The sequence below is a fragment of the Carcharodon carcharias genome, chromosome 13 (assembly GCF_017639515.1).
Source record: "Carcharodon carcharias isolate sCarCar2 chromosome 13, sCarCar2.pri, whole genome shotgun sequence".
Lineage (NCBI taxonomy): Eukaryota > Metazoa > Chordata > Chondrichthyes > Lamniformes > Lamnidae > Carcharodon > Carcharodon carcharias.
The window spans coordinates 55,990,621-56,058,150 of NC_054479.1; the positions used below are offsets into that span (position 1 = coordinate 55,990,621).

Below are 67,530 nucleotides of genomic sequence, written 5' to 3' on the forward strand. Positions count from 1 at the left end.
AAGTTGCTCAAGGTGTTCTCTTTCCATGACAACATGATGGGTAAGGTCTGCTATGATGGGGAAATATCAGAATCCTTTTGAGATTTGCTGTGGGGTGAAACAGGGTTATGTTCTGACACTGAAACCATTTGGCATGTCCTTCTCTTTGCTGTTGTCATATGCCTTCAGATCAACTACAGAGGGTGTCTACTTACAAACCCGAACTGATAGAAAGTTGTTCAACCTGCTTGCCTAAGATCCTAGACAAAAGTGTGCCATGCCCTCATTAGAGAGTTGCTCTCGGCTGACAATGCCGCACTAGCATTCCATACTGAGGAACACCTTCAGAAGCAAACGGACAGACTCTCTCACACTTGTAAAAGCATTTGGTTTGATCTTTGACATCAGGAAGACCAAATAGCATGACTCAGGATGTTGCCATACCACCATCTATTAACATTGATAATATGACCTGCAGGCTGTTATAGCTTCAAAATAGGCACTACAATCACGAGCAATCTGTCACTTGATGCTGAAATCAGCACATACATCGCAAAAGCTGCAGGTCTTGTGTCCAAGCTGAATAAAAGAGCGTGGAGCAACAGCAACCTGATTGAGAACATCAAACTGCGAATCTACCAAGCCTACGCCCTCAACATACTTCGCTACAGTTGAGAGACTTGGACAACATATGCTAAGCAGGAGAAAAGTTTGAACAGTTTCCACTGTCGCTGTCTCAGACGTATCCTTGGCATCTCTTGATAGGACAAGGTCACTAACTCAGTGGTCCTAGAGCATGCTAATTCCACCAGCATACACCCATTGCTAAGCCAACGATGTCTGCGTTAGCTCGACCACATTCGCCGGATGTACGACTGCCGTATATCCAAAGATCTTCTGTATGGAATCTTATGTACTGGCAGCTAGGCAACGACCTCTTGGGCATCCATTCCTCCATGACAAGGACACCTGCAAACAAGATATGAAGATAGCAGACGTTGACACTGACATCTGGGAGACAGACCCTGATGGCTGTGACCTCTGGAGACTGATTGTTTATAAGTCATTGGAACAGGTGAGTAGAAACAAAAAGCTCAGGTGGCCAAGAAGAGGGCCCAGAGAAAACGAACCAGTGAATTATGCACCTTCTCAGCCCACTGTCTTCCTCTGCAGCAAACGCTGCAAAGATTGCCAGGTCGGGGGGGGGGGGGGGGTGGGGGGGGGGTGGGTACCGGTATGAGCCATACCAGGCAATGCTTCACACAGAGTTACCACCATGGCACAAGCCATTGTCTTACGAGATAGAAGGCTGCTATTGGGAAAGCAATGTTTGGAGGAGCTATAAATGGAAAGGGAGAATCATCACCAACATCAGCCATCTAAAAAAGGGGCATACGTTTGATCTGAAATTGTTAGGCTTAATGTTGAGTCTCGAAGGCTGTGAAGTAAATAGGTGAAAAATTTGGGTGTTGTTCCAGAGCTTATGTTAAACTTCATTGGAACAGTGTAGGATTGCGAAGGACAGAAATGTAAGAGTAACAGTGGAACTGAGAATTAAAATGACGGGTGGTTGGATGCTCTTGGTCATGCATGTGGACAGAGTGAACGTGTTCTGCAAAGCAATCACCCAACCTGTGTGTGGACAGAAGACACATTGTGAGCAGCGAATACATTGCACCAAATTGAAAGAAGTACAAGTAAATCACTGTTTCACCTGAAAGGAGTGTTTAGGGCTTTGGACAGCGAGAAGGAAAGAGGTAAAAGGGCAGCAGTTGTATCTTGCATGAGAAGGAGAAGGATTGTTAGAGATGACTGAGGAGTGGACTAAGGTGTCATGGAGGGAACAGTCCCTTTGGAAGTCTGAAAGGGGAGGGACAAAGATATAGTGGGACCATGCTGGAGGTGGCGGAAATATTGCAGGATGATCTACTGAATGCCTAGGCTGGTGAAGTGGAAGCTAAGAACGAGGGGAACCCTTTTATGATTGTGAGGACAGAAGGAGTAGAGCAGAAGTGGAGGAAATGGAATGGACACAATCAAAGTCCCCACCAACCACGGTGGGGTTTCCTTGTTTGAGAAAAAAGTAATACAGAAGCACTGGCAAGGAAAGTTGCATCATCAGAGCATAGGTAAAGGAGATGAAAAAACTGGAAGAATGGAACAGTGTCCTTACAAGATGCAGTGTGTGAGGAAGTGCCATCAAAGTAGCTGTGTGAGTCAGTGAACGTATTATACCAAACACTGATCAGCAGACTGTCTCCAGAAATGGAGACAGAAAAATTGAGAGAGAGAAGAGCCTGAAATGTGTGCTTTGGAGGCGAGGGAAGGGTGGAAATTGTGAGCAAAACTGATTACATTTTCCGGGTCAGGGCAAGAGCCAGAAATAGCATCAATGGTCATTAATGTACGAGACAAAGAAGTGAGTAGGACTGGGACAAAATGTTGTACATATCCTATGAAAAGGAGGCATAGCTAGGACCCATATGGGATTCCATAGCAACAGTTTTTATTTGGAGGAAGTGAGTGGGGTTAAAGGGAAAATGTGAAACCAAGTTCAGCCAGGCAGAAGAGGGTGATAGTGGATGGGGACTGTTTGGGCCCTCCTTTAAGGGAAGAAGCGGAGAGTTCTCATGCCGTCCTGGTGGGAGATGGAGATGTGGAGAACTTGGACATCCATGGTGAAAAAAAGACTGTTATGGAAACTGCTGAAGTGGCAGAGGGCATCAGAAGAGTCTCAGATTTTGGTGAGGAGAACTGGACAAAGGGAGAAAAAAAGTCGAGATAGGAATAAGTCAGCATTGTAGGGAAAGAACAGGGTGAAACGATGGGTCTATCCGGCAGTCCTGTTTGTGGAGCTAGGAGATAGAAGCTTGCTGTTCGGGGCTGGGGGATTATGAGGAAGGAGGCTGTTAAGGTTTTGCAGATTGTTCAAATGAGTCAACATGGTAATCCATTTCACAGTGAAGTAGCAATAACTGCTGCTACCTGTGTCAAGCTCAAGTCATACGCTTTATAACAACACGTTTACAGAATCCGACCTATTCACATTTCTTGTTTGGAAGTACGAATCTTTTTAAATCTCCACTAGTATTCTGACAGATGTGCAACTTAGCATTGAAGCAAAGTGTCCAGGCACCCTCATAAGCCATACCAAACCAAGGAGATGTCAAATGGCATAGAAAGCAAAGGGCACCATTCCTTTATAACTCAAAATTCAATTCAAGAATGACTCCCAATGGGAGCCTGAAAAAGTAGGTTATTTGCCCAATATCTTACTGGCAAGTGATAGGTGGCTTGAATGGCCAAGGAATTGAAAAGAAGTGTTGAAGAAAGAAAATGGCCTTTGAATGATGTCAAAGGATCTCTTTCCAGGAACGTCTAGAAAGTAATCAAGGAATGAATGAAAGAGAAATGGAATCAGAATCAGAATAAAATGAATAAATGAACAAACCTTGAATTCAAAAGTGAAAACCAAAGAACTCTTTTATAAAAAAAAATCCAAGCAACCAATCAAAGTCTAGCTGTCAAAGAAGAAGAATCTGATATTAAAAATAATCATACCTTCAGCAACATTTCCAAATATAGAACAGTACTTTCTGCCAGGATAATTAGCTTTTTGAAATAGCATACAGTCAAAAACTAATGGAATTTATGAGTGTAATTAGAATTTGTAGTTTTATACAATACTCCTGCTGAAGGTTGGGGTACCATTTTATCTTGCAGAAGTTAAAAGCAGATAAATAATGTACATTCTCAACAGTGTCAAATTCCCTCTACTTAATGTTCAGTGATCAATTTAGAAAAGAGTTGGCACATTATTCAGAGATACTTTTGCGTGAAAGTTGCTTTCCCTGGATGCCTTCTATACCTTGCAGATGCCAAAATGCCGGGAAGACTTCCTTATCAAGCCGCCCACCAGAAGTTCTAAGCCTTGCTATATTTTATTCCAGTCAATAGCTGTGTCACGTAATGTAGTGCTGATACAACAACTTGCATTTATATTTACAAACAAGTAAAGTCCATCTCAAGTTTGTGATCAGTTCACTGCAGGTAGTGGTCTGAATTTCACAACTGGTATCAGTGAATGTGGTTAGTATCTCTGAAAATAGCTCTGTTTCTGTTTTCTACCTTGTGACTAGCTACTAGAGAAGGCAAGATGGCTTCCCATGGGGGATGAGCCCACTAATTTCAGAGAAGATGACTATTTGGATTGGATAACATAAATGATCAGTGCCCATGGAATCATACTTCAGCATGAACCAACACCTTAAGGAAAAGAGAGAAAAGTGAATGAAAATTATATTAAATAATCACAAAAATCACAGAATTTTAACAGCACAGAAAGAGGCCATTCGGCCCATTGTGTCTGCACCAGTTCTCCAAATGAGCATTGTGACTATTGCCCTGCCTTTTCCCTGTACCCCTGCACTTTGTTTCTATTCAAATAATCATCTAATAATCATCGAATGCCACAATTGAACCTGCCTCCACCACACTTCCAGACAGTGCATTCCAGGCCCGAACCAGGCGTGAAAATGTTTTTTCTCACGTCACATTTGCTTCTTTTGCAAATTGCTTTAAATCTGTGCCCTCTTGTTCTTGATCCTGTTACGAGTGGGAACAGCTTCTCCCTATCTACTCTGTCCAGCCCCCTCATGATTTTGAACATTTCTATTAAATCTCCTCTTAGCCTTCTTTTCTCCAAGGAGAACAGTCCCAACCTCTCCAATCTATTCTTATAACTGACGTTTCTCATCCTTGGAACCATTCTTATAAACCTCTTCTACAATCTCTCCAATGTGTTCACATCCTTCCTATAATGTGGCATCCAGAACTGTATACAATATTCAGCTGAGGTCTAACAAGTATCTTATATAAATTCAGCGTAACCTCCCTGCTCCTGTACTATATGCCCCTATTAATAAAGCCCAGGATACTATATGCTTTGTTAACTGCTCTCTCCACCTGTTCTGCCACCTTCAATGATCAATGCACATATACACCCAAGTTTTTATGCTCCTGCACCCCTTCAAAATTTCACCCCTTATTTTATATTGTCTGTCCATGTTCTTCCTACCAAAATGCATCACCTCTCATTTTTCCACATTGAACTTCATCTGCTATCTATCTGCCCACTCCACCAACTTGTCTACTTCCTCTTGTTCCACACCATCCTCCTCACAGTTCACAACACTCCCAAACTTCGTATCATCTGCAAACTTTGATATTGTCCCCTGCACACCAAGATCTAGATCATTAATATATATCAGGAAAAGCAAGGGTCCCAATACTGACTCCTACGGAACTCCACTACAAACCTTCCTCCAGCCCGAAAAATATCCATTGACTATTACTCCTTGCTTCCTATTTTTCAGCCCATTTTGTATCCATGTTGCTACTGTCCCTTGTATTCCATGAGCAATAACTTTTCTCACAAGTCTGTTGTGTGGAACCATGTAAAATGCCTTTTGACAGTCCATGTACACCACATCAGTAGCATTACCCTCATTGACCTTTCCTATAACCTGTTCAAAAAACTCCAGCATATCAGTTAAACACAATTTCCCCTTTAGAAATCCATGCTGGCTTTTCCTTATCAACCCATATTTTTCCATTTGACTACTAAGTCTATCCCAAATAATTGTTTCTAGATTCTTGCCTAGCACTGAAGTTAAACTGACAGGTCTGTAATTGATGGGCTTATCCTTACAACCTTTTTTGAACAAGGGCATAATGTTTGCAATTCTCCAGTCCTCTGGCACCACCCCTGAGTCTAAGGAAGACTGAAAGATTATGGCCAGTGCCCCTGCAAATTCTACTCTCACTTCCTTCAATTTTCTTGGATGCATCTCATCCGGTCCCGGTGCCTTGTCAACTTTAAGTACCGACAGTTTACCCAAATTTCCTCCTTATCAATTTTGAACCCTTCTAGTGGCATTTGTCACCATGGAAACATATACCTCCTTGGTAAAGACAGATGCAAAGTATTCCTTTAATACCTCAGCCTTCATCCATGTATAAATTTCCTTTTAGGTTCCTAATCGTCCCTACTCCCCCTTTTACCGCCCTTTTACTATTTATAAGTCCATAGGAGACTTTCGGACTCCCCTTTATAGTGGCTGCCAGTCTTTTCTCATAATCCCTCTTTGCTTCTCTAATATGCTTTTTCACCTCTGCTCAGAACCTTCTGTATTCCTCTTGGTTTTCATTTGTATTTTCTACCTGACACCTGTTGTAAGCGCACTTTTTCTTCTTTATCTTAATTTCAATCTCCTTTTTTTCATCCAGGGAGCTCTGGATTTGTTTGTCCTACTTTTCCCTTTCAGTGGAATATACCTTGACTGTGCCCAAACCAATTATTTTTTGAAGGTAGCCCATTGTTCAGCTACTGTTTTTCCTACCAATCTTTCATTACAGTCTATCTGGCCCAGCTCTGTTCTTGCCCCATCGAAGCTGGCTCTTGTCCAGTTAATTATTCCATGATTTTTTTTTTCCAATTGCAATATGCAATTCTATTGCTCCAGATAGCATTCCCCCCTATAACCCAATCGTACACATAATGAAACTAATATGTGCCAGTGGTACCAGTTGTTTATCATGCACCTCTTTAAACTAGGAGATGCAATGTGGGTTAATTCATACTCCAGCATCAGTGTTTGTTTACTTGGACTTGTATATGTTACCTTATATTACTGTTCGTGTATATACCATTTCTGCATAAAGAATGAAGTTGTAAAATATTCCTGTTTTGAACTCTGCTGAGAACATTTAGTCTAGGGCAGGAGAATTGATAATGCCAACTGGATCCTGGATACCCAATACCCTAGTACACGAAGGTGCACAAGATTCCCAGGCAGGTTTCTTCCAATTGATTGTCCAACTGCCTTGAACAACAGAATACAGTGCTAACCAGCTGGACACTTTCCTTGACCATTTAGCACCAGATGGAATTTTGTTTTGACTTCTCCAAATGTGACCCCTTTGATTTACTTTTTATTTTGTGTTAAAAATAATCTTGAATGAATCAACCCCTCCTGAAATATTTTAGTAGTGTAATCCCTTTAAAGGGAGACATTTATTTGTATTCCAATGGGGTGAGTCTCACCTAATAATTCAACTATTCAAAATAGGTCTGCTGTCCATAACAGGGAACAGTCTTTCAACTGGAACATTCAGTAATTGAAGCAGTTTTTCATTAGCTTTATCACAGAGCCTAAAGGTCCTTCGTCCTTGAACAGAAAAATAACGTGTATTTTATAGTATCATTTGTGACCTCACAATGTCCCAAAGTCCTTTAAACAAATGAGGAACTTGTTTGAAATTTAGCCACTTTTGTAATTGAGGGAAATGTAGCAGTCAGTTGACGCAGTGTGGTTCCATAATCAGCAATGAAAATGACCAGCAGGTGAATTTCCCACTCTCCTTCAAATATTACCATATTACCATAGGATCCCTTCCATCCACCTGAGGTGGCAAACAGAGCCTTGATTAATGTCTCATCTGAAGGACAGTACCTCCAACAATACCACACACTTTGGTGCAGTACTGAGAGAATCAGCCTAGATCGTACGTTCAATCCTCATGAGTTTTTTTATTCATTCATAGGATGTGGGTGTTACTGGCTAGGCCAGCATTTATTGCCCTTCCCTAATGAGTAGGATTTGAAGACATAAATTTTTGACTTAAATGGGTGTACATGGTTGAAAATCAGTAATATTTGTCATTCCAGTCCTTGTATTGCACATTTTTTGCCCAGCCATCAGCTTAGCCTTGCACATTTGTGCTGTATCAAAGTACAGCTGTAGCAATCCACATGCAGTAACCTAGCATGATGACATCTCAAAGGTATTTAATATATGACCAAGACATCTCGAGCCTTTTTAAGGGGTGATGTTATGGAGGTATTTAAGAGTATGTAGGTTTATGATAAAGTGAATAGTGATAAATTGTTTCCATTTCTCAGTGAGATGGTAACACGAGAAACAAAGGGGCATTGGGCAGTTAGAAAAAATCTTTTCACAGCAATTGGTACAATATGGAATTCTGTGCCACAGCTTCTTGCTGAAACTGGGTCCATACTTTCTTTTAAAAGACAGTTTATAGTTGTTTGACAAAGAGAATTATTAACGAGTTCAGGTGTGAGCTGGAGATTAAACCAGTACAGATTTATTTCTACAGTATCACATTCTATGATTTTAAGTTGTAAAGAGGGTAGCTGGGGCATCACTTAGTAAATAGTTGCCAAGTAATTTTGTGTGTAAAATGTCAATTGGGCTTCACAAAATCGTGCAACTCTTCATTATTTGTGTGGCAGAAAGTCATGTCTCTCCTCTCATGCCATCAGTGTGTTGCTAAGCTATACTGATCAGTGTGCATCAAAACAAAGAATATTGACAAATTTAGATTATACTGATAAGGGGTGCCAACTGTAACTATATGTATTCCTGGAGGTTTAATCACATGACTTGCCCCAAGGCTCCAGCCATTAGTCCGTGAACACATCCATCCTTGTGGTGCACTACCTTCCTACGCCAAATGAAAAGCAAAAAGACTCATTAGCAATTGGATGAAAAACAGTCTCCCCACACTTCACCCCCACCCCCCGCCCCCGCTCCGCTCCTTTTCAATATTTTTAATATCTGGTAAAGAGAAATGTACAAAGGAAATGACAAAAACATTTTTAATATCCCAGTGACTTTCTCCAGGGTTGCACACAGCAGCGTCCTGCAGATTGATCTTCAATTCCTGGAGGGTTGGTAAACCCACACTGATATGAAAATATATTGATATGACCTATTTTTGTTTAGTTTTATTTTATGATACTTGATTTTGTATTTTCTCAAAATTAATACATTTTAAGCCACATTAGCTTGAAACATTGCACTCCTCGCCTTTAACTAATCGATTGGGGATTATATAATTGCAATTAAGTAATTCTAAAAGCCATGAACCGCTATCATAACTCCAGACCTAATTTTGTACATCCCGGTTGCAAAGGCCCATCCTCTCCGTCACAGGCTCCGCTCATCGTGTCAGTAAATGCGGTGTGATTGGATAGAACTGGCCTGAACCACCCAATTAAAACTCGCTAGTCTTGTTAATCGAGCGTTGATTGGTCGGTTGACTGAACCCCTGACCCGCAATACGGCTCGGTTAATGCGGCAAGTGATTGGTCGCACCGAAGCAGCCAATAATGCTTGAGTGTTACAGACATTGACCAATAGAAGCCCGTCCCTTTCTTGCAGGGCCGTGGAAGTGGTTGCACCGGAGAGTGGCGACGCGGAGTCAGTCAGTTTACTGTGTGTGTTTCTATGTGCTGACGGCCGAATTATTGGACAAAGAGTGAAACCGATTAACGACTCACTCTACCATTGCAACCAGGATATATTTAAATATGGTAAAGTATCCGGAGTGATATGGGAGGTGCTGCCATTGTGTGGGGGAGGGGAGAAGTGAGACTGCATAGTCATTGTATGTCCATGGGCATCATATCTGGCCTCAGTAAGTCCCTACAGAACCTCTATATAGAAATTGGGAGTGTAATACGGGCGATGGGGAGCTGACAAAGGCTCTGTGCTAAAACATCATTAGCAACTGCCAACAGTAACGGAGAATAGGGTTTGTGCTGTCATAATGCCAGGGGAAGGTTCAACTGATATTGCAATAACCCGAAACAAAAACAGAATTACCTGGAAAAACTCAGCAGATCTGGCAGCATCGGCGGAGAAGAAAAGAGTTGACGTTTCGAGTCCTCATGACCCTTCGACAGAACTCTTCGACAATAACCCGAACCTTGAAAGTTTGCCACTGCCTTTAATGGATGAATTATGGCGCGACTGAGGTGACTTTGTGTTGCATACCATATCTCTTGGTGGCCTGTTCCCAAGAATTTGCCACTCCCAGGTGAACATACGAATTTGGAGCAGGAGTAGGCCATTTAGCCCCTCAAGCATGCTCCGCCATTCAATAAGATCATGGCTGATCTGATTGTGGCCTCAACTCCACATTCCACTTACCCCTGAGAACCTTTGACTGCCTTTATTGGTCCAGAATCTATGTATTTCTGCCTTAAAATATTCATTGACCCTGCCTCCACTGCTGTCTGGGGAAGACAGTTCCCAAGATTCATAACCCTCTGAAAGAAATTTCTCCTCATCTCTGTCTTAAATGGGGGACCCCTTATTTTTAAACCGTGTCCCTAGTTCTATTCTCTCCCGTGAGGGGAAACATCCTTTCAGCACCCACCCTGTCAAGTTCCTTCAGAATCTTATATATTTCAAAAAGATCATCTCTCAATCTTCTAATTATCAGGAATACAGGCCCAGCCTATCCAACCTTTCCTCGTAAGATAATACCCCTATCCCAGGTATCAGTGGAGTGAGCTTTCTCTGAACTGCTTCTAATGCATTTATATCCTTTCTTAAATAAGAAGACCAAAAATGTACACAGCACTCTAGATGTGGTCTCACCAATACCCTGTACAACTGTAACATCCCTACTTTTATATTCCATCCCCCTTGCAGTAAATGACAGTGTTTCATTTGTCTTCCTAATCTCTTGTTGTACCTGCATACTAACTTTTCCTGATTCATGAACCAGGACACCCAGATTCCTCTGTACCACCGAGTTCTGCAACCTCTCTCCATTTAAATAATATTTATTCTTCTTGCCAAAATGGACAAGTTCACATTTTCCCACATTATACTCCATGTTAATATGTTACCCCCTACATCATGAGCTCTTAATTTACATTGTAACCTTTGATGTTGCACCTTGTCAAATGCCTTCTGGAAATCTGCAGGTTCCCCTTTATGTTGCTTGTTACTTCCTCAAAGAGCTTCAATAAATTAGTCAAACATGATTTCCCTCGCATGAACCCATATTGACTCTGCTTGATGGCATTGAGATTTTCCAAGTACCCAACCTTAACCTCCTTATTAATGGATTCTAGCAATTTCCTTACGACAGATGTTAAGCCAATTGGCCTGTAGTTTCCTGCTTTCTGTCTCCATCCTTTTCTTGAACAGAGGAATCACATTTGCTATTTTCCAATCTGATGACCTTTCCAGAATCTAGGGAATTTTGGAAAATTAAAACCAATGCATCTATCTCAGCAGCTACTTCTTTTAAGACTTCATAGTCCATCAGAACCTGGAGACTTGTCAGCTTTTATTTCTAATAATTTTCTCAGTACCCTTTCCCTGGTGATGGCAATTGTTTTAAGTTCCTCTCTCCTTTTCACCTTTTGATTCACAATTATTTCTGTTATGTTACTTGTATCCTCTACAGTGAAGATGGATGCAAAATATCGTTGCCAAAATGTCGTTGACAGGGCCCTCAACCGTGTCCGGCCCATCTCCCGCGCATCCGCCCTCACGCCTTCTCCTCCCTCCCAGAAACATGAGAGGGTCCCCCTTGTCCTCACTTATCACCCCACCAGCCTCCGCATTCAAAGGATCATCCTCCGCCATTTCCGCCAACTCCAGCATGATGCCACCACCAAACACATCTTCCCTTCACCCCCCCTATCGGCATCCACTCCTCCATCACCCCCTACTCCTCAACCCCCTCCTATGGCACCACCCCATGCCCACGCAAAAGATGCAACACCTGCCCCTTCACTTCCTCTCTCCTCACCGTCCAAGGACCCAAACACTCCTTTCAAGTGAAGCAGCATTTCACTTGCATTTCCCCCAACTTAGTCTACTGCATTCGTTGCTCCCAATGTGGTCTCCTCTACATTGGAGAGACCAAATGTAAACTGGGCGACCGCTTTGCAGGACACCTGCGGTCTGTCTGCAAGAATGACCCAAACCTCCCTGTCGCTTGCCATTTTAACACTCCACCCTGCTCTCTTGCCCACATGTCTGTCCTTGGCTTGCTGCATTGTTCCAGTGAAGCCCAACGCAAACTGGAGGAACAACACCTCATCTTCCGACTAGGCACTTTACAGCCTTCCGGACTGAATATTGAATTCAACAACTTTAGGTCGTGAGCTCCCTCCCCCATCCCCACCCCCTTTCTGTTTCCCCCTTCCTTTTTTTTCCAATAAATTATATAGATTTTCCTTTTCCCACCTATTTCCATTATTTAAAAAAAATTTTTTAAATCTTTTATGCTCTCCCCACCCCCACTAGAGCTATAACGAGTGCCCTACCATCCATTCTTAATTAGCACATTCGTTTAGATAATATCACCACCTTTAACTTTAACACCTATGTGTTCTTTTGTTCTATTGTTGTTGACATCTTTTGATGATCTGCTTCTATCACTGCTTGTTTGTCCCTACAACCACACCCCCACTCCACTTCTCTCTCTCTCTCTCTCTCTCTCTCTCCGCCCCTCACACACACACCTTAAACCAGCTTATATTTCAACTCTTTCTTGGACTTGAACTCAAGTTCTGTCGAAGGGTCATGAGGACTCGAAACGTCAACTCTTTACTTCTCCGCTGATGCTGCCAGACCTGCTGAGTTTTTCCAGGTAATTCTGTTTTTGTTTTGCAAAATATCTGTTCAATTCACCTGTCATTTCCTTATTTTACATTATTAATTCCCCATTCTTGTTCCCTAGAGGACCAAGACTCACTTTACTTACTCTTTTCCTTTCTAAATACCTGTAGAAACTCTTACTCTCTATTTTTCTTTTTCTAGCTAGCTTTGTCTCACAGGGTACTCAAATATGTCCCTCCTTATTATTTATTAATTTTTGCTATTTTTTATATTCTGTCCAACCTTCTGACCTGCTACTCATCTTTGCCAGAAATATATGTCTTTTCTTTCAATTTGTTACTATCTTTAACAATTTTAGTTAGCCACGGATGGTGCATCCTCCCCTTGGAGTCTTTCTTTCTCACTGGAATGTATCTTTTCTGAGTATTCTGAAATATTTCCATAAATGTCTGCCACTGCATCTCTACTGACCTGTCCCTTATTCTAATTTCCCAGTTCACTTTAGCCAGCTCTGTTTTCATGCCCTCATAATTGCCCTTATTTAAGTTAAAAACACTAGTCTTAGATTCGCTCCTATCTCCTTCAAACTGAATGTGAAATTCAATCATATTATGATCACTGCTACAAAGGGGTGCCTTCACTATGAGGAAGTGTGAGCGCATCATTATGAGCCCTGCTTCACTAACCACCTTCTGGGATGGGCAAGGTTGAGAAGTTGACTTCGGGAAATTGGGTTTCAAATAGTAAATTCATTGCTGAACAGTGTTTTCTAAGTGGCATTGTAAGATGACTTATGATGCTGGACCATAGTTGGGATCACCCCTCATCAAGAGAAGTGTTTAACTGTACAGTAACACTGGGTTGCTGAACTTTAGGTTTACAATTAGGGGTCTGAGGACTGCTAAGTCATTATATTTTTTGTGAACCTGTCAACAAGTTTTTTTCTGCTATACTTTTTTTGTTGTTGGTTTAAACTGAAGGCAGTTTTTCCATTGGACGGCCAATGCCATCTTTTGAAAATTAAGACAGTCTTTTATTAGAGAAATGTATAATTTCTAGAATAATAAATATTTTATGGAATTTACAACATGGAAACATATGGCTCAACAATGCATGCCAGTGTTCAGCATCCATATAGGCTAATAGCTGTCATTTCATTTATCCACTGTAATTCCATATATGAATGTTGACTTGTTTCTGCATCAACTTTTACAAATGTTAGTTTAGAGGATGGGTTGTTGAAAAAGCCAGAGCTGAATTTGAATTTTCATCCGAGATGGAACTAACTTTTTTTTGTGTTTATATGTACAAAGTAGCTCCGCTAACTATGACTTGAATACCAGTCAATGAAAATTCTTAATATGCTGGAATTTTTTAAGGAAAATTTTTAGGAAAATGCCCATTGTCTGAGGGCCCAAGAACAGACCTTAATGCTATTAGAAAAAGGCCTGAAGAGCTCTCCCAAGTTGAGAACCATGCAAAAGGGTGTGCTGGACTGCTGAAGAAATTCCATCTGTGTGCCCTTGTATACTTCAAGATGCTCAAAGTAAATGTACTTGGTGTTCTCACTTTCAATAAGATTTGAAGGAGCAACAAGATTGCAATATTTATTTTCAAATCAATCTCTGATTTAAAAAATTGAATAGATTTTTTATTGAATATTAGATCACCTAAATACTCAAATATATTCTTAACTTAAACATTTTTATGTGCAGTGCATAGCATTATCTTCAGCGTAGAATATTACATATATGAAGTTCACCTGCTTTCTCCACTAAGATCCTTTTAAAACCTACCTCTGACCCAGCTTTTGGTCACCTGTCTTAATATCTCCTTATGTGGCCTGGTGACAAATATTCTTTCATAATGCTCCTGTGAAGCACTTTGGGGCACTTTACTACATTAAATGTACTATATAAATTAAAGTTGTTGTTACTTCCAGTGAATTAATTTTATTTCTGTCGATTAGGCAGCCTAGTGTCTAGAATCTCTCTGTGATACATTAGGACCCCGAAAAGAGGGACCTGAAGTGTTCAAACAAGAAAGAAAGAAAGACCAGAATAAATGAAACTTTCCAGCATATTCTCTGACTTCCCTTTGGTAAACCCCACAGGAGATTTAGTAACATTTTTTCTGCCTTTTTTCTTGGTATGATGCATTATGATGTTTTTCTTGTGATAACCATTGCCTGATTCTGTCGTGTTTTTTTTTTCCTTCTTGATATAGTTCGCCTTCAATATGTTCGACCAGGCGATTCCGCATGCGTTTCGGAATCGGTTCTCAACACAGTACCGATGCTACTCAGTCTCTATGTTTGCAGGCAGCGATCGATCAGATGTAGAGAAAGGAGGGAAAAGTAAGTGGATGAGGAAATGGGATTGTCGGTAGGATTGAACATATTTGCTAGCGAGCTGTTGTGAAAGGAATTTTTTCCTGAATGAGGCAGGCTGAACAATGAGTTATGTAGGTGAAAGAGATTTGATACTCTGTATTCTGTTGGTGAATAATCACTTTTTGCCAGAAATATTAGTTATTGCCATGAAATATATGTACTTTTTAAAATCTCTATTTGCAAAAGTCAGGAGAATCAGTAGTTGAGAAGATTTGTACCAGAATAAAAAGGGGAGTTCTGTGGAGAAGACTGTTTTGTGAGATGAGTGCAGCTTGACTCAGTGGTAGCATTCTCATCTCTAACTCCCAAGGTTCCAGGTTCAAGCCCTGCTCCAGGACCTGATTAAAAGATTTGGGCTGATATCACAGTGTAGTACTGAAGGACTGCTGCACCATTAGATATGCCTTTGAGATGAGACATTAAATCAGCTGCGTTGGCCTTTTTCAGTAATTATAAAGAATCCCATGACACTGGTCAAAGAATAACAAGGGAATTCCTCATGTATCTCACCAACCAATACCCAAGGTAAAGTACTGTGTACTGTTCTACCCTGCCTATTAGCAAAAGGATTAGTGGCACTGGAAAAAGTGCAGAAAAGATTTACCAGGATGAAACCAGAAGTGAGACAGTATAACTGTCAAGAAAGACTGAACAGTTGGAACTCTAAAAGAGAAGCTATGGGTGACCTAATAGTGGCCTATAGAATTATGAACTCTGATAGGATAGATATAGAGATTATGTTTTTGGGGAGCTCAAAACTAGGAGTCATAAGATAATCACCAATAAATCCAGAAAGGAATTCAGGAGAAACTTCTTTACCCACAGAGTAGTTAGCATATGGAATTTTTCACCATGTGGAGCAGTTGAGGCAAATAAGGGGAAACTAGATAAGCAAATGAACGATCCGCTAAATGGTTTAGAGGAAGCTTGTGTGGAGCATAAATGCCAGCACTGATTGTTCGGGCAAAAATTCAGTGCTTTAAATTCTGTGCAAAAAAAAAATAAATAATTAGAGATAAGTTGGCAAATTGCTGGAGAGACCTATGCCATTATTGACATCAGGGTTTTCCCATTTGATCTCCTTGCTTGCCATTGTACTGTTGTGCCCTGAATCAAACTGAGAATGACTTTTTATTCTTTCACGGGATGTGGATGTCACTGGCTACACCAGCATTTATTGCCCATCCCTATTTTCCCTTGAGAGGGTGGTGGCGAGCTGCCTTCTTGTTCCATTGTAGGAACACCCACAGTGCTGTTAGGAAGGGAGCTCCAGGATTTTGACCCAGCAACAATGAAGGAACAGCAATATAGTTCCAAATCAGTATGGTTTGTGGCTAAGAGGGAACTTGCAGGTGGCGGTGTCCCATGCATCTGCTGCCTTGTCCTTCTTGGTGGTAGAGATTGCAGGTTTGAAAGGTGTTGTTAATGGAGCCTTGGAGAAATGCTGCAGTGCATCTTGTAGATTGTACACACTGCTGCTTGGTGGTGGAGGGAGTAAATGTTGCAAATAGAATACTGTTCCGCTTCTCATCAGGTATTGGCATTAGGTGCTCCCAAATCATGTTCAGCAAAGGTCAGATGCAGAGTAAAGTTTCATCTGCACTGATTCTTAATCAGTGGGTTTGCTACATTTGCCACCCTATTATGCTTATGGCTTGAGTGATGTTGGTAATTTAGTGCCAAATTGTGGGTCACCAAGAACTGAGTTCGAAGCTACCAAACTCATTTTACTTTGGGTCTTTGTATCCGAACAGCCTGAACTGGATTGGAAGATGTGCCAGAGCTGAAGAGATACCTGCTAACCCACTGTACCATTGGGTTTGTGCTAAGGAAAATTGATATTGAAAATTATATGATCTTTCCGAAACTTTCATACATCAAAGATGTTTTCTGCACTTTGTATTATGCCCTGCATTAAAAGGCAAATAGGTGATTTACTGCTGTTTATTGGTTACTTGCAATAATGTCCTTTTTTCCCATTTGGAAAGTTCTATCCCCATCACAGATGTTTTTGCAGCAGACTGACCTTGATCAATTAATCATTAATAGGATGTTACTTTACAACTTGCCATTCTTTTATCACAGTTAATGGCTGATTAGTTTTTCTGACTCATTATTAGGCTGAATCTTGCAGAGCTTTTTTACGACTATATTTTTTTGATGCTGTCTTAGAGGCAACTTAATTCAGAACTTGGGGGTGGGAGTCATTTTAAAACGCAAAGTTAACTCTCAGCTTTTCTCTACTGCAGACCACCTTCCTAAATCCCTCTCTCTTGTCTCCTCCACCATCATCTCCAACAATAAGTGTGAGGAGCTCATGGACTTCCTTGTCAATAAGATCAAGAGCACCTGACCAGCTGCCTCTGCTGTATCCCTCCCTTCCACTGGCTCACTGAACCAAGCATTCCCTAATGTTTTCCTCCCTGTTCTAGCACTGAACTTGCATCTTATTATTTCTCTTCAGTCTCCGCTCATTCCCCTTCTGACCTTACCTTGTCCCAGAGACCCACGTTCTGCTCTCTCAGTCCTATTCCCATTAAATTGTTGACCACCCAACTTCCCTTCCTGGTCCTCACGTCAGCCGATATTATTAATGGGCTCTCTCCCTTCAGATTTTCCAATCTCATTTAAATCTGTTGTTATCACCCCTCTCCTCAAAAAAAAGACTAGCCATTGCCCCACAGTCCTTGCAAACTATCACCCCATCTCTAACCTCCCTTTCCTATCTAGAGTCCTTGGACTTGTTGCTTCACAAATCCATACCCATCTTTCCCAGAACTCCAAGTTTGAGTCCCTCCAATCACGTTTCTGCCGCTCCCACAGTACTGAAATAGCTTACCAAAGTTGCAAATGACATCCTGTGTGACTGCGACAAAGGCAAACTATTCCTCCTCATCTGTCTTAACTTATCCGCAGCCTTTGAAATGGCTGAGCAGAGCATCCTCTTCCAATGTCTCTTCACTGCTGTCCAGCTAGGTGGGACTTCTCTCACATGGTTCCATTCTTATCTATTTTATCATCACTTGCAATGGCTTCACTTCCTGCTCTGAACTGTTACCTCCGGTGTCCCCTAAGCATCTATCCTTGGGCCCCTCTTATTTTTCATCCATGTGCCGCCCCCTGGCAACATCATACAATAGCACAGCGACAGTTTTCACATGTACATTGATGATTCCCATGTCTACATCACCACTACCTCTCTCGACTCCTCCACTGCTGCTAAATTATCAGACTACTTATCTGACATCCAGTACTGGATGAGCAGAAATTTCCTCAAATTAAAGTATTGCGTGCAGTTCTGGAATCCCGCATTATAGGAAGGATGTGATTGCACTAGAGAGAATGCAGAGGAGATTTACCAGGATGTTGCCTGGGCTGGAGAATTTTAGTTATGAGGTTATGGGGTTATTTTCCCTGGAGCAGAGGAGATAGGGGGGACCTGATTGAGGTGTATAAAATTATGAGTGGCATAGATAAGGTAGACAGGAAGGAACTTTTCCCCTTGGCGGAGGGATCAATAACCAGGGGGCACAGATTTAAGGTAAGAGGTAGGAGGTTTAGAGGGGCTGTGAGGAAAAATGTTTTCACCCAGAGGGTGGTGGGAATTTGGAACTCTCTGCCTGAAAGGGTGGTAGAGGCCGAAACCCTCATAACATTTAAGAAGTATTTGGATGTGCACTTGCGATGGCATGGCATACAAAGCTATGGTCCTAGTGCTGGAAAATGGAATTAGAATAGTTAGGTACTTGTTTGGCTGGCACAGACTCGATGGACCAAAGGGCCTTTTTCTGTGCTATTGACCTCTATGACTCTAAATATTGGGAAGACTGAAGCCATTGTTTTGGTCCCCACTCTAAACCCTGTTTCCCAGCTATTGAATACAACCCTCTCCCCAGCAATTCTGAGACTAAGCCAATCTGTTTGCAATCTTGGTGGAATATTTGATTCTGAATTGAGCTTCCAACCTCCCACTCGTGTACCTTCACTAAGGCTGCCTATTTCCTGCTCTTGTAACATTGTCTGTCTTCATCCCTGTTTTACTCATCTGCTGCTGAAACCTTCATTCATATCTTTGTTACCCTTAGACTTGATATTCCAATGTACTGGCTGGTCTCCCATTTTCAGTAAGCTTGAGGTCATCAAAGACTGCTGCCTGTGTCATTACTCACACCAAATTAAATGATCACCCCTCTGCTCACTGGCTTCTGATCTTTCGACATCTTGATTTTAAAATTCTTACCTTTGTTTTCAAATCCCTCCATGGCCTCACTCCTTCCTATCTCTGTAATTTCCTCCAGCCTCACAATCCTGACATACCTGTGCTCATCTAATTTTGGTCTCTTGTGCATCCACAATTTAAATCGCTCCACCATTGGTGGCTACGTCTTCAGTTGCCTCAACCCTGAGCTCTGGAATTCCCTCCCTAAACCTCTCTGCCTCTCCCTTCTCCTTTAAGACACTCCTTAAAACCCAGCTCTTTGACTAAACTTCTGGTCATCTAACCTAACATATCTTGGAGGCTCAGTGTAATATTTTGATTTATAATGCTCTTAAGCACCTTGGGATGGCTTATTATGTTAAAGAGGCATATAAATAGAAGTTGCTGTTGTTTCTATAATAAAAATGAGGGTGCCTTGTTCTTTATTATACTTACCTGGATTATGTTTGATTTCTTCTGCAGTAATAATGCCACCATCTGCTCTGGATCAACTAAGTAAGTACCTAAACAGCTTTTACCACTGTTTGATAGCAAGTTAAGGATACTTTTAAAAGTGAAATTTTGTGTTGTAATTGTGCCAGCAGCAGTTCCTAAAAAGGATTGGATCCTATCATTTAGTTAGTATTTGTGTCTATAAAGGTCCTGGCAAATTTTTTTTTTAAAAGCAACTCCCTCTACAACGCTCATTCCTAAAGCATGTCATGAATCCCCTATCAAGGTTCCTTTTTGCTTTGAGAAATGTGCTGCATTCTGATTTAAGAGTTTCCCTTTTTAACTTTGAACTTTCTGAAAGGGATTGGCAAAATTAATTTGGGTGAAGACTTTACTAAGTTAGAAGATTAAAACTTCAGGAGTAAGAAGGGAAGTTGTGCGGACCTTTCTACGCCCAAAGGCTGATGTACGTGTGGAATAAGTTACAATTGGAGGCCCTCACAGCAAACTATAGAAATGGGTTTGAAAAGCAATTAAGTAGGAAAGAGGAATGTGACAAGAAGGCAGGCAGGTGGGATTTCTTTTCCAAAAGGGGATGGGCCTGCTGGAGTTTTCCTATGCCTAAAACAGTTCCTTTCATTTCATGGCTGTGCTGAAACCATTTCTACTGTTCTATTTTCCATCAGGTCGCCTGAACATTACATATCCAATGCTTTTTAAACTTACTAACAGGAAAACTGATCGAATGACACACTGTGGCGTCCTGGAATTTGTGGCAGAGGAAGGGATCTGTTATCTGCCTCACTGGGTGAGTAGAGATTGGTGGGTAGCATAACCACAGCACCGTACTTTGTGGAGGATTGCTGTTAACAAGATATCCCTGTGAATATTTTACCAACCTTGAACTAATTTCCAGAGGATACTGGGGGAAGGCATGTGTTTCAACACCTCGTGCCAGGAGTGCCGTGATGATAACAGCTGTAATCAAGAAGCCAGCCATCTTGGATTCTTTTAAAAAATTATATTTACAGAGATGTCTTTCAATACTTCAGAGTAAGTCTTTTTTGAGTGCAGATTTAATAATACCCAATAATGAGAAGCTGTCATATGCTTCAAAAATTGAATTATCTAATAATTTGAATTAAGCAACATATAATTTTCAGCATAGTAGGAATTCAATGCTAGAACTATTAAATTATATAAATTGAATGAAACAGCTTCTAATTAAATAGACAATTACGTTACAGTTGATTTCCTTTGGATTGGAGATTAAACCCAGTTTCCTTCTGTGGGATGTTGAAGTTATCATGATGCTTTTGGAAGGCCAACAGATAGTTCCTTCGGTGTTCTGGCCAACAATACTCCCTCAACCAACACCACAAAAAGCCGGGCAAACTGTGTATTTAACTCTGTTGACACTTTCTGTGCATAAAATGTCTACTGCATTTGTACCATAAAAACAATCAATGCAGTTGAGTAATTCATTGCACTTGAAGTGCTTTGAAATGTTTGAAAAATGTGCTATTTTTACCCTGATGTGGTGTGTATCTCTGATTTTAAAGAAATTGGATTATTTCAATATTCGTTCTGCTGCTTTACCTTGATGGATAGTGCTTAATGCCTCTACTGTGTGCCTCAGACTGAACTCTGTGTTGAAAACATTTACTTAACTGAAGGAATAGCCTTAAAACTCAAACGTTTTGTTATCTGTCGAGGCCCAGAAATGCTAAGAAAAATAATTGCAGTGCTCCAGCCCTCCACATGTCTCCCCTGAGGTAGAATTGAGTGGGTGACTGTTCCTGTTTCATTTATGAAGTGATCAACATTGGCCCTGTAGTGGTACAGCATAGATTCATCAGAATTATACTGGGGCTTAAACTATTTGCATTATCTTGGCTTATATTCCCTTGAGTATAGAAGATTGAGCATTGATCTGGTAAAGGTGTTTAAAACATTAAAAAGATTCGGTGGTGCATATACTGAAAAACTCTTTGGTCTGGTGGAGGAATTTAAGGTATGGGGACACCATCTTAAAAGGTGAGCTAGGCCATTCAGGAATTACTTACATCTAGGAATAATTTTTCACACAAAATAGGTAGTAGTATTCTGAAACACTTTTTTTGTTACTAGCAGTTGCACATGTACACACATGCACGCACGTTATACTCCTGATAGCCAGTTGGTGAAGGAAGAAGCCACAGCCAGTCTTTATTTGAATAGGTATATTCACAAAGGGAAACATTATGGGTATATATTTCCCGACTCCACCCGTGTCAGTGAGTGTTTCTTATACGCTTTTGAGCAAACGAATAAAACAAATAAGCTAATTAACAGCCCCTTAAAGGGCACAGTAAAAGCAAAAACTTCAACAGAAACTTATCAAAATTAAATTAAAATACCATTCTGGGGCTGATGATGCATTCCAGCCCCTCTGGTGCCCACTGGTCACGGAAGGAATGTCTCTTTAAATGTGCTGAAGTAACCATCCAATCACTGCCCACTTACTTGTATGTACTTAACCTCAATTGATACCAATTAACAATATAGAGCAATGACTGATAAATGAAGTTGAGCTACAGACCTGCCATGTATAATGAAATGGCAGAACAGGTTCAAGGAGTTGAATAGCAGACTTCTGTTCATACAGCCACTAAAACACATGAACTGAGCTCACTCTACCTGTGGTACATTTTACTCCTTCTGCCCATCACCACCCACCCCCACTCCACCCCCAATCCCAAAACAGAAGTGTGTGTCTGCTTTCTGCTCAACACACCAATTTGATGGCACAACTAAGATTAAGTGAACCATTTTAGGAGAGTTGACGTGCATGAATCTGCATCTACCAGCAGCAGTGCTCCAAATAATTAGTCTAACTTTGCCCACCCGAATGGATGTACTGAACATGTAAAATGGTTACTTGATTGATGTATGCCAGTTCGTGACACACTAAGAATACCCTGGCTCGTTGTTGTTATCCTCTATCTCTGTGTTATAATTAATGTACCTTTGTTTCTAGATGATGCAGAACCTGCTGCTGGAGGAAGGTGGCCTAGTCCAGGTTGAGAGCGTGAACCTCATGGTTGCCACTTACTCCAAATTTCAGCCACAGGCTCCAGACTTCCTGGATATCACCAACCCCAAAGCTGTGTATCCTTCAGTCACTCCCCAGAGGTGGTTAGACCTGAGGTGGACAGAGTCTGATCTGGTTTGGAGAGGAATTTTCCAGCTTTTATTTTCCCTAATTGGCCTTAGTATTTAAGTGGGTTTTGGCCTCACCCAGAGATTACACAGCTTCTAGGTGAGGAGTGTATGTACAATATTGTGATGCACAAGATGGCACAATTATGGTACAGGCTGGATGAAACAGTAGATCTTTTTCCTGTCTGTCATTTTCTGTGTTTGCATTCACCTCAAGCCTACACTAATCTGGCTTGTACTTTGAAATTGAACTGTGTACGTCAATGTGGTTTTAAGTAAGAACTTACTCTCTAGATAATAGTGGCAGTAAATTATTTTAACATAGAAACTAGGAGCAGGAGAAGGCCATTCAGCCCTTCGAGCCTGCTCTGCCATTCATTATGGTCATGGCTGATCAACCAACTCAATAGCCTGCTCCTGCTTTCTCCCCATACCCTTTGATCCCTTTCGCCCCGAGAGCTATATCTAACTGCTTCCTGAAAGCATACAATATTTTGGTCTCAACTACTTTCTGTGGTAACGAATTCCATAGGCTCACCACTCTCTTGGTGAAGAAATTTCTCCTCATTTCAGTCCTAAATGGTCTACCCCGTATCCTCAGACTGTGACCCCTGGTTCTGGACTCTCCCACCATCGGGAACACCCTTCCTGCATCTACCCTGTCTAGTCCTGTTGGAATTTTATAGGTTTCTATGAGATCCCCCCATATTCTTCTGAACTCCAGCGAATAAAAACAAAAAAACTGCGGATGCTGGAAATCCAAAACACAAACAGAATTACCTGGAAAAACTCAGCAGGTCTGGCAGCATTGGCGGAGAAGAAAAGAGTTGATGTTTCGAGTCCTCATGACACTTCGACAGAACTAGGTGAATAAGGAAGGGGTGAAATATAAGCTGGTTTAGGGTGGGGGGTGGGGGGGGGAGAGCGAGAGAAGTGGAGGGGGGTGGTGTGGTTGTAGGGACAAACAAGCAGTGATAGAGGCAGATCATCAAAAGATGTCACAGTCAACAGAACAAAAGAACGCATAGGTGTCAAAGTTGGTGATATTATCTAAATGAATGTGCTAATTAAGAATGGATGGTAGGGCACTCAAGGTATAGCTCTAGTGGGGGTGGGGGGAGCATAAAAGTTTTAAAAATATTTTAAAATAATGGAAATAGGTGGGAAAAAAAAATCTATATAATTTATTGGAAAAAAAAAACAAAAGGAAGGGGGAAGAAACAGAAAGTGGGTGGGGATGGAGGAGGGAGGTCAAGACCTAAAGTTGTTGAATTCAATATTCAGTCCGGAAGGCTGTAAAGTGCCTAGTCGGAAGATGAGGTGTTGTTCCTCCAGTTTGCATTGGGCTTCAGTGAAGACTTTACAGCCTTCCGGACTGAATATTGAATTCAACAACTTAAGATCTTGACCTCCCTCCTCCGTCCCCACCCCCTTTCTGTTTCTTCCCCCTTCCTTTTTTTTTTCCAATAAATTATATAGATTTTCCTTGTTCCCACCTATTTCCATTATTTTTAAATATTTTTAAATCTTTTATGCTCCCCCCACCCCCACTAGAGCTATACCTTGAGTGCCCTACCATCCATTCTTAATTAGCACATTCGTTTAGATAATATCACCAACTTCGACACCTATGTGTTCTTTTGTTCTGTTGTCTGTGACATCTTTTGATGATCTGCCTCTATCACTGCTTGTTTGTCCCTACAACCACACCACCCCCCTCCACTTCTCTCTCTCCCCCACCCACCCACCTTAAACCAGCTTATATTTCACCTCTTCCTTATTCACCTAGTTCTGTCGAAGGGTCATGAGGACTCGAAACGTCAACTCTTCTTCTCCGCCGATGCTGCCAGATCTGCTGAGTTTTTCCAAGTAATTCTGTTTTTGTTCCAGCGAATAAAATCCTAATCGACTCAATCTCTCCTCATGTGTCAGGTCTGCCATCCCAGGAATCAGTTGGGTAAAGCTTCGCTGCACTCCGTCTATAGCAAGTACATCTTTCCTCAGATAAGAAGACCAAAACTGCAGACAATATTCCAGGTGTGGTCTCACCAAGGCCCTGTACAATTGCAGCAAGACATCCCTGTTCCTGTACTGGAATCCTCTGGCTATGAAGGCCCAATATACCATTTACCTTCTTTACCGCCTGCTGCACCTGCATGCTTACCTTCAGCGACTGGTGTACGAGGACACCCAGGTCTCGTTGCACATTCCCCCCTCTCAACTTATAGCCATTCAGATAATCTTCCTTCTTGTTTTTGCTACCAAAATGGATAATCTCACATTTATCCACATTATACTGCATCTGCCATGCATTTGCCCACTCAGCTCGTCCAAATCACACCGAAGCATCTCTGCATCCTCCTCACAGCTCACCCTCCCACCCAGCTTTGTGTCATCTGCAAATTTGGGGATATTACATTTAATTCCCTCATCTAAATCATTAATATATATTGTGAATAACTGGGGTCCCAGCACAGATCCCTGCAGTACCCCACTAGTCAATGCCTGCCATTTGGAAAAAGACCCGTTTATTCCTACTCTTTGTTTCCTAGTTTTCTATCCATCTCAATACGCTACCCCCAATCCCATGCGCTTTAGTTTTACACGCCAATCTCTAATGTGGGACTTTGTCGAAAGCCTTCTGAAAGTCCAAATAAACCACATCCACTGGCTCCCCCTCATCATCTCTACTAGTTACACCCTCGACAAATTCCAGTAGATTTGTCAAGCATGATTTCTCTTTCATAAATCCATGCTGTCTCTGTCCAATTCTGCCACTCTTTCCCATGTGCTCGGCTATTTAAATCTTTTATAGTGGACTCTAGAATTTTCCTCACTACTGACGTCGGGCTGACTGGTATATAATTCCCTGTTTTCTCTCTGCCTCCCTTAATAAATAGTGAGGTTACATTAGCTACCCTCCAATCAGTAGGAACTGTTCCAGAGTCTATAGAATCTCGGAAGATGACCACCAATGCATCCACTACTTCTTGGGCCACTTCCTTAAGTACTCTGGGATGTAGGTTATCAGGCCCTGGGGATATAATCGGCCTTCAATCCCATCAATTTCCGCAACACCATTTCCCTACTAATACTGATTTCTTTCAGTTCCTCCCTCTCACTAAACCCTGTGTTCCCCAACAATTCTGGTATGTTATTAGTGTCCTCCTTTGTGAAGACAGAACCAAAGTATGTATTTAGCTGGTCAGCCATTTCTTTGTTCCCCATTATAAATTCACCTGTTTCTGACTGTAAGGGACCTACATTTGTCTTCAATCTTTTTCTCTTCACATACCTATAGAAACTTTTACAGTCAGTTTTTATGTTCCCTGCAAGCTTACTTTTGTACTCTGTTTTCCCCTTCTTAATCAATCCCTTGGTCCTCCTTTGCTGGATTCTAAACTGCTCCCAATCCTCAGGTCTGTTGTTTTTTTCTGGCCAATTTGTATGCCTCTTCCTTGCATCTAATACTATCTCTAATTTCCCTTGTAAGCCATGGTTTGGCCACCTTTCCTGTTTTACTTTTGCGCAAGACAGGAATAAACAATTGTTGCAGTTCACTCGGGACTCTTTGAATGTTTGCCATTGCCTATCCACCATCATCCCTTTAAGTAACGTTTCCCAATCCATCATAGCCAACTCGCGCCTCATACCATCGTAGTTTTCTTTAGTAAGATTCAGGACCCTAGTCTCAGAATCAACTACGTCACTCTCCATCTTGATGAAGAATTCTATCATATTATGGTCGTTCATCCCCAAGGGTCCTTGCACAACTAGATTGCCAATTATTCCTTTCTCATTACACAATACCCAGTCGAGGATGGCCTGTTCTCTAGTTGGTTCCTCAATGTACTGGTCCAGAAAAACATCCCATAAACATTCTAGGAATTCCTCCTCTATGGTATTGTTACTAATTTGATTTGCCCAATCTATACGCAGATTAAGGTCACCCATAATTACAGATGTTCCTTTATTACATGCGTCTCTAATTTCCTGTTTAATGCCATTCCCAACATCACCACTACAGTTTGGGGGTCTATATACAACCCCCACTAACGTTTTTGCCCCTTAGTGTTTCTCAGCTCTACCCATACAGATTCCACATCGTCGGAGCTAATATCTTTCCTCACTATTAGCATGGTGGCAGTGACTGAAGACAAGAAACATAATGTGTAACTGATCTCCAAAGTGATCACTCCCTTAAACACCAACATTATAGCAGCCATGAGACAGCATTCTAACACTTGAGGATAGCAACTCCTCGAATGTGAATTACTGTAGCTTTATGGAAATGGGAAGCTGTAGCTTTATAATTTCAATGAATTAACTAGTTTACTTTCGTGCTCAATCCATAGGGAGTACTCAATTCTTCATACTCATAGGCAATATTCCCTCAGCTGCGCGGTTGCGCAATCTGAAATTTCATACAAACCCGCACACAAGATGGCCCTTTAGGTTACCGCGTGTGCATGGCTGTGCAAAAATTAAAGAGTCTGCGCACTACAAAAAAAATGAGAGACTACGTTGCTTGTGGGTATAGCTCCCCCTGTAAGAGCAATGAGCACCTGTTAAATATTGAATTTGTCCCCATGCTATTCCTGATTAGCTGGAGTCAATATTTGAATTTGCATTGGCAATTCCAATAATATTTTAAGGATGATTTCTAACTGATAGCGATTCATTCACAAAATAAACATCTACTGTTCAGGTCCTCCCACTCTACATGTTCGTCGCACCCTAGCAACATATTCTTCTATTCCTTTCTACCTCAGCTACTTCTATACTCAGCGTGATGAGACAGAGGAAGTTTCTCCTGAATTCCTTTTTGGACTTACTAATGACTATCTTTCTATTTATGCGCCTTAGTTTTGAACTCCTCCATGAGATATAGCTTCATTACATCTATGTTTTCAAAGCCTGACTTAACTTGTACATGGCACTCTGCAATATATTAAATATCTGGGCCCAGATCTAAGAACATAAGAAACAGGAGCTGGAGTAGATCATACGGCTCCTTGAGCCTGCTCTGCAATGGGCAGACAGGGTATTTAATGGCATTTGCCATTAGTTGGGCTTGCCATTGCATATTTAGGTTTTTAAAAATTTTTGTGTGGCAAGTTGCTGAAAACGTGAGCTAATATTTGTGCAGTCAGGGAAGCCAGGCACCTCGGACCTGAGTGCTGAGGGTCAGTCTATATCTTGTTAACTACTCTGAGGGATTGAGAACGATAGAGAATGAACAGAGAAAGAAATGTAAATTAGTGGATAAATTCAATGTCAAATCAGTTGTGGAAAGAAAATTAAAATGAGGGAAAGAAAAATTGGACTGAGGGGACAAAAAGACAGAAAGGAAGCCTTTTTTCAAAATTTGATTTTTTAAAATCTCCAACAGCAATTGATGCCTGACGGAATGAGACTTCTCGGTTGTAAAAGCTACTTTTCAGTGTGAGATTGATCGACAATTAACAATTATCATGCGTTAAAATGATTAAACTTTTTCTGGTGAGGTTAGTGTATTTACCACACAAATACAACAACTTCAGGCCACTCGATACATTTTACTGTTGAGGCTGACAGTGAGATGTTGCTTTCGCAAAGCCAACAATGGAGTGGCATTACTCAGACAGCAACTTTTGGATATTACTGTTTAGCCCTACATCATCATCCCACCTGAATTTGCTATGCAATTTGCACACAAATAACAGCAAACACCATTAGCCACACAATTATTTTGAGAAAAATGCAGGCCCTTCATGTCTGTGCATAATTTCTGTCCACAAAACCTTATTTCCTTTTTTTAACATTTGCCATTATAAATTCCTATTTCCACATTTATAATAGAAACAGCCTAGATAAACTTGCCATGCTGTAATTATACCCTCTCCCCACTAGTTGCCCTCTTGCCTGCTAGTTTTGTATCTCACCTGTGCAGCAGAGATTATATGTCCTAACCCTAGTTCAATTATCCATTCCCTCCCTCCAACTGTCCTTCACTTGAAGATCTTATTCCACAAGTGCAACACCATGTGTGGTAGAGTAGCTGTAGAATAAACGTACTATACTGGACCACTTAACCATCAGTGAAGGTTGTCTTATTGATATTTGTAACCCACCCACTTTGTGTTTGTGCATCTAGCTTTGATTTTTTATTTATTTATTCATGGGATGTGGACATTGCTGGCTAGGCAAGCATTTATTGTCCACCCTGAATTGCCCTTGTTCAAGGGCATTTTAAGAGTGAACCACATTGCTGTGGGTCTAGAATCACATGTAGGCCAGACCAGGTAAGGACAGCAGTTTTCCTTCCCTGAAGGACATTAGTGAACCAGATGGGTTTTCACAACAATCGACAATGGTTATCATTAGGCTTTTAATTCCAGATTTTTATTGAACTCAAATTCCACCATCTACTGTGGCAGGATTTGAACATGGGTCCCCAGAACATTACCCTGGGTCCCTGGATTACTAGCCTAGTGACAACACCACGACGCTAATGCCTCCCCCTCAATGTGGGAGTTGAACATGGGTTTAAAAAATATTCTTCTTTTCCCCAAATCCCTTTCTCACCTTTTTCCTCCTAATCTTTGTCCAAGGTCACTGATATAATGACTGCAAATCAGAATCAGTCAAAAATGCTCCTGTCAGAAATTCTTCCTGTATATGGATGTATGTGGCAGGAGCCATTTACCCTACTGGAAGCACTGTGTAATTGATAGATGTTTCAGCTGCAAGCCAGATACATTTTTTTTAATACGAATATCTTTTTTTTTGTATGAATATCCAGGGATACAATACTGTGTATAGAGAAGTTTGTCTTACTATAAAACAGCCACTAAATCTTAGTCAGATTGTGTTCTAGTTTTATAAGAGAGGGCCTAGATTCTAACAGAGGAACCACTTACTGTTGGCTCACTTGATTTATCAGGAGGGTACATGGTAGCTTAAGATCCACAGAAGGCACCGTAACATAATAGTTTTATTATCCATATATTTGTGTTACCTAGAATCGGCTGAACACTGTACTTAAGTTTAATGCTGAAAATGTTCACTGATTTTGCTGGAAATTAATTATTTGGTTGTCTAGCTCCTACGTTCTGTACGTTTTCTTAATATCCTCCTCTCAGATTGGAAAATGCCTTGAGGAACTTCGCTTGCTTGACCACTGGTGATGTCATTGCTATCAACTACAATGAGAAGGTGAGTAGTCAGTGGTCTATGGAGATGGAACTTCAGGGTTTAATTATTTCACATTGGTGACTATATATTTTTGTTACACAAGAGAGAACGAATAAGGAGTCATAGATTTGATTTTAAACTAAGTCAAATTGATAACTCAAGAATGAAACTGAAAGCAAGTTATCACAGAATTGGAATTCTAAAGAGGAGTTTTCCTCTCCATTATGGAATAGCATGCTGCAATAGAATATATTGGGGAACATGCATCAAAAATATCCCAAGAGAGTGCTTATGGTATTTATGTAACCTTGCCGGAGTAATCCCTCAGTAACTGCTGTACATGATTTGGAAGGTATCATGCATGATGAGGTGCACTGGGCCATCAGCAGCAGCAGCAGAAGAATTGTACTCAAACACAATCTGTAACCTCATGGCCTGGCATATCCCCCACTCTACCATTACCATCAAGCCAGGGGATCAACCCTGGTTCAAAGAATAGTGCAGGGGGCATACCAGGAGCAGCACCAGGCACACCTAAAAATGAGGTGTCAACCTGGTGAAGCTATAAAACAGGACTACTTGCGTGCCAGACAGCATAAGCAGCAAGTGATAGACAGAGCTAAGCGATCCCACAACCAACAATCAGATTTAAGCTCTTGTTGGTTCCCTCACCACCTGCTATTAGATTGAGTCTGCAGCAGGTGGTGAGGGAAAAACATACTTGACCTCATCCTTGCCAACTTGCATGCCGCAGATGCATCTGTCCATGATAGTATCGGTAGGAGTGACCACCGCACAGTTATTGTGGAGATGAAGTCCTGCCTTCACATTGAGGATACCCTCCATCGTGTTGTGTGGCGTTACCATTGTGCTAAATGGGATAGATTTTGAACAGATCTAGCAACTCAAGAGTGAGCATCCATGAGGTGCTGTGGACCATCAGCAGCAACAGGATTGTACGTGAACACAACCCGTAACCTCATGGCCCGGCGCTCCCACTCTACCATTACCAACAAGCCAGGGGATCAACCCTGGTTCAGTGAAGAATGCAGGAGGGCATGCCAGGAGCAGCACCAGACATACCTAAAAATGAGGTGTCAACCTGGTGAAGCTATAAGACAGGACTACTTGCCAAAATAGTGCCACACAGCATAAGCAGCAAGTGATAGACAGAGCCTAGTGATCCCACAACCAATGGATCAGATCCAAGCTCTGCAGTCATGAATGATGGTAGACAATTAAACAAATCACTAGAGGAGGTGGCTCCACAAATATCCCCATCCTCAATGATGGAGGAGCCCAGCACAGCAGTGCAAAAGATAAGGCTGAAGCATTCGCAACAATCTTCAGCCAGTAGTGCCAAGTGGATGATCCATCTCGGCCTCCCCCGGAGGTCCCCAGCATCACAGATGCCAGTCTTCAGCCAATTCGATTCACTCCACATGATATCAAGAAATGGCTGAAGGCATTGGATATTGCAAAGGCTATGGGCCCTGTCAATATTCCGGCAATAGTACTGAAGACTTATGCTCCAGAACTTGCTGCACCCCTAGCCAAGCTGTTCCAGTACAGCTTACAACACTGGCGTCAACCCGGCTATGTGGAAAATTTCCCAAATATGTCCTGTGCACAAAAAGCCGGATAAATCCAACCGGGTCAATTACCGCCCCAGCAGTCTACTCTCGATCATCAGTAACATAATGAAAGGGGTCATCAACAGTGCTATCAAGCAGCACTTGCTTAGCAATAACCTGCTCACTGATGCCCAGTTTGGGTTCCGCCAGGGTCGCTCAGCTCCTGACCTCATTACAGCCTTGGTTCAAACATAGATAAAAGAGCTGAACTCCTGAGGTGAGGTGAGAGTGACTGCCCTTGCCATCAAGGCAGCATTGGACTGTGTGGCATCAAAGAGTCCTAGCAAAACTGGAGTCAGTGGGAATCAGGGGTAAACTCTCCGCTGGTTGGAGTCATACTTAGCACAAAGAAAGATGATTGTGGTGGTTGGAGGTCAGTCATCTCAGCTCCAGGACATCACTGCAGGAGTTCCTCAGGGTAGTGTCCTAAGCCCAACCATCTTCAGCTGCTTCATCAATGATCTTCCTTCCATCATAAGGTCAGAAGTGGGGATGTTCGTTGATTGCACATTGTTCAGCACCATTCGCGACTCCTCAGATACTGAAGCAGTCCATGTCCAAATGCAGCAACACCTGGACAATATCCAGGCTTGGGCTAACAAGTGGCAAGTAACTTTCGTGCCACACGAGTGCCAGACAATGACCATCTCCAACAAGAGGGAATTTAACCATTGCCCCTTGATGTTCAATGGCATTACTATCACTGAATCCCCCACTATCAACATCCTGGTGAGGGGGGTGGTTACCATTGACCAGAAACTGAACTGGAAAAGCCATATAAATACTGGCTACAAGAGCAGGTCAGAGGCTAGGAATTGTGCAACAAGTAACTCACCTACTGACTCCCCAAAGCCTGTCCACCATCTACAATGCACAAGTCAGGAGTGTGATGGAATACTCCCCACTTGCTTGGCTGAGTGCAGCTCCCACAACACTCAAGAAGCTTGACACCACCCAGGCACCCAGGACAAAGCAACCTGCTTGTGTCTGTCCACAAACATCCACTCCCTTCACTACTGACGCACAGTAGCAGCAGTGTGTACCATCTACAACATGCACTGCAGGAATTCACCAAGGTTCATAGAAACTAGGAGCAGGAGTAGGCCATTCGGCCCTTCGGCCCTTCGAGTGTGCTCCACCATTCATAATGATCATGGCTGATCATCGAACTCAATAGCTTGCTCCCACTTTCTCCCCATACCCTTTGATCCTTTCGGCCCAAGAGCTATATTTAACTCCTTTTTGAAAACATACAATGTTTTGGTCTCCACTACTTTCCGTGGTAACGAATTCCACAGGCTCGCCACTCTGGGTGAAGAACTTTCTCCTCATTTCAGTCCTCAGACTGTAACCTCCTGATTCTGGACTCCCCCACCATCGGGAACATCCTTCCTGCATCGACCCTATCTAGTCCTGTTAGAATTTTGTAGGTTTCTATGAGATCCCCCCCCCCCGCCATTCTTCTGAAGTCCAACGAATATAATCCTAATCGACTCAATCTCTCCTCATATGTCAGTCCCACCATCCCAGGAATCAGTCGGGTAAACCTTCGCTGCACTCCCTCTATAGCAAGTACATCCTTCCTCAGATAAGGAGACCAAAACTGCAGACAATATTCCAGATGTGGTCTCACCAAGGCCCTGTACAATTGCAGCAAGACATCCCTGTTCCTGTACTGGAATCTTCTGGCTATGAAGGCCAACATACCATTTACCTTCTTTATCGCCTGCTGCATCTGCATGCTTACCTTCAGCGACTGGTGTACGAGGACACCAAGGTCTCGTTGCACATTCCCCTCTCTCAATTATAGGCATTCAGATAATAATATGCTGTTAGGTAGGGAGTTCCAGGATTTTGACCCAGTGACAGTAAAGGAATGGCGATATAGTTCCAAGTCAGGATGGCGAGTGGCTTGGAGGGGAACTTCAAGGTGGTGGTGTTCCCATGTGCCTGCTGCCCTTGGCCTTCTACATGGTAGCAGTCATGGGTTTGGAAGGTGCTGTCTAAGAAGTTAGTGCTATTGTTGATGTAATCCCATCAATGTAAACCCACGTACTTGCAGTATCCATGTAGCAATCCTGGTGTAAACCCACAGCATTTGTGATAAAGTTACAGGACTAAAAATGTGAACTACTTTTTCCCTGCCCCTGAAACTCCTGTACATTTCTTCTTAGAATGGTATGTGTGTGATGCCTTCCTGGAGATCCACATGATGTAACTCTGTCTCCCCCACCCACCCATCCACCCACCCTCTCAAGCATGAAAACCTTGGTACTGAAAATATAAAGGGCAGGGTACAGGTGGGGGAGGCTTGTTTTAATTCAATCAGTGCAACTGCATTGATAACACTCAAAATGTCCCTCCCCTCAGACCTGACCATTAACCCCCTATACCATTGTATATGTATTAGGACACATTGTGCATCTATTTCAACAAATTCAAAGTGTATGCGGAATGTTACTAAGTGAAGCTAATGTACTGTGGCAATTTGACCTGTAAATATGGGAAAGGCTGTTGAAGAGTTTCTGTGTTTCAGATCTATGAGCTTCGGGTCATGGAAACAAAACCAGATAAAGCTGTTTCAATCATTGAATGTGATATGAATGTAAGTCTAATCAATAAGCTCAGAGTTTAATGTTTCTTTTTGTGACTAATTGTGAAATTCTAGTGCGTGGTAAAGAGAAGGTGCTTGCCTCATCTACTGATGTGTAGCACCCCACCGCATGATCTACAGAGTTATTAAAAGGTTTTGATTGTGGCACAATGCTAACATTCTCAGCTGAGTCAGAATGTTCTGGGTTCTCTCCCTTCTGAAGCCTTTTGAGCACTGTATCTCATCTGGAACTTCAGTGCAGTACTGACGAAGTGCTACACTGTTGGAGGTGCCTACTTTCAATTGAGATGTTAAACTGAGAGTCTGTCTGCCCATTCAGGTAGACAAAAGATCCCACAGCAAAATCGAAGGGTAAGGAAGTTGGTGTCTTGGCCGACTTTTATCCTTCAAACACTACCATTAAAACTGTTTAGTGGGTGATTTATCTGATTGCGAGAACCTTGCTACGTGCATATTAGCTTCCATGTTACCTACATTATAACTGTGACTACATTTTAAAAGTAATTTTTTGGCTGCGAAGTGCCTTGGGACATCTAGAGGACCTAATAGTTGCTACAGAAATGCAAGTCTTACTTCGACCTTTCTTTTACTGCTTTTTGCACATTTCCTTGCTTATAAAATATAGAATAAATCAAAGTACTGAGGTCCAGTATCTACCACATAGCAGCTCATGTTGAATTTGAAAAGCAGTTAAACACTTCACCTGTTATTTCTCATGCTCAGAGGAAAGGCCTTTGCACCAGTTCCATATTTGGAGTTGTGATCATGCTGCAATTAAAAGACTCAAGTACGTTCAATCTTATTCATCACCAATTTCTTCCACTGCTGTTCTGAAGGTGTTAAAGTCTTGCACAGGGGATTAGTACTTAATCTAGATGGCCATTGTTGATGTAAGAGTCCTGATGTTGTGTCAGATGTTGTGGCCAAACCTCATTCGTACCAAGCCCAAGCCCCCTCCCACAACTCTTTCTCTGGTATATCGATGATTGCTTTGGTGCTGCTTCATGCTCTCGTCTGGACCTGGAAAAATTTATTAATTTTGCTTCCAATCTCCACCCCTCCATCATTTTCACATGGTCCATCTCTGACACCTCCCTTCCCTTCCTTGACCTCTCTGTCCCAATTTCTGGTGATAGACTGTCCAGCAATATTCATTACAAGCCTACCGACTCCCACAGCTTCCTCAACTACAGCTGCTCACACCCCGCTTCCTGTAAAGACTCCATCCCATTCTCTCAGTTCCTTCGCCTCCGTCGCATCTGTTCTGATGATGCCGCTTTCAAAAACGGTTCCTCTGACATGTCTTCTTTCTTCCTTAACCGAGGTTTTCCACTCATGGTGGTTGACAGGGCCCTCAATCGTGTCTGGCCCATCTCCCACGCATCCGTCCTCACACCTTCCTCTCCCTCCCAGAACCATGATAGGGTCCCCCTTGTCCTCACTTTTCACTCCACCAGTTTCTGCATTCAAAGGATCATCCTCTGCCATTTTCGCCAACTCCAGCATGATGCCACCACCAAACACATCTTCCCTTCATCCCCCCTTGGTGGCATTCCGCAGGGATCGTTCCCTCTGGGACACCCTGGCCCACTCCTCCATCAACCCCTAACCTTAACCCCCTCCCACAGCACCTTCCCATACAACCGCAGAAGGTGCAACACCTGCCCCTTTACTTCCCCTCTCCTCACCTTCCAAGGGCTCAAACACTCCTTTAAAGTGAAGCAGCATTTCACTTGCACTTCCCTCAATTTAGTCTACTGCATTCACTGCTCTCAATGCGGTTTCCTCTACATTGGAGAGACCAAACGCAGACTGGGTGACCGCTTTGCGGCACACCTTTGGTCTGTCTGCAAGCATAACCCAGACCTCCCTGTCGCTTGCCATTTCAACACTCCATCCTGCTCTCGTGCCCACATGTCCGTCCTTGGCCTGCTGCATTGTTCCAGTGAAGCTCCACGCAAATTGGAGGAACAGCACCTCATCTTCCGACTAGGCACTTTACAGCCTTCCGGACTGAATATTGAGTTCAACAATTTTAGATCATGAACTCTCTCCTCCATCCCCACCCCTCTTTGATCCCCCTTTTTTCCAATAATTTATGTAGATTTTTCTTTTTCCACCTATTTCCATTATTTTTAAATGTATTTCCATCCATTGTTTTATCTCTGCCTTTTAGCCTATTTCGATCCCTTCTCCCCACCCCACCCCCACTAGGGCTATCTGTACCTTTATTATCACATTCCTTAGATAACATCACCACCTTCAACACCTCTTTGTCCTTTTGTCTATGACATCTTTTGGTTATCTCCATCTATGACTGGCCCTCTATCCAGCTCGACCTGTCCCCCCCACCCCCCCTTAAACCAGCTTATATTTCACCTCTTTATTTTTCGTTAGTTCTGTTGAAGAGTCATATGGACTCGAAACGTTAACCATGTTCCTCTCCGCAGATGCTGTCAGACCTGCTGAGTTTTTCCAGGTATTTTTGTTCCTGTTCTCACCTCCTCTGATTCCAGCAGAGATTGTTGCAAAGCAATCAGGTGTGGGAACCCTGTTTGATTATATTTTGGCGCAGTCAAAATCCAGTGGTGCGGAAGGCAAATTGTAGCATATCTGCTATCAGCATATCCACAGTTGAGCAAAACCCAACACTAACCAGTAATCAAACCTGGGAATCTCTTGGTCTGTGTGGCTCAGCCACTGCATACATACATTTGTTGCACCATTGGGTTGGATGTACAGAGTTTCAGGTAGCCTTGTCCAACCAAGGGTGGTGAACAGCTTGGAAGTGACAAGGATTATTATGCTACAAATTTGTTAATCTTCTGTGAAAGATTTTCACAACATTAGTTAGAAGAATGTACAAATGTGCATCTTCTGCGTTTGTTGTTTCCTTCTGTCTGGCATCAGTGAAGCCATAACCATTCATGTTTTTTCTGTTTAATGCACAGGTAGATTTTGATGCTCCATTAGGGTATAAAGAGCCCGAGAGACATTACCAGCCTGAAGACACTTCGGTATGAAAATGTCACCAAATCTTTTTAGTTACTCGGTTTTAGATGATCATATAGAGAAGGGTTACAGCCAGATATGGAGCAGATTTGTATTTGTGCTATTTCTTGATGTGATAACGTTAGTTTGTTGCACAGATATTTGCATCTGTAAGGTCTTAGTGTGGATCCATGCATTTTAATGAATCACATTCGAGGTTTAAAAAAAATTAAAGAATATATGCAAAAAGCTACTTAATTTGCAACTTGAAGTTGGCTGAATCTTTGGCCACTCTGTTGCTGGTTCCGCTATTCAGTTAGTAGAACCGACCTCTGTATGTATATGAATGATATCCACTACAACCTGAAGAGCTTTTTGTGATTCAGCTCCCATGAAGAAAAAGCAACGCTTATTTGATATTCTACCAGGTCTGAAGCCATGGGTTATGTACACCTGCTTATCCTTACTAAATTGTGGTCCAGAGTGCAAATCGTGGTTTGTTGGAAAGCATATTGAAAGTTACAAAGAGAGGCTCAGAACTACCAATATTGGGTTAATATTTATCTCCCATGCAATGTCATTAAAACAAATTATTTGGTCCTTATCACACTGCTGTTTGTGGGGCCTTGCTATGTGCAAATTGGCCACTGTTTCCTACATTTCGATGGTGACAACACTTGGATGCAAAGCACTTTGTGATGTCCTGAGGTTGTGAAAGGCACCAATATTTTGCTTTCAAGTTTTTTTTATTGCTATATAAAAAGAAAATAATGTGTTGCAATAGGTCTGTCATAATTTAGAGATCCTTGTGACTGCTAAATCTGCTCTTTATTCTTGACCAGAATCTTGCTGCTTCTCACTGATCATGTTTTATGTCCTCCTGCTCTGAGACCTCAAATGACAAATTAGATCCTGTTCAGTTGTAGTTTTTGAGCTGGCCTGAAGATGCATGAAAATGCAGTGGCCAAAAGTGACCAACATTATTGGTGAATTTATTCTTCCCTGTGTTTTTCTTAGTATAACAAAGATAGTGACCCACCTGGTGGTTCTTATTTTACTTAAACTAGAAAAAGTTAATCTCAGTCTTCAGCTTACTTTAATACATGCAAAATGTTTTCTGGAATTGGCAGAAACCATTACCTTGGCATTGAGGAGATGGGTGGAACTGACCCCTCGATTTGTGTTTCTCATCTATTATTTTCTTGTGTGATTTTGATCCTTCGGTGTAACTAAATGTTCGTTGATCTAACTAATGTTTAAACCAACAGATTAAAAACTGTTTGAAGGTCTTCAAGAAATTTCAAATTTGATCACTAAAGTATTCTGTGATTTAGAAATGTTGTGGAAATGACACCCCAACTGAGCACTTATTTATTTTAATATAAAACTAATTTACTTCTAGATCACCTCTTGCCAGTCTTTTCAGCAGTAACACTCAAGTCAATTTTATACAAGTCTGTTTCAACTTTTTCATACTTACTGTCTGAGGTTTTACATGGATTATGGTTGTTTTGTTTCTAGGATATTGAAACTGACCACACTGCTTTTGTGCCAATTGATTTAGGGTTCAGGGTAAGTAGAAAACAAAACACATTTATGTCCTGTAATACGATGCCTGGGATTCAATTTTAGTTAAGGTGCATTTTGTTAAACTAGCTATCTTCTCAATTTCAGTCTCTCTGCAATCTGCCTCCAATCTTGTCAGCATGTTCTATTCTAACCTCTTTACCCTGGATTATGTTGAATTTTGGACATAAGATAGCCCTAATGGATGAGTCCCAACTCACCAAATTTGGAAGATTTGTCTGTCCTTGCCTGAAAGTTAGGCAAGTGTTTCCGTAACCTACCCAGGCAAAGAAATGGCAGACACATTTTGGGAAAGGCTTTTGCATACGAGATTATCTTATGTCCCCATTAAGTATCACATCTAATCTTTGAAAACGATATAATGCCCATGAACCCTTATTCAAAGCTGCTGATAAATAAATTTTAGAACAAGTAATAAACAGTCAGCTTAGTTGCATAAAAGCAAAAGACTGCAGATGCTGGAAATTTGAAATCTGAAATATGCATCGTTGCATATATGGAGGGGAGGTAGGATATCTGTTCCAGTGTCAAGTCGATAAATTAATTTCAATCTCAATTCTTCAGAACTAACTTAATCTCTTCAAATTGACTTTCAAATACAAATTGCATTTCTGTACATGTTGCAGTTTTAACCTTTGGTTCTTTTAAAATGGTTTCCTGCTTACTTTTAAGATTTGCAAACTGCCTTATGAAATCCTCCAACTGCCTAGAATCAAACAAAAGTGCATCTTGTATGGCAGAGACATCCTAGATTCTTAATATGTGACTTCTCAATTTAAAAGATTAACTGCAAAAAAAAACTAGATAAACTTCACCCAGCCACTTACTGCCCAATCAACCTTCTCTCAATCACCTAAGTGAAGGAAGGAGTCATTAGTCATGCCATCAGTTGATTCCTGCCTTCTGATCCCGAACTCACCACAGGCTTGATTCAGCCATGGATGCAAGAGCTGAGTGCTACAGGAGAGATGAGAGTAGCTGCTCTTGACCTTCAAGAACCTTTGGTTGAGAATGGCACCATGGAACCCTAGCGAGTATATGGTTGGAGTATAATCTTGTGTAAAGGAAAATGAATGTAGTTGTTAGACAATAGTCATCACACCCCCAAGATGTCACCGCAAGGTAGCATAGGGTGGGTTCTTGGTCCAATCATCTTCAACAATGACTGTCCCTCCATTAGAAGGCCAACAGTGGGCTGTTGCACTGACAATTCCACAGTGTTCATTCCTCCAATAATGTGAGTTTGCAGCAAAAGCTGGGTAACATCAAGGCCTGGGCTGACATGTCGTAGGTAACAGTCTTGAACAAGAAAAAGCCTATCATTATCATCTAGTCCCCCAACATCAACATCCTGCGGGTCACCATTGAGCATGATAAACTGGACTAGCTACGTCAATACAGTGGCTGCAAGAGTAGAGTAGAGATTGGGTGCTTTAAAAAGCTCAAGTCAGGTGTATGATGGAATATTCACCACTCCAGGATAGTCATTCATCAATACAGGGTCAATATCCCTGTCTAACTCAATTGTGGAAGTGTCATCAGCACAAGAACTGCAATGATTCAAGGAGCAGGCCTATCACCAATTCTTAGGGCTACTAGGGAATAGGCAAGAAATGCAACTTTCTCAGTCTTTCCATATCCCTAGAAAAAATATAAACTCATGGCCTCTTAAACCTGTCAGCAGGGAGACTAAAACAACACATCTTGCAACATTGCATGAGTATAAACTATAGCTGGTTGGTAAACTCATTTTGCAGATTGTGTTTTGAAGTGACAGCTGCCAAAACATCAGACCAAAATACAGAACTTTTGTCTGGTCCACATATAGCCCAATAAACTCCTCTTCATCTTGCTTTATCTATTGCCTTTTCTATCCAGCTCCCACACTTTGAATTAATGATCTACAGATTCCATGAGTATTCCAAGGGATAATGCACCCTATTATATGTGATTAAGATAGTTATGCATTTGTCTTGGTTTGTTGTGCTCTCAGGCATTTACTGGTGCTGGGAACCGGTTAGATGGGAAGAAGAAAGGAGTTGATCCCAGTCCAGCACAAATCAACCCAGAAGATATTAAAAGGTTAGTGTCAGACTGTTATCAATTGTCAAAAAAAGTACTGTCTGCCATCATTAATGATGTGTATCAAGTAACTGACTAATCATATACTATATTTTAGTACCTCAGCAATCTTGGGTGTTTTTGAGTGTCCTAAGTGGTCTCTGCCTTTGAGTTCTCATGGTTCGAAAGGAGCCTTTTAATCAGAGCCTTTACTTATCACTCTCTTGTGTGCTCTCTCTTTCTCTGTCCATCTCTGAACTTAGGGGCAGTAGTATAGAGAGAATCCAGAGAACTGGACTAATGCTCCGGAGCTCACATCCCATCATGGCAGCTGTGAGGAAATTAAATTCAATTAATTACTAAATCTGGAATAAAATGCTAGTCTCATTAATAATGATCATGAAATTACGGATGCAGAGGGAGTGAGGAATTTTTTTTATGCAGCAAATAGCAATGACCTGGAACTCTCTGCCTTTGAGGGTGGTGAAAGCGAAGATGATCAATGATTTCAAAAGGAAATTGGATGGGCACTTAAGGAAAGTAAACTTTCAGGGCTATGGGGATAGAGCAGGGGAATAGGACTGTTTAAATTGCTGTAAGGAAAGCCATCATGGACTCTGGACCCAGTGGCCTCCTCCTATACCATAATGACTATCACTGTATTGGGTCGTTGTTAAAACTGGTTCACTAATGTCTTTCTGGGGGAGGAAGTCTGCCATCCTTACATGATCTGGCCTACAAAAGACTCGAGATCCACAACAATGTGGTTGGCTTTCAACTGCCCTCTGAAATGGCAAACGTAAGCCATTCAGTTGTATTAAGCCTCTACGAAACACCATTGTAGGTGTCTACACCACATGGATTGAAGCAGTTCAACACCTTCTCAAGGGCAGTTAGGGATGTCAATAACTGCCGACCTGACCAGTGATGTTCACCAGTATTAAAAAAACTTGGTTTTGACAGACCTACATGATTTTAGAGCTAGAGAACGGAGAGAATTTCTTGAAAGAAAAGGCAGCCATCATAGACTGAGTTGTTCTATTCATTTGTACAACTTCAACCATTCCCACTGGATTAAAAAGTGACCTATAACATATTTGGTTCCACAACCAGATTTGACTGTTCATGGACAAACTTTTCTCTGAAAGTGAAGCTAGAAATTATTTTATTAATCACCTTGAACATTATATGGATAATCAAAAGCCTCACACTGACTTCAAAGAAGAAGAGTTGGGATGTATTTCTGTCTTTGGTCACCTTTACAGAACAGATTATTTTAACCTTGTATAATCAGTTAAGTCACATTTGGAATGCTGTGTGCAATTTTGGACATTTATCTTCAAAAGAATATGACAAAATTGGAAGAGGACAGATGTGTGTAAAAAGCATTATTGAAGAATTCAAAAATTGTTAGAGTAATTAAAAAAGTAAAGCTGATTTCATGTCAGAGTAAAGAGCATAGTGATACACATTCCATCCTTCCTTACTACCTCATGCACCACCTATGGCTGAGAAGTCAGGTGATTTATTCCCAAATCTCTGAGCACTGTTTAAGTTTGGGAAATTGAAAGTAAAATAATCTCTTCATTTTTTTTGTTGTTTTTTTTCAATATTACTTGCATTTGAAATGATTAAAATTGTGGATAATGGAGATGTATATAGAAAAAGTAAACTTGCATTTGTATAGCACCTTTCATGACTTCAGGATGTTGTAAAGCACTCAGCTAATGAGAAACTTTAAAAGTATAGTTACTATTTTAGAGAAAGGCAGCAGCCAATTTGTGTACATGCAGCAAGGTCCCACAAACATAAATTACCAGTTTGAATGACGTTGTTAATTGAAAATCAATTTTGTTTATCTATGTATAAGCAAAGGGCATTTATTGTGGCTTCACTTGGGCAGATATAAAGAAACACTGACTGAAACTGTGGTGTAGTTGAATGCTTGCAACCTTCTGTTCTGTGAAGAATGTTAGTCTGAGTAAAAATTGGCTCCAGTACTATACTTCACTAAATGACTTTCTTGAACCAATATTTGTTTCATAAATGGTCGGGACACATGAAAACTCTGTTTTTCAAATGTGCCATGGATCCTTTTTCATCCACCTGAGAGAACAGATAGGACCTTGTTTTAACATCTCATCCAAGAAAGAGGCAGCTACAACAGTGCAGTACTCCCTCAGTACCACATCAAAGCGTCCTTCAAAATTATGGGCTCAAGACTCTGGAGTGGGCTTGAACCTGTGACTTCTTGACGGACATGAGAGTGCCACCATTAGGTTAAGGCTGAAGGCTGTGTTTAGGAAATTTATGTTTAAACAGTGACCAAATGGCTAGAAAACAATGCAAATTTACCAAGTATCTAAAAAGTACTTAAGATTGAAATATGTTCATAACTTCTGGACTGGCAGTTAACAGTAACTGCAAACTAACTTTTTCTTAACCATTATATCACAGAGGAATCCCAAACTATGAGTTCAAAATAGGAAAAATCACCTTTATCAGGAATTCCCGACCACAGCCCAAACGAATAGAAGAGGTGAGTGAATAATAGAGGGAGTAAATCTGTTTCAAATGCTAACTTGAAAGAAGCAGCTAAGAGCACATTTATGTGAAATAAGTAATTACACAATCAAGTAAGTTTTAGGAGGTAGCATACCTGGTGCCAGCCTTGCTGCTCTCCCTACTAATCTGATATGGGTTCTAAATGCAAGTTAGTCAAACAGGAAAATAAAATTTATTCCACCAATCAGCTTGCAATGTGGCTCGACAGTACTGAATTTGAATTGCATATATTAGATTTGAACCTGCATTTGTAGAGATACGTTTTGCCTTGGTCAATCATCATAATTTATTTCTCTTGTAAATTTTGTGCTCAGGCTAAGAAATAGAACAAAGGCATCAAGTATCTACATTGAGTAGTCCAGGGTCAGATGTTAATAAGTCACCACGATTGGATTGGATGCATCCAAAGATACTAAGGGAAGTAAGGGGGGAAATTACAGAGGCACTGGCCATAATCCTGCAATTCTCCTTGGACGTAGGGGTGGTGCCAGAGGACTGGAGAATTAAAATTGTTACACCCTTACTCAAAAAAGGGTGTAATGATAATCCCAGTATCTACAGGTTGGTCAGTTTAACCTCAGTGGTGGGAAAGCTTTTAGAAACAATAATCTGGGGCAAAATTAGCAGCCAGTTTAACAAATGTAGATTAATCAAGAAAAGAAAGAATGGATTTGTTAAGGGCAAAGTGTTTTTTGTTCAGCCAATAGAGGGGGTTTATGATGGTATTGTGGTTGATGTGATGTACATGGACTTCAAAAAGGTATTTGATAAAATGCCACATAACAGACTAGCCAACATGGTGTTCTGTGTCCAATTCTGGACACTATACTTTAGGAACGATATGAAGACTCATAGACGTTTACAGCACAGGAGGAGGCCATTCAGCCCATCGTGACTATGCTGGTCAACAAAGATCTGACTACACTAGTCCCATTTTCCAGCACTTGGCCCATAGCCCTGGAGGCTATGGCAACACAAGTGAATATCTGAATACTTCTTAAATGTTAGAGTTTCTGACTCAACCACCCTTTCAGGCAGGGAGTTCCAGACTCCCACCACCCTCCGGGTGAAAGGATTTCCCCTCAAATCCCCTCTTAACCTTCTACCTCTTACCTTGAATCTATGCCCCTGGTTATTGATCCCTCCACTAGTGGAAAAAGTGCCTTCCTTTCCACTTATCTGGGTCCCTCATAATTTTATACACCTCTATCAGGTCCCCTCTCAACCTTCGCTGTTCCAAGGAAAACAATCCCAGCCTATCCAATCTTTCCTCATAACTCAGACCCTCCAGCCTAGGCAGCATCCTGGTAAATCTCCTTTGCACCCTCTCCAGTGCAATCACATTCTTCCTATGATGTGGTGACCAGAACTGCACGCAGTACTCCAGCTGTGGCCTAACTAGCATTTTATACAATTCCAGCAGAACCTCTCTGCTCTTGTATTCTATGCCTTGGCTAATACAGGCAATTATCCCATATGCCTTCTTAACTATCTTAAATACCTGCCCTGCTACCTTCAGGGATCTGTCGATATGCTCACCAAGGTCCTTCTGATCTTCAGTACTTTCCAGGGTCCTACCATTCATACTGTAATCCCCTGCCTTGTTAACCCTCTCCAAGTTCATTATCTCCCACTTTTCCAGGTTGAATTCCATTTGCCACTGCTCTGCCCTCCTGCCCAGTCCATTGATATCCTCCTGCAGTTTATGGCTATCCTCCTCACTATTTACCACCCTACCAATTTTCGTGTCATCCATGAACTTCTTGATATCCTCTATACTTAAGTCCAAATCATTTATGTACACCACAAACAGCACCAAGCCCTGTGGAACCCCACTGGAAACAGACTTCCAGTCAAGAAACATCCCTCTACCATCACCCCCTGCTTCCTGCCTCTCAGCCAATTTTGGATTCAACATGCCACTTTGCCTTGGATCCCTTGGGCTCTGACTTTCTTGACAAGTCAGCCATGAGGGACCTTGTCAAAAGCCTTGCTAAAGTCCATATAGACCACATCAAATGTATTATCCTCATCAACACCCCTGGTTAACCCCTCAAAAGATTTGAGCAAATTTGTCAAACATGACCTTCCCTTAACTAATCCATGCTGACTATCCCTGATTAATCCATGTCTCTCTCCAAGTGCAGATATATTCTGTCCCTCAGAATTCTTTCTAGTAACTTACCCATCACCGAGGTTAGACTGATTTGCCTGTAATTTCCTGGTCTATCCCTTCCTCCCTTTTTTAATAATGGGATAAGTTAACAGTCCTCCAGTCCTCTGGCACCTCATCTGTGGCCAGAGAGGATTTGAAAATTACTGCCAGGGCCCCTAATATCTCTTCCCATGCCTCCCTCAACAGCCTGGGATACATCTCATCCAGGCCTGAAGATTTACACACTTTTAAGGCAGGTAGTACCTCCTCTGTTAATTTCCTCTAATATTTCATAGTCCTCTGCCCTGATATCTATGCCTGCGTCATCCTTTTTCATTGTGAAGACCAACGCAAAGTATTCCTCGAGGACTGTACCCACGTCTTCCGGGTCCAGATTACAGATTACCTCCTATGTTCCTTAATTGGCCCCACTCTTTCCCTAGTTAGTCTCTTGTTCTTTATATATTTTTAAAACCCCTTTGGATTTTCCTTTATTCTACCCGTCAATGCTTTCTCATGTACTCGCTTAGCTTTCCTAATTTCCTTTTTTAAGTTCGCCCCTGCACATTTTGTACTCTATGTCCCTTGACATCCAGGGTTCTCTGGACTTGGTCGTCTCCCCCCACCCCCCAATTAGAGAGGATGAAGAAAAGATTTAAAAGAATAGTTCCAGAGATCAGGGTAGATTAGAGAAGATAGGACTGTTCTTAAAGAAGAAAAAGTTGAGAGAAGATTTGATAGATGTTCAAAATCATGGCAGAAGAACCAGAGGACATCGATTTCAAGTGAATGGCAAAAGAAACAACGGCAACATGCGAAAAGACTTTTTTTTTATGCAGCGAGTGGCTAAGGTTTGAAATACGCTGCCTGAAAGTGTGGTGGAGGCAGATTCAATTATGGATTTCCAAAAGTTATTAGATAATTACCTGAAGAGTAAAAAATTGCAGAGCTATGGGGAAAAGGCAGAGGAGCGGCATTTGCAGAGTGCCAGCATGGTCAAGACATACTGAATGGCCTACATCTTTTCTGTAATCATTCCAAGATTCTATGTAATATGGCAAGATGCGAAGTAAAGTTCCCTTTCTTAAGGCTTGCCTGATCTCTATGCCTGCCCCCATAGCCCACCTCTATTATAACTGGAATTGGGCAAGTAAGTGTAGTGCTTCCCATTTTTAAAAATTTGTAATCATGTGGGTGTGGAGTTAAAATTACCTCTGTAGTCTTTATAAAGAACAGCTTAATATCCAATGCATCCAGTTAAAATTTAATAGCAACAAACTACATATAAAAATACCAGGCAGGTGAAAGGACCAGCAGGTTCATCAAGCCTACATCAACATTCTGTTGTAACCTCTGGTAATCTGGGGGAGCTGTATTTTCTAGTTTATTAATCTGCAAATGAAAAGTCAGATTAGTGTATAAGCATCAAATCCAGCAAAAAATTGACTTGTTCAGATTATGATGGTGTTTCTAAATAAAGTGATTGTGTGCCTGTATTTGAACTATTTCATAGAGAGGAAAAATACATTTTAATCTCTGTTGTGAATTGGCTACTTCCTGTTTGTTCATATTTCATAAGTTTTTATTTTGTATTTAAGTATATTAAACTAGATATTTCAGCAGTTGACATAATTGTCCTTTCTGTCTTCAGCTAAATTGTTGTTCAGTTTGTGTTGGAATATTCAGATTTCACGTTCCAACCCGGCAATCTTTCCTATGTAATGTGCATTTCATTCGATTTATAAAATTCTCAGCCCTGACTCTTGTCAGGCAGGATCACATTGTATCTTCATGATCTTTTCTGTTGGTGCAGGATACTGGGGCTAACAGGTTTATTGCCTTCTCCGGAGAAGGACAGTCTTTACGCAAGAAAGGAAGGAAACCTTAGAAAACCTTGTGGGAGGAAAATAGCCTTTTCCATTTGGGAGAGGTAAAAAAAACATGAGCTGCAAAGGACTAGTTCACTCAGCCCTTTAAGGAAGCCTTTACGATTCTCAAATGGAATTCTTTGCATCGTCTCTCCCATAGACTGGATTTCTCTGTAGTGTGGCTTTATATTAACAACTGATTTCAACTGAAGTCACTGGTTTAAGAGTGAAATTCGACACTACAGGTCAAATGAAAACATTACTGAAAACTATTAGGTGTGTTTACAAACGTGACTTTTGATCTGTATATATCCCTTTAGTAAACCAGTTTTCTGACATTCTGGGCTTGCAATTTTTTTTAAAGATTGATTTGGTGTAAGAAACAATCCTATGAAGCCAGTGTTGCATCAAGTATATGATGTGATTAGCCCACAGTTAGATCATGGGAATGTATGCAATGTAAATTTAGAGTTATTATTCCCTGTTGGCTGATCCAATTGTAACACAATAAGCACGAGGTCATAGCTAATCATACTATAAATTGAAATCTAAACCCAGTCTCGGGCAGAAACCCTGAAGAATGGGTAGTAAAACTCTCCAAACACCGGTTTCAAAATGATGGCTTAGGGCGGGTGCAGCGTAGTGAAGCTCCAGTACACTACACTGTGGCATTTGAGACTGTATTCATCATTTAATTTTTTTTGGTCATATTATGAGCAAGGTTTCAGAGGCTGTCTGGCAGCTTCCAAGATGGAATGAGACACCTGGCTAGCTGATGAACTTAAAATGTGCCAATTATTGTTTCATTTGATTGAAATTTATTCCTGAAATGTTTTGAGTATTGAGTCAACATGCAGTTGAGTATAAGAATTTGGAATTCAAAATGCTGTTCAACCCAGGCAGTCTGGCCCATTGTTCAGGCCATGTTTCAAGATGCATTCTGACACACTTTTTGTCTTTCTGCCTTAAAAGCTCCTTGAATTTAATGTATATTCAATTCACAGGTCCATATTTAATGCAGGAGATGGCAGCCAACCCACAACTGTAAAGAATTAAATTGTGAAGAGTTAAATGTGAAGAAATGATACCTTAAATTGTTTGTTTTTGATTGTGACTACCTTATGTCCTTTTTGATTTGCCTTCTGGTTTTACACAAAATGCCCCTCCATATCCATCTAATCAATTTTCTACTTCAAAAACCTGGATGATTTGAATCTTCTGCTGGAATTTCCAAAGGGTTTCACTGGTAAGAGATTAGTCTAATCTCTGAGAGAAGAGCATGAATATCACCACTATAAACTCCCATCAGCACCATTTCTCTAAGGTTTCTGTTGTAGTTACAACTGGAGAACCCCAGAACAATTCCCTGTCTATGGCTTTAGTTTCCCTAGCCTGTCTTTATGTCTCAATGATATGAAACTTAGAATAATTACCAATTCCTTTCTAAAAATGCCTCTATTGATTCTTTGTCTTTTTTATCTTGGGACACTGACCACAGCTGGATACAATACTCTTACATTTTGGATCCACCACTACATCCAACACTGAATTTCTCTTTGCAATTGCCACTCTACAATGCAGAGTTGTTACAAGACTTCATGTACCACAGAGAGAGAAATGAACTTTACACTGTCAATATAAAATATGCTGCCTTTGTGATATTAAACCATCAAATTGCTCCCACCACTACTACCACCAGCGGCAGACTACTATTTTGCAGCTTTGTTCAGATACTCTCCTATGTAAAAGGACAAAATCCATCATATTGCTCTATGTTTCAATCTGTTCAAGTGAACCTATGAAAATTGTATATGTACACGCAAAACATACATGCAGACGTGCCCCTTTATGCTTTGCAGGTATCCATATTGGAACACACTGACATTTTTCAATGTTAGGTCAACAAGTAGATACGTTTTCCTGACTCCATATCTAATAAAATTTTTGGATTATATTCATATTTCCTATTTGAAATAAATGTGTATGACAGTCTGCAGATTTCAATCAGTATTCTACCTGAATACGAAGTATATGATTTCTATTAATTTTTTTGCCTTTTCTTCCAAACTCCTATTTTCTCTCAATTGTTTATTTTATGTAAAGATTTCATTAATTTAAAACCTAATCAAATTGTCACTAAATAATACCAGAACTGGCATTGCTGACATCTGAGATACTCTGGTCATGCCTATTTAAAATGACTACTGCTGATATATTTTGGCTAAATAATTTGCCAGAAGTACCAAATCCTTTATTTCAAATTTTTGCTTTCGGCACAAATCTCTCAGGAAGTGTCTCGTTAAACACCTTCTAAAGCCAGCTGTATTACTTTCTCAAGGAAATCCAATAAATTTGTTGAGTTTATGAAAGTTACATCATCTGTCTGTTGGCTTGGAGTTATCAGCCTTGTTCCATTTCTTTACTTTGATGTGTTTGTATTTAACTATTCTTGCCTTCAGCCACACTATAATTAATTAAAGTAAGTCGAACAGTAAGAGAAAAAGGCTCTCTTTCCAATGTTGTAGCCAGAAAGTGCATGATCTCCCATTTTAATTACACATACATGTCATGCTGAAGTCTTGGAGAGTGTGCAGAGGAGACTTATCCTAGAATAGTAGCAGGGATGAGAGACATTGGTTATGTGAAGGAACTGGAGAAGCTTGGATAGTTCTCTTTAGATGTAAGAAGGTTCGTGTGCTTGTACATGAACAGGGGAGAAAGCTCATCCTGAGTGAGATACAGCCAGAGTGAGTGTGGGTATTGGCAATTTGGTGCACAGTGGGAATTCGGTGCATAGGGGAAGAGGCACTCTTTGCATTTTTTCCTTGCTATCCAACTTCTTAAATCTTCAAAGCGTGGTCTTGCCCTGCTGCAGCAGTAGAGGCTAGAAGAGAAAGGAATGACTGGCAAATAGTGGGTAAGTATTTACTACTTTAATTGCTTATAGTTTAAGGTCTTTTTGTGATTTATAGTTTGTATATTCAATGGTAATGAAGATCAGGAAAGAAGGGCCCTAGAGTAATTGATTTAAAAGGTTTAATTTAAAAGGATAAATCATGGCAGGAGAGCTCAAAGCCGTGGTGTGCTCCATGTGGGAAGCCGGGGACATTTCCAGTGCCCGGGACCAACATGTGTGCAGGATGTGTGTCCAGTTGCAGCTCCTGGAAGCTCAGGTTTCAGAGCTGGAACGGTGGCGGGGACACTGTGGAGCATCCGTCTGAGAGCATTGTGGAAAGTATGTTTACACCACAGCTGAAGGAACGTGAGGAAGGAAGGGAATAGGTGACCACCAGGCAGTCCAAAAGAAACAGGCAGGTAGATCAGGAGTCCCCTGGGGTCCCGCTCGCAAATTGGTATTCCATTTTGGAGGCTGATGAGGGTGCTGGCTCCTCCAGGGAGTGCGAACAGAGCCAAGCTTCTGGCACCACAAGCAACCTGTCTGTATAGGAGGGGAGGAAGAGCAATAGTAATAGGGGTTTCTATAGTCAGGGGAACAGAGAGGCGCTACTGTGGCCATCATGACTCCAGGATGGTATGTTGCCTCCCTGGTGCCAGGGTCCAGGATGTCACTGAACAGCTGCAGGGCATCCTGAAGGGGGAGGGTGATAAGGCAGATGTCATGGTACATGTTGGTACCAATGACATAGGTAGAAAGGTCTTGCATCAAGAATTCAGAGAGTTAAGCAGTAGACTAAAAAGCAAGACCTCTCAGGTTGTAATCTCTGGATTACTCCCAGTGCCACATGCCAGCGAGCTCAGAAATCGGAGAATAGCACAGATGAATACGTGGCTTAAGAGTTGGTGCAGGAGGGAGGGTTTTAGATTCCTGGATCACTGGGACCATTTCTGGGGAAGGTGGGACCTGTACAAGCAGGATGGTCTACATCTGAACCAGAGTGGGACTAACATCCTTGCAGTGGGTTTGCTAGTGCTATTGGGAGGAGTTTAAACTAATTCGGCAGGGGGAGAGGACACAGAATGTTAGCAGAGTAGGGACACATCATAATACAGTAAAATAATCAAGTCAGAGAGAGTACAGCTGCATTAAGTTTCAAGGGAGTAAGGCAAGGCTGGATGGCCTCTACTTTAATGCCAGGAGTATTAGAGGTAAATGGATAAGTTAAGGGTGAGGATTGACATGTGATATAGTAGCCATCACTGAGATGTGGTTAAGGGAGGTGCAGGATTGGCAGCTCAACATTCCAGGATATAGAATCTTCAGGCGAGACAGGGGAGGGGGTAAAAAGAGGAGGAGGCATTGCATTATTAGTTAAGGAGTCAGTTACTGCAATAAGGAGAGATGATATCTTGGGGGGGGGCATCAAATTAAGATTTGTGGGTAGAGCTTAGGAATAAAAAAGGGGCAGCCACATTGTTAGGTTTTTATTATAGACCCCCAGATAATCAGCGGAAATTGAGGAGCAAATATGTGCACAATTTGCAGAGGTGTGTAAAAACAATAGGGTAATTATATTAGGTGATTTCAATTTTCCCAACACTAATTTGGATAGACATAGTATTATGGGCTTGGATGGAGTGGATTTCTTGAAATGTGTGGAGGAGAACTTTTTAGGTCAATATTTGGAGGGTCCAACAAGGGATGGTGCAGTGCTGGACCTAATTCTGGGGAATGAAGCCGGACAGGTGGCTGAGGTGCTGGTGGTGGGGAAGGATCATTTTAGTGATAACGACCACAACATGGTACAGTTTAAGTTTGTTATGGAATAAGAAATAGACAAGTTCCAAAAAAATGTTTTAGATTGGGGGAGAGTGGATTTTAATAAAATAAGGCTAGATCTGGCCAAGCTAGACTGGGAACAGCTACTTATGGGGAAATCTACAGAGAAGCGGTGGGGGGCATTCAAAAAAGGAAATGGTGAGGGTACAGGCTCAACGTGTTCCCTCTAGGCTGATAGGAAGGAGTAACAAGCCCAGAGAACCATGGATGACCAGAGATATTCAGGTTACGATGAGAAGGAAAAGAGAAGCTTTTAGCAGGTACAAGGGAAGCAAATCAATGGAGGCATTAGTGGAGTACAGAAAGTGCAGGGTGGAGCTTAAGAAAGCAATTAGGAGAGCAAAGAGGGGATATGAGAAAGCTCTGGCTGGTATAAGTAGGGAAAATCCCAAGATATTCTATAAGTATATCAATGGGAAGAGGAAACCAGGCAATGGGAAGAGGATAACCAGGCAAAGAGTGTAGGGCCCATTAGGGACCAAGGGGGCAATCTATGGGTGGAGGCAGATGACAGCGCTAGAGTGTTGAATGAATACTTCACATCCGTCTTCACGCATGAGAACGAGGATGAAGGTATCAAACTCGGTGAGAGAGACTGTGAGGTTCTTAAGCAAATTGATATCAGGAGTGACAAGGTATTGGAGGTGCTGGCAGGATTAAAAGTGGACAAATCTCCAGGTCCCGATGACTTGTGTCCCAGACTGCTGAGGGAGGCAAGGGAGGAGATCGCAGGGGCTCTGACCCAAATTTTTAATTACTCTCTGGCCACAGACGAGGTGCTAGAGGACTGGAAAACAGCTAATGTGGTCCCGCTATTTAAGAAGGGTTGTAGAGATAAGCGAGGGAACTACAGGCCAGTTAGTCTCACGTCAGTGGTAGGGAAACTATTAGAGAAAATTCTGAAGGAGAGAATCTATCTCCACTTGGAGAGGCAAGGTTTGATCAGGGATAGTCAACATGGCTTTGTCAGAGGGAGGTCATGCCTAACAAATTTGATTGAATTTTTTGAGGATGGTAGTACAGTTAATGTAGTTTGTATGGATTTCAGCAAAGCCTTTGACAAGGTCCCACATGGGAGACTTATAAAGAAGGCAAATGCACATGGGATAGAGGGTAATTTGATAAGGTGGATTCAAAATTGGCTTAGTTGTAGGAGACAGAGGGTGATGACAGAAGGATGCTTTAGTGACTGGAAGCCAGTGTCCAGTGGTGTACCACAGGGATCTGTGCTGGGTCCCCTATTTATTTGTCATTTATATCAATGACACAGATGACTATGTGGGGGGTAGGATTAGTAAGTTTGCAGATGACACAAAGATTGGCCCGGTGGTTAACAGTGAGGTTGAGTGTCTTGGGCGACAGGAAGATATAGATGGGATGGTCAAATGGGCAGATAAGTGGCAGATAGAATTTAACCCTGAAAAATGTGGGGTGTGATACACTTTGAAAGGAGCAATTTGACAAGGAAGTATTCAATGAACGGCATGGTACTAGGAAATTCTGAGGAACAAAGGGACCTTGGCATGTGTGTCTGTAGATCTCTGAAGGCAGAGGGGCATGTTAGTGGGGTGGTGAAAAAGGCATATAGGACACTTGCCTTTATCAATCGAGGCATAGAAAAGTAGGGAGTTCATGTTGGAGTTGTATAGAACCTTGGTGAGGCCACAGCTGGAGTACAGTTGTGTGCAGTTCTGGTCGCCACATTATAGGAAGGATGTGATTGCACTGGAGGGGGTGCAGAGGAGATTCACCAGTGTGTTACCTGGGATGAAACATTTAAGTTATGAAGAGAGGTTGGATAGACTTGGGTTGTTTTCATTGGAGCAGAGAAGACTGAGGGGTGACCTGATCGAGGTGTACAAGATTATGAGGGGCATGGACAGGGTGGATAGGGACCAGCTGTTCCCCTTAGTTGAAGGGTCAGTCACAAGGGGACATAAGTTCAAGGTGAGGGGCAGGAGGTTTAAGGGGGATGTGAGGAAAAACTTGTTTACCCAAAGGGTGGTGACGGTCTGGAATGCACTGCCTGGGAGGGTGGTGGAGGCGGGTTGCCTCACATCCTTGAAGAAGTACCTGGATGAGCACTTGGTATGTCATAACATTCAAGGCTATGAGCCAAGTGCTGGTAAATGGGATTAGGTAGACTAGTTCAGGTGTTTCTCATGTGTCGGTGTAGACTTGATGGGCTGAAGGGCCACTTCTGCACTGTGTGATTCTGTGATTATGGGGAATTTGAGGTGTTCAACATTATGAACTCTTTTAATAGAGTAGACATGAAGAAACTGTTTCCACTTGCAAGAGGATCAATAACCAAAGAACATAGATTTAAGATAATTGGCAAGAGTCCAGGAATGTTGAAAGGAGTTTCTTTTTATGCAGCGAATTATGATGATCGGGAATAGACTGTCTGAAAGGGTGATGGGAGCAGATACAATATAATCTTTCAAAAGTTTAACTGGATGTATACTTGAAAACAAAAAAAAATTGCAGGGCTATGGTGGAAGAGCAGGGGAGTGGGGTAATTGGATAGCTGTTAACCTGCTGGCACCAGCACAATTGACCAAATAGTCTCCTGTGCTGTAAGATTCCATGATTCTATAAAATTGTCATTTTTTTATCTAACATCAGAAGCAGTTATTTCCAAGTACAACTTATTGAATGAGGGCCAAGTTATATTCATCAAATTTTTGGAAGTTTTAATTCCAAGTTTGATGCCATTTTCACCTTTCAAATTGGCACTGCTGTATGTTCCTGGAAATTCTATGCAATTTTGTTTAGTTTTGGATTGATTTCCCATTGAATCCAATTAAAGAAAGGCTTGCATTTATATAGCGCCTTTCAAAAGCTTAGAATGCTCCAAAGCACTTTATAGCTAATGAAATGCAATCACTGTTGTAATCAATGCTCAAGTATAAAAACCAGCTGCAGTTAAATTCCATGTTCCCAGAGTAAATCAGTATATAGTCAATCCTCTCCATTCTTTCTTTTTTATTCATTCATGGGATGTGGATGTTGCTGGCAAGGCTAAAGTTTATTGCTGTCTCTAATTGCCCTTGAGAAGGTGCTGGTGACCTGTCACTTTTGATCACTGCCATCCATGTGCTGAAGGTACTTTCACAGTATTGTTAGGTAGTCAGTGCTAGATTTTGACTTGGCAATAATAAAGGAATGGCGATAGATTTCTAAACAGGGATAGTGTGTGACATGGACAGGAATGCACAGCTGGTGTGTTCCCATGTGCCTATCAAATGGAACTGAGGCTGAAGATCAGCCATGATTGTACTGAATGCAGAACAGGTGTAAGGGGCCTTATGGTCTACTCCTATTAAGTTATGTTCATAAGATATTCTTTTCCTTCTGGGTGGGGTAGGTTACAGATCGTGGATTTAGGAGATACTTTTGAAAAAACCTTCAAGTTGCTACAGTGCATTTTATGATGGTACACTCTGTAGCCATGGTGCACCAGGTACTGGACAGAGTGCCAAACAAGTGGGCTGCTTTATCCTAGATATTGTCGAGCTCCTTCAGTATTGTTGGAACTGCATTCATCCAGCCGAGTTGGGTATTCTGTCAATCTCCCTAAATTGTGCATTGGTGATGGTGGAAAGGCTGTGTGGAGTCAGGAGGTGAGTAACTTGCTGCAGAAGAATCAACCTCAGACCTGCTCATATACCTGCATATTTATGGGGCTGGACGATGGTGGAGCTGAGGATGTTGAAGTTGGACAATTTTCTGATGCAATTAAATGCCATGGGAGAAGGTTAGACTTTCTCTTGGAGGTGGTGATTGCAATTAAGTGGGAAGTTAACATTTGTACCACACCTCAGCCCAAGCCTGAATGTTGTCCAAGTCTTGCTGCATGTGGACACTGACTACTCCAGTATCTAAGGAGATGCACCTGGAACTGCAACCATCAGCGAACATCCCCACTTCTGACCTTATGATAGGAAGGTCATTGATGATACAGATGGAAATGTTTGGCTCAGTACAATGGCCTAAGGATGTCCTGCAGTAATGCCTGGACCAGAATTGATTTGCCCCCAACAACTGCAATGATCTTCCTTTGCGCTAGGCATGATTCCAACCTATAGAGAGCTCCCCCCCCTCCAATTACATTTGACTTAAATTTTACGAGGACTCCTTGATACCATGCTTGGTCAAATGCTGCATAAATGTCATGGCAATCACTCCTCACCTCTGGAACTAAGCTCTTTTGTCCATATTTGGACCAAGGCTTTGAGTTCTGGATTCAAGTGATACTGGCGGAACCCAAACTAAGCATCGGTAAGCAGATTATTGCTATACAAGTGTTACTTGATTGCACTGTTGACAACAATTTTCCTCACTTTGCCGATTGAGAATAGAGTGTTGAGCTGGTAATTGGCTGGGTTGGAATTGCCCTGATTTCTGTGGGTAGCACACACCGGATACACTATCCACTTTATCGAGTAGTTGCTCGTGTTGCAACAGTGCTGGAACAGCTTGGTTAGAGTTATGGCTAGTTCCTGAACACAAGTCCTCAGTTGTTGTTGGAGCCCACAGTCTTTTCCATATCTGGTGAGCTCAGCCAATATCATGTGGACTGAATCAAATTGGTTGAAGGTTGCCTTCTGTAATGGTGGCAACCAGAGGAGGTGACCAATGACAGAATCATGCAATTATAAAATGTTTACAGCATAGAAGGAGACCATTCGGCCTGTCATGTTCATACCAGCAGAGTACCCTGCGCTCGACTAGTCCCAGCCTCTCACATTTTGTGTAGCGCTGTAATTTTTTTCTCTTTGGGTAATCACCCAATTTCCTCTAGAAAGGCATGATTGAATCTGCCTGCACCACACTCTCAGGCAATGCATTTCAGGTCCTATCCTGAGGCTGTGTTTTTTAAAAAAAACACGTGTCACATTTTGTTCTGTTGCAGTTCACATTGTGTCCTCTGATTCTAGATCCTTCTGCCAAGCATGATTTTGAACAGCTCTATCAAATCTCTTCTCAATCTCTTTAAGGAGAACAGCCCCAGACTCTGCAATCTATTCATGCCTGGAAACATGCTCAACTCTTTTCTGTGCCCTCTCAAATGCCTTCATATTCTTCCTAAAGTGTGGTACCCAGAAATGGACACAATACTTCAGCTGTGGCCAAACCAGCACTTTAAAGAAGTTCATAAAATCAGAAGAAATAACAGGAGGAGGCCATATGGCCCATCGAGCCTGCTCCACCATTCAATAATATCATGGCTGATCTGATTGTGGCCTTAATTCCACTTTAATGCTTGTCCCCCATAACTCTCAATTCACTTGTTGATCAAAAATCTGCCTAACTCAGTCTTGAATATATTCAATGATCCAGCCTCCGCTGCTCTGTGGAAGAGAATTCCAAACCCTCCGCGAAGAAATTCCTCCTCATCTCCATCTTGAATGGCAGACCTCTTATTTTTAAACTGTGTCCCCCTGCTTCTAGGTTCCCCCATGAGAGGAAACATCCTTTCAGCATCTACCCAGTGTTATGACCACAGCCAATGTTAATTGCTGTGCAAACCAAATCCCAGAGGATACTTGGCTTACGGACATATTTTTTTTTGTGTTCTGAAAACAAGAAGTGGGCGTATTGATCTCAGAACTAAGAAGTCCAGTAACACTTTTTGGATTTTAAAAATTAGAAGTTTTATTAACAAGAATGAAAGAAAACTTAAGCACACAAGATTGCAATTACACTGCTAAACTTAATCTTACAACACATCCCCCATAAAAGACTCTACTTGGTCAGACCCACAAGTAAATACCTTCCAGGCAACACTCCCTTATAGATGTTTAACTGTATAAATGCAGTAATATTGCCCAAGACAAACTGTTGTAGCTTTAACAAAGGCATACCATATAACTTGTAACTCTCTTCCACTCTGTTGTGAAAATCCAAACTTCAAAAGTGCTTTTTGCAGTCCAAGATTTTTCTGGCTTGACTGGATGGCTGATTCAAACCTGCATCCTCTCCTAGCCCAGAACCACTGATCCTAACTCAGCACCAGCTCAGCAGCTTAGCTCCAATTCCAGCTACTGCAGCTCAAACAGCTCCCTATAGCTCTCCATGGTCCTCTTAAAATACTTTTTTCCCCCCTTTTACCTCAGATTCCATTGTTTTCATGCTGCTTTGAAACTCAAATCCTTTCAAATATAAAATCTTTCACATCTCTATTCTGTCTTTACTTTTGGGTCAATAAAATATAATATCCCCACTTCTGTTTACCTATGGAACTCTTGCAAGATGCAGATATGCTTCTTGCTGCCTCTGACTTCCCAACAATAGTCAAACAAACTCTAAACTTATCTAAAAAGACAAATGTTAGATCTAACCTTTTTACTTGTACCTCAAACCTAACCCTGCCATCCTTTTTATGTTTTAAACCCCCCCCCCCCCCCCCCCAAGACAACCTGTCTCCTTTAATCTCTGCTCAGCTTAATCAAATCATACACACACACAGGCTTTTCCACAGAATAACACTTGCCCAAAAATATTTTAAAAATATATATTTCTCATACCAGTCAAGTCCCCTCAGAATCTTATCTGTTTCAAAAAGATCACTTCTCATTTTTCTACATTCCAATTCAATCAACTCAACCTTTCCTCATAAGACAATCCCTTTATGCCAGGAATCAACCTAGTGAACCTTCTCTTAACAGTTTCCAATGCAAGTATAATCCCTCCTTAAGTGAGGAGACCAAAACTGTACACAGTCTCACCAAAGCCTTGGACAGTTGTAGCAAGAGTTCTCTTCTTTCATACTCCATCCCCCTTGTAATAAAGGCCATTATTCTACTTGCCTTCTTAATGACTGTATGTACCAACATACCAACTGTGATTCATGTACAAGAACACCCTCTGTACTGCAGCATTCTGCAGTCACTCTCCAGTGAAATAATATTCTGCTTTTCTATTCTTCCTGTTAAAGTGTTCAACCTCACAATTTCCGCAACATACTCCATCTGTTAGTTTTTTGCTCACTCACGTAACCTATCTATATCCCTTTGCAGACTCTTTGTATCCTCTTCACAACTTGCTTTCCTACCTACCTTTGTTTCATCAGCAAATTTGGCTACAATATGCTCTGTCCCTGCAAGTCATTAATATAGATCGTAAATAGTTGAAACCCTAGCACTGAACCCTGCGGCATTCCACTAGTTAGTTTGCCAACCTGAAAATGACCCATTTACCCTGACTGTGTTTCCTGTTAGCTTACCAATTCTCTGTGCATCCCCAACACCATGGGCTCTTGATTTGTGTGGTATCTTTTATGTGGCAACTTATTGAACACCTTTTGCAAATCCAAATATACTACATCTATGGGTTCCCCTTTATCCACCCTGCTTGTTACATTCTCAAAGCACTTCAACAAATTGCTCAAACACAATTTCCCTTTTACAAAACCATGTTGACTGTACCTGCTTGTATTATGATTTTCTAAATGTCCTGCTACTACCTTCTTAATGGATTGTAACATTTTTCCCATGACAGTTGTTAGGCAACTGGCTTAGAGTTCCCTGCTTTCTGTCTCCCTCGTTTCTTGAATAGTGGCATAACATTTGCAGTTTTCCAATCCAGTGGGACCCTTCCAGAACTAGGGAATTTTGGAAGATTACAACCAATGTATCCACTATCTTTGCAGCCACTTCTTTTAAGACAACAGGATGCAGGCCGTCAGGTCCAGGGCATTGTCAACCTTTAGTCCCATTATTTAGTCCCACTCCCAAGTGATTCTGTCACTTTCCTCCGTCCCTTTTGCCTCTTGATTTCCTACTATGGTTGGGATGCTTTCTGTGTCTTCTACTGTGAAGACAGATACAAAATAAAAAATAAAAAAAACCTGGAAAAACTCAGCAGGTCTGGCAGCATCGGCGGAGAAGAGTACAGTTGACGTTTCGAGTCTTCATGACCCTTCAACAGAACTAAGTAAAAATAGGACAGGGGTGAAATATAAGCTGGTTTAAGAAGGGGGGGGTGGTGGTTGTTGGGACAAGTAAGCAGTGATAGAAGGAGATAACCAAAAGATGTCACAGACAAAAAAACAAAGAGGTGTTGAAAGTGGTGATATTATCTAAAAGAATGTGCTAATTAAGAATGGATAGCAGGACAAGCAAAGTAGCTCTAGTGGGGGTGGGGTGAAATAAGACTAAAAGGGCATAAAAGGTATAGATAAATGATCGGTGGAATACATGAAAAATAACGGAAATAGGTGGGAAAAGAAAAATCTATATAAATTATTGGAAAAAACAAGGAGGAGGGGGAAGAAATGGAAAGGAGGTGGGGATGGAGGAGGGAGTTCAAGATCTAAAGTTGTTGAATTCAATATTCAGTCCGGAAGGCTGTAAAGTGCCTAGTCGGAAGATGAGGTGCTATTCCTCCAGTTTGCGTTGAGCTTCACTGGAACAATGCAGCAAGCCAAGGACAGACATGTGTGCAAGAAAGCAGGGTGGAGTGTTAAAATGGCAAGCGACAGGGAGGTCTGGGTTATGCTTGCAGACAGACGAAGGTGTTCCACAAAGCGGTCACCCAGTCTGTGATTGGTCTCTCCAATGTAGAGGAAACCGCATTGGGAGCAACGAATGCAGTAGACTAAGTTGAAGGAAATGCAAGTGAGTGTTTGGGCCCTTGGACTGTGAGGAGAGAGGAAGTGAAGGGGCAGGTGTTGCATATCTTGCATTTGCCAAGGGCCCAAACACTCCTTTCAAGTGAAGCAGCATTTCACTTGCATTTGCAAATGAAGCTCAATGCAAACTGGAGGAACAGCATCTCATATTCCGACTAGGCACTTTACAGCCTTCCAGACAGAATATTGAGTTCAACAATTTTAGATCTTAAACTCCTTCCTCCATCCCCACCCCCTTTCCGTTTCTTCCCCCTCTTCCTTGTTTTTTCCAATAATTTATATAGATTTTTCTTTTCCCACCTATTTCCATTATTTTTAATGTATTCCACCGATCATTTATATATACCTTTTATGCCCTTTTAGTCTTATTTCACCCCACCCCCACTAGAGCTACCTTGCTTGTCCTGCTATCCATTCTTAATTAGCACATTCTTTTAGATAATATCACCAACTTCAACACCTCTGTTCTTTTGTCTGTGACATCTCTTGGTTATCTCCTTCTATCACTGCTTACTTGTCCCAACAACCAACCCCACCCGACCCCCCCAACCAACTTATATTTCACCCCTCTCCTATTTTTACTTAGTTCTGTTGAAGGGTCATGAGGACTCGAAACGTCAACGGTATTCTTCTCCGCCGATGCTGCCAGACCTGCTGAGTTTTTCCAGGTATTTTTTACTTTTTGTTTTGGATTTCCAGCATCCGCAGTTTTTTTGTTTTTATCACAGATACAAAATACTTGTTCGAAGTCTCTGCCATTTCCTTGTTACCCATTATTAATTCCACAGTCTCACCCTCTAAGGGACCAGTGCTTATTTTAGCTATGCTCATCCTTATATACTTGTGAAAGTGTTAACTTTATCTTGCTAGTTTATTCTTGTATTTAAATTTCTGCCTCCTTATTATTCCTTTAGCCGTCCTTTGCTGGTTTCTAAAATTTTGCTAAACTTCTGGGCTACCATTAATATTTGTAGCATTATACATCTTTCAAGTTTGATACCATATTTAACTTCCTTGACTAGGTGGTGCATTATTCTTGTCGTGTCTTTCTTTCTCATTGGAATACAGCTTTGTTGAGAATTATGTAATATTTCCTTAAATGTTTCCCACAGCTTGCCTCTACTATCTTGCCTTTTAACCTATTTTACCCATTCCACTTTAGCCAACTCTGTCTTCATACCCATGTAATTTCCTTTACTTAAGTTTAAGAACCATAAAACCATAGGAAAATGACGGTGCAGAAAGAGACCATTCATCCCATTATGTCTATACTGGTCAGAAAAAGATGAAAAAGAAACTGGTCGCTCATTTTAATCCTACTTTCCAGTATCTGACAGGTGCACCACCCACTGCACTACCCTCATCAATCCTCCTTGTTACGTCCTCAAAAAATTCTATTAAGTTAGTAAGACACAATCTTCCCCTAACAAAACCATGCTGACTGTGCCTGATGAACCCATGCCTTTCTAAGTGATAGTTTATCCTGTGTCTCAGAATTGGTTCCAATAATGTGCCCATCACTGAAATCAGACTGACCAGTCTATAATTTTCTGGTCTATCCCTTGCACACTTTTTAAACGATGGTACTACATTTGCAGACCTCCAATCCTCTGGTACCTCGCCTGTATCTCGTGAGGATTGCAAAATGATCCTCAGAGCATGTGCTATTTCCTCCTTGGCTTCCTTTAACATCCTGGAATACAATCCATGGCCTTGGTGACTTATCCACCTTCAAGGATGTCAGTTGCTCCAGTACTTCCTCCCTCACGATGCTTATTGTATCTAATGTTTCACATTCCTCATTAACTAGAATGTCTGCATCATCCCTCTCCTTAGTTAAGACTGACACTGAGAACCCTGCCCACATCTTCTGCATGAATGCACGTTACCATGTACATCTCTGATAGGCGCAACTCTTTCCTTAGTTATTCTTTTGCACTTAATGTATTGGTAAAACATCTTTGGGTTTTCCTTGATTTTACCTGCCAATATTTTTTCATATCCTCTCTTTGCTTTCATAGTTTCCATTTTTACTTCACCCCTGTACTTTCTATTCTCCTCTAGGCTTTCTACAGTATTAAATCTTTTGTGACTGTCATAAGCTTTCTTTTTCTGCTTTATCTTGGCCTGTATGCTTCTGGATAACCAGGAGGCTCTAGATTTGGCAGTACCACTCTTTTTTTTGTGGGGTCATGTCTACACTGTGCCCGTAGAATCTTGCATTTGAATGCCTCCCACTGATTTGGCACTGTTTTCCCTTCTAATCGCCATATCCAGTCCACTCTCACCAGCTCACCTCTGAGCTTCGTAAAATTTGTCTTCCCCCAATTTGGAACTTTCACTCCTGTTCTATCTTTGTCCTTTCCCCTGATGATGCTAAATCTAACTATTATGGTCACTATCTCCAAAATGGTCCCCCACTGCTACTTTATCCACTTGCCCAGCTTCATTTTCTAAGACTAAATCTGGAATTGCACTCCCTCTCGCTGGGCTTGTTACCTGCTGGCTAAAAAAAGTCCTCTTGAATGCAATTCAAGAATTCTTCACCCACTGTGCCTTTCACACTGTTCACATCCCAATTGATATTAGGGTAGTTGAAATCCCCAACTATTACTGCCCTATTGTTTTTGCACTCAGAAATCTGCCTACATATTTGCTCTTCTAACTCTCTTCCACTATTTGGGGGTCTGTAATACACTCCAAGAAGTATGGCTGCCTCTTTTTTATTTCTGAGCTCAACCCATATGGCCTCATTTAATGCCTCATTTCGTTTTTCATCCCTCCTCACAGTTTTAATTGATTCTTGAACCAATAATGCTACACCCCCACCTTTTTTATACCCCTCCCTATCCTGGTCTGAAAACTCTATATCCATATGAGCTGCCATTTTTGCCCCTCCTTAAGCCAAGTTTCCATTATAGCAACAATGTCATGTTGCCATGTGCCTATGTGCGCCCTCCATTCATCGGCTTTATTTGCCATACTCCTTGTATTTAAATATATACCTTTTAACACTGCCAAATTCCTGTGCATTACACTTTTTAACCTGTGCTTCTTCTGCCTTTCACAGTCACTCACTTATTCTCCATCCCCCGTTCCCTGCTCTGACTTTGCCCTCAGGTTCCCATCCCCCTAACAATCTAGTTTAAACCACCCATCAACAGCACTAGCAAATCTCCCTGCGAGGATATTCATCCCAGCCCTGTTCAGGTGCAGACCGTCCAGCTTGTACAGGTCCCACCTTCCTCAAAACTGGTCCAAATGCCCCAGAAATCCGATACCCTCCCTCCTACCTCAGCTTTCCAGCCACGTGTTTAATTGCTCAATTCTCCTATTTCTATAATCACTTGCACGTGGGGCTGGGAGTAATCCTGAGATTACTGCTTTAGAGGTCCTGCTTTTCAATCTCCTCCTTAACCCCCTTAAGTCTGCTTTCAGGACCTCATCCCCTTTCCTACCTAAATCATTGCTACCAATGTGCACCATGACCTCTGGCTGATCACCCTCCTCCAGAAGAATGTCCTGCAGCCATTCCGTGACATCTTTGACCCGGGCAGTAGGGGGGGGCAACCTACCATCCTGAAGTCAGGTCTTCGGCCACAGAAATGCTCGTCTGTTCCCCTAACTATCAAATCCCCTATCAATATAACTCTAACTTTCTTCTTCCTCCCCTCCAGTACAGCTGAGCTGCTCGTGGTGCCATAAACTTGGCTCTGACCGCACTTCTCTGAGGAACCAGCACACTCACCAGCTTTCAAAATGGAAAACTGATTTGTGAGCAGGACCCCAGGGGACTCCTGCACTACCTGCCTTGTTTTATTAGACTGCCTGGCAGTCACCCTTTCCCTTTCTACCTCCAGGCTCCTAAGCTGCGGTGTGACCACCTCTTTGAACATGCTATCCACATAGCTCTCAGCCTCGTGGATGCGCCACAGTGACTCCAGCCGCCGCTTGTGCTCTGAAACCTAAAAGCTCCAGGTTCTGCAGCTGACACTTCCTGCACATGGCCGTCTAGGACATCGGGAGTGTCCATGACTTCCCACATAATACAGGACACGCATTCCACAAGACTGAACTGTCCTGCCATGGCTTCAATATATTTCTTCCTAGTTTATTTTACTTTGGTTTATTTCTATTAACTTTATATTACTTGATAAACCTTGCCAAAAGTACAGTTCTTACTTTATTTTAAACCATAGGAATAGAATGAACCTTAAACACTTACTAGATACTCACCATATACTCACCCAAAAAGCTAGCTTCTTCTCCAACCAATCAAAATGCTTCTTTCCTGTGATGTCATAGTTGTTTTCTCACTCTCATTTCAAGTGCGGGCCAGTACCAAGCATCTGACAGGTCCGCCTCTCCGACTGCTCCTCCTGAAGGTGAGTGATGTAGGCTGCGCTCCTCAGGCTGTATTTATTCTCTCCCCACTCCGTGTATCTCCCGCAGGTCCGCCTCTCTGACTGCTCTTCCCAAAGTAAGATACTAGTTTCAAATCCAAGTTTCTCACCTCAAACTGAATATGAAGTTCTGTCATGCTATATTCACTCTTACCTAGAGGATCCTTTACTATGATGTCATTAATCAATCCTGTCTCATTACACATTACTTGGTCTAAAACAGCCTGTTCCCTGCCTGGTTCCAGAACTTATTATTCTAAGAAAATGTCCCAAATACACTCTGTGAACTTATCCTCCAGGCTACTTTTGCCAATATGATTTGTCCAAACTTTATGAAGGTTAAAATATCCCACGATTATTGCAGTGCTTTTCTTACAAGTCCCCATTATTTCTTGATTTATAGTCTGTCCTACAGTGTAGTTACTGTCAGAGGGCCTATAAACCACTCCTACCAGTGACTTCTTTGCTGTTTTTGCTCCAACCAAACTGATTCTATGTTTTGATCCTCTAAACCCAAATCCTTTCTCACTCGCGCAATAATCTTGTCCTCTATTAACAGAGCTACACCACCTCCTTTTCCTTTCTTCCTGTCCTTCTGCAATGTCGAATAGCCTTAAATATTTGGGTCCCAGCCATGGTCACTTTGCAACCATGTTTCTGTAATGGCTATTATGTCATACACATTTGTTTCTATTGTGCTATCAATTTATCCATCTTGTTATGAATGACGAATGCATTCAGATGAAGAGCCTTTAATTCTGTCTTTTCATCATTTTCCCTACTTTGACCTTATGTGATTGATTGCAAAGACGTCCATGCTTTGTCAGCATTTTTTGATGAGTCCTCAGGTGAAAGGAACTGACTGACATTTGACATCATATCTTGTGCATGGAATGCTGATACGCTGCATGTTTTTGTGTTTAACATTATGTATTTTCCATGTTTGTACCTTCACCCTGCTACTGACAAATTAGTGATTGGTATCATAATCTTCACTGTGGTAGATGCAGATGTAAAGAACACTGGACAGATCGCGTCTTTCGGTGATCATCAGATCAGGTTTGTACCAGTGGCTATAACTCAGGTGTGACACCTTGGGCTGATGTCAGCACTGATAAAAGGTGTTGGTAATACTCCAACCAAGTTTTAGTAGATGCTACCCATTTTCATTCATCTTGCCAAAACCATGACTGAGACACGTTTGCCATGAAACTCTGCCTGATCCAACTCTTGCATTAAAGTCCCCCTAAGGGAAATAACTTCTCTCCATTTGGCAGAAGCTCCAGAATATCATCTAGAGTGTTATAGAAATTACCTTTGTTTTCAGTATTTGCATACAAGGTTGGTGCATAAGCACAGGTGATGGTGACAAAGCCTCTGTCTGATGGTAGACCAAGAGATATGAGGCATTCGAAATTGTGACAGGCATCTCAATTACCTGCATCAATCTGCTGTTGACAGCAAAGTCCAGTCTATATTTATAGTGGATCCCTGCAATTTTGCCATGCTAGTAGAAGGTATAATTGGTCTCATGAATTCAACCAGTATCAACCAATCTAGTCCCACCATAGACCTTCCTCCAGTCTGGAAAACAACTATTTACCTCTACTTTCTGTTTCTTGTCACTGAGTCAACTTTGCATCCATGCTGCCACTGTCCCTTTCACCTTTTCTGACAAGCCTGATATGTGGCACGTTATCAAATGTTTTTTGGAAATTCATGAACACCACATCAACCACATTATGTTTATCAATCATCTGTTAGGTCATTAAGAAACAACCAAATTAGTTAAACACGATTTGCCCTTAACAAATCTGTGCTGGCCTTCCTTAATTAATCCACAATTGACCAAGTGACTCTTAATTTTGTCCCAGATTATCATTTCTGAAAACTTTCCAACCAACAAGATTAAACTGACTGGCCTGCAGTTGCTGGGCTTAAATTTACACCCTTTTTGAAAAAGGCTGGAACATTTGCAATTCTCCTGTCTCTGGTACCACTCCTGTATTTATGGAGTAGCAGTGCCTCCACAATTTTTAACCTTACCTCCCTCATTATCCTTGGATATATCTGATCTTGGTGACTGGCCAATGATAAGTACAGCCTGTCTTTTTAATACGTCCTCATAACCAGTCCCGATGTCCCAGTAATATAAAGCCTCCCCTCCTACACCATCTCTCCAGCCATGTATTCATCTGCACTATCCTCCTATTTCTATGCTCACTAGCGCGTGGCACCATGATTAATCCTGAGATTACTACCTTTGAGTTTCTGCTTGCTAGTTTCTTTCCTGACTCCCTGACATCTGTCTGCAGACCTCATCCCTCTTTCTACCTTTCATTGGTACCAATATGGACCATGATGATTGGCTGTTCACCCTCCTCATTCAGAGTGCTCTGCAGCCCTTCAGTGACATCCTGAACCT

General features: G+C 41.6%; 1 protein-coding gene across 5 annotated transcripts; it reads left to right on the plus strand.

Annotated features, from left to right (window-relative positions):
- The first annotated feature begins 9,200 nt into the window (after nucleotides 1–9,200).
- ufd1l (ubiquitin recognition factor in ER associated degradation 1) lies at nucleotides 9,201–49,699 on the plus strand. 5 transcript variants are annotated; one of them, XM_041202878.1, is made up of 12 exons: nucleotides 9,201–9,376; nucleotides 14,658–14,787; nucleotides 19,505–19,537; nucleotides 20,161–20,282; nucleotides 22,494–22,624; nucleotides 29,800–29,872; nucleotides 34,022–34,090; nucleotides 37,051–37,116; nucleotides 38,612–38,662; nucleotides 40,671–40,759; nucleotides 43,196–43,277; nucleotides 48,825–49,699. In XM_041202878.1, the coding sequence occupies exons 1-12, from the start codon at nucleotides 9,374–9,376 to the stop codon at nucleotides 48,945–48,947; spliced, it is 972 nt and encodes a 323-aa protein (XP_041058812.1). In that variant the 5' UTR covers nucleotides 9,201–9,373; the 3' UTR covers nucleotides 48,948–49,699. The 5 variants fall into 5 exon arrangements, with proteins under 5 accessions (XP_041058812.1, XP_041058810.1, XP_041058814.1 ...); XM_041202876.1 differs by lacking the exon at nucleotides 9,201–9,376 and adding an exon at nucleotides 9,560–9,820; XM_041202880.1 differs by lacking the exon at nucleotides 9,201–9,376 and adding an exon at nucleotides 9,796–9,820 and having other exon boundaries at nucleotides 48,331–49,699.
- The last annotated feature ends 17,831 nt before the right edge of the window (nucleotides 49,700–67,530 follow it).

Bases quoted from the DNA above. Each gene is read 5' to 3' on its own strand.
- ufd1l (XM_041202876.1), top strand. From the start codon at position 9,800: ATGAATTATGGCGCGACTGAG. The intron at 37,117-38,611 runs GTATGAAAATGT...TTTTGTTTCTAG, and splicing joins ACCAGCCTGAAGACACTTCG to GATATTGAAACTGACCACAC. The intron at 38,663-40,670 runs GTAAGTAGAAAA...TTGTGCTCTCAG, and splicing joins CAATTGATTTAGGGTTCAGG to GCATTTACTGGTGCTGGGAA.